The following is a 53,239-nucleotide window of genomic DNA, read 5'->3' as shown; positions in this document are numbered from 1 at the left end:
CAGCGTCCAGGGACCAACTACACATCTAAGCCGGTGCCTTTGGTCGAGAGAGGAGAATTAACCTCATTAACCTCGTGTACATGTTTTGATGGTGGACCCTCGAGACTGGAAACCAGGGCCTTCTCGCTGTGAGGCAACAGTGTTATCCACTGTGCAGGTAATACGCTCAGAAGGTCGCGACTAAAAGGGAGACCACACAAAGGGAAGCTTTTTAGATAATGTTTTATTCAGTCAAATTGAACCAAATCTAAAGTGAACATAACCAAACTCAAACCCTGCTGGTTGGGAGCATGAGAGACAGAGAGAGAGGGCAACAGGGAGATATCCTCGTGTAGCAGGTGCAGCAATCACAGGAAGTTACTTCAGGTGTGGCTCATTGTACTGTCACTCCTGATGCTCTGCCTCAATATGCCTTTTTTTTTTGTTGACAGAAAAGAGGAGAAGAAATGGACCGTTGGACTTCTTTTAATGCAGCAGTTTTGCTTCCTGTGCTGCATGCACCATCAGGACTGCACCAGCAGCACACAACAAGCCGGTCAGGAGTAACTTACATAAACTACTTTACAGAGGTAATGGCCGACTCCCTCTGTAGACATAAACCCTCACCCTAACATAATGAAAACACAATTCTTGGTTTCAGGTGTCGTTTCAGGTCACGCTTTTGTTTTTTTCTTCTGCTTCCTGTTTTATTTTGGTGACTAACTCTCCTCTCGTTTCCCTTTCCTGCCACTGTGAGTGTCCCCTGATGTGTTACACCTGTGCCTCGTTAGCCCCTCCTCTCTTGTGTATATAGTCTGCAAGTTAGCATGCTCACAAATGAAACACATACTTCCTTGAGTAAAATGACGTGTTTCTCTGGTTTGAACATTGTTGGAAACATTAGGGATAATGCAAAGACGTTACTCAATAAAGTGTATGACAGAAGTATATTGTTTTTACACATTTTAAAGGACCAATATCTAGTTTTTGGGAGGATTTGTTTGTTTTCATGACTGAATAAACAAACTGACTTTGAAGGACAACACACTGTTTTACTTTGTTTATATGTGGCGGACCCTGCCACCTGTCTAGCTTCAAACAGTGTTCTGGGACCTTGTTTTCCTCTGAGAGCAGCTTGTTTATTCACTTACGGGAAAAGAGTTTGTTCTCTTACTTCATTAATATTGTAAGTATTAAAATTCTGGGTTTGAATTTCTTCTCCGAAACTACGTAATGCCCCTTTAACGCAGAAATGTTACATTATATTGTAACTTGGAAATGTATTTCATAGTTCAGTGTTTTATAGCTGCTTTGCGTTGCTGAAATCCCACCGAGTGTAATTTTTTAGCTCCCTCCGCCAGCATAAATACAGCTGTGCCAATTCAAAATGTTAATATTAGCATTATACAATAGCATTTAATCGTACATTCATATCCTCTTCATATTTGCAATGGTTGATTACACCTCTTAGGCAAGGAGAGAGAGAGAGAAAGGTCTGGGAAGTGTAGCTTACTGAAGCTGGTAATGAGCCAAAAGCAAAATCATCCCATTCCTGTCCTTTAAATGATGTTTGAGCAGAAACTTTGATGAGTCATAGCCGACTCATTTTCCCCCATTTATCTTTCACGCTTAATAAAAAATGTCCAAATATTCCCCCTTTCAATAATGTAGTGCAATACTTTGATCTGATCCGAGCGGACCTGTTGAGGAGACTGGAGTCGGGGGGGAATGTTCTCATCAATTACTCACATTTTACGCAACAGTGACCTTAATGCAGCAAGGTCAGGCAAAAAATAGCGAGTGTTATTATGTGAAAATTGAGTCAAAGGAAGAGACAAGAGGGGATATAAAGGCCGGGATGGCTTTTTACGAGAGAGACGGAAGATGAGACGGAGAGGAGAGAGAAATCATGTAGGACAACACACTCAGAAGAGAAGGCCGGGGACTATTTCAGATGAAGGTCCCTCCATTCATCTCTCTTCACTGTGGCCACCGCTGACACAAGAAGCGCCACGCAGGTCAGTGCCGTTCTAGGCCAGGCGGCGTCCACGAGCTCATTTTCCAAAAAACGTTCGCATGCGATTATCTCGCAAAGCGTCCAGTCGCAGCGGTAAGGACGGACGTTCTTTTTAATGGGTTTGTCACTTTAAATAAGGGCTGTGACACTAAAAAATGATTGTTTCGGCCGCGTCTTGGAACAAAGAGTCCTCGACTGTGGGACTGCGGGTGGTGTGAGGGCATCTCTACGAGGGCTTTAGCTGTCACCCAATGGGAACATTTCCAGTGGAGTTTTTTTATTGTTGTCCTGAATTCTAGTGCATTTGGCGACAAGAGGCGGAGGGGGAAAAAAAAGAAAGGAAAAATCCATGTCTGCAAGGGCATCTATAAAATCAGTCCATGACAGGTGCTGTAATGGCTTTCACACTCACGATGGCTTACAGCTGAAATGTGTCTGTGTCCGTTTGCACCCATACCATTAAAAGAAATGTTCACAATGTGATTACCGGTCCTGATTTACATGTTTTGCTCACTTGCCATCCTTTGATAAATCCTATTCACCTGTTAAGTAAAAGTCATGCTTCAAAATGGCACTTAAAGGAACAGTTTACCCAAGAATGAAAATGCAGTCATTGTCTACTCACCCTCTTGCCGATGGAACGTCCGGTGATGCTTTCGTAGTCCATATATCATTTCTGGAGCTTTAACGCAGAGCGATGCTATAGCATTCTCTTAAAGTAGATGGGGACTTGTTTGAACAATTAAAAAAAACAACCAAAGACAACATAAAATGGCTCCGTACAGCTCGTCCTGCTTAATGCAAGTCTCCAGAAGCCCTGAGATCCCAAAATGATTTGAAAAGATGTTGTTTACACCCTTGACGTGCAGATTGTGCACCCACTTCAGACGGGATATGCGCTAAAGCTTTTAGCATACCAGTGAAGAAAATGAAGATTTTCTTTTCTATTCTTTTTGCAAATTTGGGATCTTCTGCGGTAAGTAATCCTGGATTACAGCGGATGAGCCGTATGGAGCTATTTTATGTTTTTTTGTTTCTGTTGTTTTTTTTTTTACATTTTAAAACAAGTCCCCATCGACTTCAGTTGTTTAGGAGAGTGCTGCAATGCTGTTTCGCTGTGAGGCTCCAGAAATGTTCTGTGGACTACGAAAGTTCACCTGACTTTCTATCAGCATCAAGGTGAATGGATAATGACTGCATTTTCAGTTTTGGGTGAACAGTTCCTTTAAGTAAAAGTACAAAAGCATCAAAATAAAAGTGCAGAGTAATGTATATCAAGTTATTGGATTTTAATTATTGAAGCATTAATGTGTTCATCATGTTACTGATGCTTTTGGTAACTTAAAGCAGCATCATGGAGAAATACACTATACATACTGCACCTTTAATCTGCACACTGGCTTTTCTGTCTCTCTTTACATCGACCCGCCAAATGCTAAAGATGAAAAGTGTCAGTGAACGTGTATTGATACACAAAGTTAATCAGCCGGACCAAAACGAGGCGACATAAACATGGTCAATAGTGGCTCTGCAGCACAATTTATAATCCTCAGCAATCAGAGAAACAAACAAAGTAAAGCATGAAACGAGGCTGCAAATGAGGCCGTAGTCTCAGACTTTAAAATGCGTGTAAATGCAGGATGATAACACTGTAGAAATTGTAATTCATCACCTGTGACTTATCCGCTCGGTACGCTTTTCTGGAAGTGCCGCGGCACAACACTGGAAATCACAGAGTGGAAAAGGCTTCAGATGATGCAGAATTTTAAGCAGATAAGAAAACACAGCAGCGAGTGAAGTGGATGATACTGTCGGCCGTTGTGGCAGCGAGCGCCTGCTCAGGAAAAACTCGACAGCGTTCACGACTGACAACCCGTTAGAAAGCCTGTACGCCCGCCTCACCTTTTTATCACCATTTCCTCTGTCTGAGCCGCAGCCATGAACAACAACACATCTACCGAGGCCTGCTGCTAATGTGACAGCGCCTATAATCAGCCGGGATCTATTTTCCCTCACTAAAGACAAGTTAGACGTTAGGCCTTTTATCGCCATTTAGCCAAAATTATTTAGACAATCCTCTTCTGATGGAAGGAAAAAGCTCAGACGGAGCATGATTTACATGCCACGCAACTTTTTTAATTTGCCGAGCGGTTTCTCTCTAAGTCGATCACGGCGCACAACATCTATAATTAAATGCCAGTCATAATTATGAGAATCTTTGTAGTGGTGTTTGAATTAGATTAAGGTTCTGTGTGAATTAGATTTCAATCTCCAAATAGCCCGGTGTAGGCGAACATCGTCAGGCCTGCTTATGAAGCCCTCAGCCACTCCATTAAGATGTTTTCTCATTAATTTCAGAGTGTGTGTGTGTGTGTGTGTGTGTGTGTGTGTGTTCGGTGTGTAAATATCACAGGAGAGAAAAGCAACTTCCAACAAGTCAGCAGACTCTGCCGGAGTTAATGTGTTTTCACCGGGTCTGCACACATACATAAGGAAGATACAGCACAGGAAAAGATCCACTCTGCTCTTTTCTTCAGACATGAGCGAATAACACATGCATCTCTATTAGATCTAAGGGGGGAAAATGGTTTATTATACATGCGATGCAACATTTACAGACGAATACAGAAGCAGGGCCCTCTGCAGGTTCACTAAGCTCTGCTGATACACGATAATTTGCACGGTACATATCTAAGAGGAAAGCTGTGTCGAGCTGCTTAACATGAGGCGCAGCCCGTCTCATCCATCAGCATAAACACACAAACACAGCTCGGAGAAGGCTGCTTATTAGTCCCCGACAAAGACTCGAGAGAACTGAGTGTGCTGCAGGTTTAATAGGCAGAGAAGCACGAGCAGGGTTTGGATTTCCAGGATAAATCTAGGCGCTGTATTTCTTCAAATGCTGAAATGTTACATTTCAATTTTCACCTTATTTTGCGACGCTGCGCTCAAGTCCTGGTTGGGTTTAGACATTAAAAAACACTTGGTTAGGGTTAGGAAAAGATCATGTTTTGGCTTAAAATACCTGGTTTTGCTTCCACTAACATGGCCTGACTTTTTGTCAAAAATAACCGGTTGTGTTGCCACAAGATGGCTGCAGAATCCCCAACGTCTCGTTAAGAATACCTGCTTTTGTTGCAACAAAGAAGGCTGAAAAATGGCTGCAGATGTCCCCATGTCTCATTGTAAATACCCAGTTTTAGTGCCATGAAGAGGACTGGAAAATCTACCAAGTTTAATCTAAAATACCCAGTTCTTTTGCCACAAACACAGCTGCAAAATGTCCCCATGTCTCGTTGTAAATACAAAGTTTTGTCGCCACAAAGAGGACTGGAAAATATCCCCATGTCTTGTTGTAAATACCCAGTTTTGTATAAATGTCCCCATGTCTCGTTCAAAATGCAGTTTTGTTGCCACAAAGACAGCTGCTAAATGTCCCCATGTCTCATTAAAACAAAAACCTGTTATTGTTGCCATGAAGACGACTGAAATATGTCCTGACTTCTGTTTTTTTTAGCAAAGACGGCCGCTAAATGTCCTTCGATCTCATTAAAATTGCCTGTTTCTATCGCCACAAGAAACGCCTGCTAAATGTCCCTTTGTCTCATTATGAATAACTGGGTTTGTTGCCAGATTACCTCCGTGTGTTGCTTTGGTGCAGCTTGTATTTCTGAGTCTATTTTGCAGTTGGCAATGTAGATACCTTGCCAAACAGACAACTTGACAATACATCGAGTTATTTCCAGCGTAGCGTTTGATGGCAGGAAGTGATTCTGAAACATCTGAGGATTAACTGTCGGGTTGTGGCGTCCGAATCAAAGAGAGAGAGCAGCTTCTTTCCCAGAAACCACCATTTCACACCGACGGTGATTACACCGGGAGAAATCCATCACTGAGAAGGCAGATAGCAGTTTCCTCGCTGACAGCAGCCTCAATAGACCAGGATGCAATGCAGCAGCTGCACATCTTTGCAGGTCTGTTGTCAGGTCGTGTGTGGACGCTGATTATAATTTGACATGAGTTGATGGTATATATGTGCACCTGTCTTGATCAGTCCTCGCTCCTGTCTGTCTTTTTTTCCTTTCTCTCACTGTACATGGTGGCAAACTACATGTGGCATCTGTTTTTTTTTAACAACTTTGTGCATATTTAACACATTGTGCATCTGAATTTCATAAGATATGTCATTTAATTCCACTTTTTAGCCGGCGTTATTAACATCAAACCTGGTATAACAGATGGAAATTAGCTTTTAAAGCTACTCTGGCTCATTTCCAGTGCTTTTCTCCGTCAATTAATGAGCACTCTCCCTGTCAAACACACTAAAGTCAATTTAAATTCAACTATGAGAAAGTAAAATGATTTTTTGGATCTCTGCTTTTACCATATTCACAGGTAGTTTTTGAGTTGGATGCCTGCCAGGCATGTTTTTCACATATGAATTAATGTCCACTGTACTGACGGGGGAAAATCACCCGAAATCCTAATGGAGTTCAGTATAGGACTGGGGATTACAGAATGCGCTCCCAAAAACTATGGCAGGCCGAGAGAAACAAACAGTGTTGGGATAAATAATTTGATTGTTTACATGAGTAAAAATAGTGTAACAAGAATGCATAAATACTCAACTATGAGTTAAAGGGACAGTATGTAGTTTTGGAGAAGAAATTCAAACTCTATAATATTAATGAGGTAATAAAACAAACTCAGACATATATATTTTTTTCATAACTGAATAAACAAGCTGTTCTCAGAGGAAAATAAGGTCCCAGAACACTGTTTGAAGCCTAGAAAGGTGGCAGGGTCCGCCACATATAAACAAAGTAAAACAGTTCAGCTTATTCAGTCATGAAAACAAAGAGAGTTTGTTTATTTAGTTTGTTTACGCATAAAAAAATCAATCAGTGAAGATGTTTCTTGTTTTTTCTGCAAAACTACATCCTGCACCTTTAAAGTCACGTATTCAAAATGCTACTTGACACCATCCTGGCTCCATATAAAACTCACTTTCACTACGCTGTTCTGTCAGCCGCTGAGCTTGATGCACGATACAGCACACAAGGAAGCATGTCTGCCAAAACAGGAAGAGGCATTTACCCTGTGGCTGCCCCCAGGTAACGGTGGAACAACTGGAAACCCTACAGACGGGCATGCAGTCGAGCCGGAGAGCGCTCTGTTGTCGTGTCCAAGTCTGTTGCAGAATTTTGACAGGGAGTCTGGCACAGAGATCAGGGTCGCTACATCAAATCGTTACTGTGCAGTCCGGCTGTGTCAACTTTTCAGTTTTGCGGTAACAAAATAATGAATGAATGAGCCTGGCTTCCAAGCTAACGCTGTCTGGGTTAAAGGGGCTACATGTAAGAATTTTAGTTAGTAAAATTACCTACGGATCGTTAATAAATATAAGTTTTGACATAATATATATATATATGATTAAATTATAAAAGCTTCTGTACTAGCACTGCCAGTCTGAACCACTAGCTGCACCGCTAATTAGTTTCTTTTCATTGACTTAAAAGGATTAAAATGACTAAAATGTGACTAAAACTGACAAGCATTGTCTTTGAGAGACTAGGAATAAATCTGAAATAGTCGCCAAAAATAACACTGCTTGACTAAATGTACATAATTACTTTTCAACAAACACACAAAACTAAATCAGAACATTAACGGGATGAATGTGTCGTGGAAGCTATCGTGCACTGTTGTAATAAATTGGCCAAGGTGCCACAGGAGAACTCACTGAGGCCTCCTTTCCCAAATTCAAGAGAGAGCATCCGACTCATTGACAGGAAAGATGATCCAGATAATAGCGTTTTTTATTAATGGAGAGGTAATTGAACCCAGAGTCTTTGTGCCGGAAGGATGACGTATTATCACACATCAGTACGAGGAAGTACACACAGTTCAAGGAGCTGTCTGAACACGGCAGATCTCGCCGGTTAAGTTGTTCCTGTTGTACTGTATCTTAGTGAAATGTCACTAATGTTAGCCCTGCATTTATTAATCCATCTGAACACCATGTACCAGACGAGAAGATGTGTTAAAATGTATTAAAGATTCAAGATTGAAAACATATGCCATCTATCAGAATACAGTACTGTGATGCTACTTTAGCTTTATGACTGTTACGTCGACATTTACATTGTGATACATGATATATCCTGTTAAAGGTCTACTTCAAATGCATCTCCAGGTTCTCGTCAGCAAATGGAACTGGCACCAGACCCACCAGCAAGTTAGCTTAGCCTAGCATAAAAAGTGAAAACAGGCAAACGCATAGCCTGGCTCTGCTAAAAGTAAAAAAATCGGCCTACTAGCACCTCTAAAGCTCACGACATGTTGTATCTCACTTGTGTATTTGGTTGTGCATAAGCTCTCTAGTGATTTTCTTAAAGGTCCCATATTGTAGAAATCAGTATGTGCTGTATAAACAAGGTGCCAGGATTTCCGTGAGGTTGTGATGTCACAACGATACAGTCACCACCCTCAGCGCGGCCAAGGTTGCAAAAAAACAGCAACAGAACTGATGCGGAAACATGGTGGGCGGTGCCTGCTCAGGCCTGTGAGAGCTGACCAATCAGAGCAGACTGGGCTTTCCGGGAGGGGGGGGCCTTAAAGAGACAGACACTAAAACAAAGCGTTCAGGTAGAGGGTGAATAGAGGTGCTGCAGCAATTGACAGTAAGAGAAAATGATGTTTTCTAGTAGACACCCCAAAATAAAAGTATGAACCTAAAAATGAGCATAACATGGGACATTTAAAACGAGAAAAACTAGCAAAGGAGGTGAATGTGATGAAAAAAGGCTTTTAGAGTTATTTAATAATGTACTACTGGTGAGACTGCAACACATGTTCAAACATGCTTTTGATATTTGGATCATAAAAACGCATCTTTAAGATGTTTAAATTCTCAAGAAAGCTGAACTGATTTTTGTCTTCAACTACCCGTTTTTTGCCTAAACTTTGATATACGCACGTACTTGAGTGAAATAACCTTCCTGCTATTTCCAGGCAGATCTATTCATATCTTTTAATGGCTTGTCAGTAAATGACACTAAATGTCAGCGAAATAGCTGTTCATTGGTAGTAAAAAAAGAACATTATCAATGAACATGAATTCAGTTTTTGAGTCCCTCTGCTGCACCATCTCATGATGAAAGACCAGCACACTCTCATCTTCTACTGATCCCTGCTGGTTCACAGGAGAAATTACTGACAAAGACAAAAGAGCACAGAGGGGGAGGCTTACGTTTTATCTCGCAGAGGCGGTGAGAAAGCGAGTTGAGGATGAAGGAGCAACATTTTTAACCGCTGGCATCCTTTAAAATAATGACGCTTTACTGAAGCACATGAAGCAAAAGCACGTTGAGCTCCTTTTAAAACATTAATTGGTCAAATAACGATATAAACATTCTGCTTGTTGTTCATGTCTGGAAGTCTAGTGACGTTAAATTTGTTGTTTGCACATTGTGAATTCATTCTTATCTTAAAGTTGAGTAATTTGCTGGTAACACAGGCTACATAAGAGAGTAAAGCCACCCACTTTTCAATTTTACTACAAGAAAACTGTGATTAAACTTCAAGTAATAATCATAATCCACTCGTATTAAGTCATTTTCTACTTCACTCCACATGTTCTTGTTCTTGTGCCTTCATTTTCTCCGCTGTTAAAGCTAAAGTTAAAGCTGTGTTAAAATTAAGAATGAATGAATGAAACCTGAATTCAGAGTTATTTTTCTCACAGTTCATGTCACTTATAACTGTGCTGTACCAAGTCTGAGCTCAAGTAATTTGATCTAAAAATCAGCATTTCCCACTTTTTATGACCCTTTGAACACTTATGTCTAATAACACAACTTATTTTCTTGTCAAGTAAAATTATCTTGCTGCATAGACGGGTAATTTCACTGATATTAAGTAATTTTCTCCTCAAATTTAGCGTTTATTTCTTGTATAGTGTGGTAGCAATTATTCCGTTTATAGTCAGGTAGATTGGTCCACTGGTGCCAAAGGTCATGAAATGATTTATGGAGTAAAACGGAGGAAAAAACTAACACCGATTTATATTTTTTGTGAAATATTGGCTCTATGGTCCTCAAACAGCTCTTTACATGAAACTTAAATTGAAACTTACATGAAAGTTTAGGTAACAAATCTACTTGGTTAAGTTTAGACACAAAAACTACTTGGTTAGGTTTAGGTAACAAAACTACTTGGTCAGGTTTAGGTAACAAACTGCTTGGTTAGGTTTAGGAAAAAACATTGCAGTTTGGGTTAAAATCACCACGTTACCTACGTTACCATAGTAACTTCAGTTACGTGATGCACATGATGTAACTTGACTACGTTTGTAAGTTAAAAGGACTCACCAACTTCTGGTTTCTCACTGGACACAAACATCGTTCTGAGTGAAAGTCACTGTCCATGCCCGACCTCCTCCCTATACGTACTTTTCACTCTTTATACTACTTCTCCTCACACACAAGTATGTATGAGTCTTAACTAAACCTAACAAATTGCCATTATTATTACTCCCGGTTGCAGTATTATGGTGAACTGCAGTTCTGCAAGTGGCTTGTTCAATGGGGTTAAGGTCACCGTACGCCAGCCGTTACCACCAAGTTTACTTGTCAGTATACCAACAATGTGTAATCTTGGCAACAATATCTGGATTTGTCTTCGTATAACAATGTATAGATTTGTATATATATGATTATTGTTGTACTTTATTAATCCCTTATCTCATATTGCATAATGAAACAGAAAAAGGTGCAATGTAATACATTATACTATTGTAAAAAATAGATTAATAAATAAATCAAAAAGTCCATTTAAAATTCATCCCTTAGTTTTTTGTTTTTATTTGTTTATTTAAGAATGGCAACAAATGAATTTTTAAACTTTGCCCTCCAGAAACCCAGACACCCCCGCTCATACGCACAGTTTGCACTTTTTTTGGCATGTTTTGGCTCAACTAGATAAACTAAAATTGGAAACCTATAGCTACAAAGTCTAGATATCAAAAATGGAGAGTGATTAATAGGGAGAGATGTTACAGCAATGTTTTCCCTCCCTATGGCCACTCGGCTGTTTTGTAAGAAAGAGATACCAGAATTAGAGGGTATTCTGTCTGGAGTCGGGCTTCCTCGGGGCCATGTCTATTTCAATGCGGCTGCCTTAAGGCCTGGTTCAAAGGCTGAGCAAAGATAAAAGCCTGGAGAACGGGAGAGCGGAGGAGGGGGGGGGTAGGAGATGATGTTGTTTGTCATTGCTTGTTAGAAACAAACTGTTGAAGATCATTGAAGGTCCCATGCTTTCAAAACTCAGACCTCAGGCCTTGAACAAAACAACTGAGGGAATGAGGCGCTCCTAATCAAAATGAGAGGCCTCACACCCCCATCTCGTTTCCCCTCTTGGGGAGTGACTGATGTTGCGTGGGTCTGCGGACGCATCGCGCAATCCATTACAAAGTATCCTCGGGGTATTTTGCCATCATGTTAGGGTCAAAACAGCTCGCAGAACAACATCTTCATAAATTTGCGGCATCATTGGAATGACCCGGATACTCGAAAATGGTTTTTCATCTCCAGGCGGGCTACCCTGCGGGTTCAAGTGTCCGGTCGCTGCAGGAGGGACTGAGCAATGGCACAAGAAGACGGTGCTGGAGGTGCACGGCTGAGAATAGGGGAGGCCAAATGATGGAAATTGTGGATAAGTGCTGTTCAAAAGCGCCGTCCAAAATCGATGAAGACGTTATCTTAGTCGGACTGAATATGTCAGATAAAAGGCAATTCCCACCACCAAGTGGTCCAAAAAACCTGTCAATCCACATCAGCCTGAGATTCATTGGATATTCAAGCCATGAAAATGCAAATGGGAACGTTTTCCTTTTCATTAAACGTTTCTAATTAATTTCTTAAACAACAGCGGACCTCTTCCTCCTCACATTAATTTCATTGGTCTGCAGAGGCGTATCTTAGCCTTTCCAGAATTAGCGCAATTAACCACCAATGAATAACGATCACTGGGCCATTTGAGAGCGCTCCTGGCTCTTTTCCTCTCCATTTCAGTAACATTAGATCTAACTGCCTGACAATAGTGAGCTCGTATTTGTTCAATATATGAACGCATGAATTATTGATACGCGCCGCTATGGCTGTTGCCACTTCCCTTGAGTCCTCTCACTTCGTCATGATGTTGGATAATGAAAAGAATGAAGAGACAGATTTGCAGTTTCTCTCCGAAACGCCTTTCTCCGGCTGTCTAAAGTCTTTTTCTTTCGAGAGCTCCGTCTATCTAATGAAGCCAAAGCAAGCCTCTCATGAAAAATGAAAACTACAGTGATAGAAAAGAGTATTTTTACTGTCACAATCTGCTGAATGTTGACAGCCCATGTAGGTTCAATCTATTCTACAGCATTTTGTTGCAACCCCCTGATGTACATTGTTATTGCTGCTGTCATACGCTGAAGAAACACTGTATTTAGCAGGAACTTTGTCATTGGAGGAGCTTTCTGATGCATTTCAGCAGCACTGGGAGACGCTCCCTTTAGTTTTCACCAACTATACAATAACACAGGATCCAAAATAGGCCAAGGGGTCAGCCACAATATCTGAGCTGTGATGCAATAAGAAATAAATGTTCCCGATATGCCCGTGGTCACAGCTACACATCAAACTCGGAGGATCTGTCTCATACACAAGATTCAAATTGGTCCTTGGTCTTTTAGAAGGGAAAACAGTTGTTTGAATGAAAAATTATGCCTTTATCTCAACGAGTCTTGTCTGATTCGTGACCGTCTCATCGCTTTGACCCCCTCCCACATACATCATGGATCACTTTGTTTTTGAAAGATGTTTTTTAAAGAAATTACCTTCATGTCAGACCATTCATTCTTTATTTCTTTCGCAGTGCGGCGCGGCTTTGATCACATGTATATTATAATCATTTCAGGTACTTGAATACCGACTCTGCTAAATTTGTTTGCTGATATCAAGCAGCAGGACTTGAGAACTTCTTCTTTCATAATCTTTGGTGATTCAATTTATGTGAATGTCACAGAGTGGAACATGTTGTCTCATTGACCAAAACCAGATACTTTTCACTGGAAGTCGGGCCATCCCCAGCTGTGTTTGTGGCGATAAAACCGGCAGTTTCAAAGGAGACCTCTGAACATTTCCTGCTGTGTTTGAGGAAATCAAAAGAGGTATATTAAGCCAAACCACGATGTTTTCCTAACCCTTACCATGTGTGTTTTGTGGAAACGCGCACCTTGAACCGCAAGACTCCCCTCATGAATAGGTGACCTGGTCCAGACAAACTTTAGTCTGCTCCCTATATTTTTGGAGCCACCTTCAAAGTCTGGCAGTATTTCATGTAAATCCGGTCTAGTGTCCAAACCTCACCTAGCTAAGTACTTTTCTTGCCTAAACCTACTGTGACCGCAGTGGTCATGTTGTTTTGGGAGACGCTGACAATCGACCAATTAATGACTCTTAATCTTTGGGCTTGAGAGGATCAAGTCAGTTTAAAAGGCACAAAGCTCTCATTTGTAAGATATTTGATTGTATTGTCTCATTCCAGACTTGTCAAATACCAAGTCTATTTGGTTATTAGACTTTTTTAGAAACTGGATCTTTACAATTTCAAGTATTTTGACTTTCTTCAGTCAAGTCTGAACCATCAAATTCATGAATCGGGGCCAATCCATGTGACTTGTCAGTGGACCTTTTCCAGGAGCATGAAAGAGTGTCATTTGTTGATCGGCGGTGTATTTCTCTTTTTTGTGTTTTTTCCGCTCACTGTGGACAACTTGACATCACATCAAGCCATTTCAGACATGTAACTCAAGTGTAAGGCAGAGGAAAGAAGAAAAAAAACTTCAGCTATCTGAAACATCAAAGATAAATAGCAGGCTTTGACATCAGCTCATCAGAATAAAGAGCAGGGGCGTCTTTCGAGACACATCACTTTGCACCAATATTCATGTAGCGAGAAATCCATCTTACAAGTACCCATTTTTCTCCCGACAGCCGCCTCAATAGAGCATAATGCAAAACAGCTACAGGATATTTTTACTGATCTGTCATCCTTTGCAAGAAAAGTACAACCCTTCTTTGACAGCTTTTTTTGTCATTTGAGCAACCTGATGCCGCTCTTCACAGCATCACTCTTTTTTTTTTTTCTCTTTCTGTTACCGCTGTCATTCTCTTCACCTGTACATCAAATTATGCCTCCTCCGTCAGGGGTGGGAAAAAGGTTGAGGGAAGGTGGGTAAAGTTCAACCAAGTTTAGGCCAGTGCTGACTGTATTATGCTCATTTGAGGCAAACCGGTGTCAAGTAGGAGGTCTGTGAAGCATTTGAGTTCGGAAAGTACAAAGGCACTGAAAGGCTTTCACTGTGGCTGAGGTCAGTGCTATTAGCCCACAGTCAATGAGGCAAGTAACCTCAGGGCAAACAACTTCATGAGTGGATTTTGTGGGTGTGCGGTGTGGCGAGGAGGTCAAGCACATAAAAACTATCTGCTTGTATGTAGATCTATCAGCAGTGTAGGTTTTTCTAAGTGTTATCAGCATTCCTCCCCTCGTTTTTCACTTCAACAGCGGCTTTTAATTTGAATAAATTCATGGGATTTCAAAAATGAAGAGATCCAACCTCATAAAAATGTGCCCACACGTTGCTCAAGAATCCTAATTTGTAATAATCACGCCTAAAATCTCCTCAATGACTCCCTCCACTTATCTCCAAATGCCTGCGAATTTGTAGCGCTTATGTCATTATGCTGTTATAAAGTGGAACATCAGTTCAAAATATCCAGACATAAAAAGGAAAAGAGCTCTCAATCTCATTTTGCCCAGCTTCTATAGATCTGCTACTGCAGTCTTTTTTCATTTCTCCCCAAGGAACCTGGACCTTGATAGATTCAGACAAGCGTATCAAGCCAGAGAGTGACACAATCTTTATTACATGCATGGCGACTCAGGGGGAGGAGGGTATCCGTGGAGAGGAGATGATGAGTTAATGGCAAGGAACTATGTCTGATATGGGATGGCAGTAGTTGTTCAGTGTATCTCCATCATGCTGTGAATCTACCAGCAACTGTTTGATCGGCAGCCTCAGAGGACTGAAGGAACCTGAACACAACTCTAGGAGTGTTTTTACACGGAGTTAAGGTCAGGTTCCCAAGAGGGTCGCACAAGACACACGCAAGCCAATTAACACAAATCTAATAAAAGACTCAAATACAATTAATCGGAGTAGATGACCAACAGCTGCGGTAAAGGCCGCGGACTATCAAAAGACTAACAAAAGCTTGCGGCGCAGTCAATTTAATGATAAAGAAGGTTATTAGTTGAGAGTTTTCTATGTAAGTGCTTCAGGAATTTTTATATGTGGCAGGCACCAGAACGAGGAAAGGTTTGAAAATAGAATATTAGAGTGATTCCCACTGCTCGGAGGACAAATTGTACATAAACACTTTTTTTCACATCCTGTGCATGAGAATGTTCATCATATTGAGAGGCCTTCTTACGCTGCTTGTACGGCAAAAATAGAGTGGATTTAAGTCTTGATCTTGGAAACCGTATCTGTCAAGACAATAGCACCACAAAGTCCATTTAGTATCTGCCCAGGAGCTTACGATCGAATTACCCTTGATCTGTAACCCTGACCCAAACCTCTAAATGGCTTCAGGAGTTTGTTTTTATACATTATACATTATATTACATTACATTATATATGTGACATGCAGCGAAAAAAAGTCATAACAACGAGCGATGGCGGCAAGAGATTGTTCCAAAACGACCGCGGGAGATTGTTTTTCATGATAGTTATTTAAACGCTCTGAGACCTACGTGGTCATAAACAACTATGATTTGCATCGTTTAGAAATGATTACATATCTCTGGGTTGTTTCATCATAGAGACATTTTTTTTGGCAGGAGCTAGCAGCTGTGTGGTTCCAACGAGGGCTCCAGTGCAATCATAGCTCTCACAGAAGGTTTAAAATCCAGCCTTTTCAGGACTTTGTACAATATATTCGAAAATTCGCTATGATAAATCTGATATCAAATGGCTTTTGCGAATATCCACCTTTCGGTGATGAATAACAGTTAGCATGGATGCTAGTGGTCCATTTTGATTCACGTCATTATGCAAGTGTCTTTGTCATCCAGTTAGTCATGGTCGGAACTTCCGTAAATCGCCTCTGTAATTTTTTACTTGCCGATATTGCCTGTTCTGTCTCCGTCGGTCTTGGAGGCTGTGTTCGGTCCTGGTTGAGACGTTTTGGCCTGGCTCTGGTTCTAGTCCGAAATGTTGTCCCCTGGATTGTTGAAAGCTTCCGTACTAGTGGTATTTATAACAAAACAAAAACATTTTCCTCTTATTCTCCTAGCTTCCAGTCTGGGCAGAGTCAGCTATTAGGGAACTGCACAGCTAATGAGGTAATGGCAGCTACAGTTAGCAGCAGTTAGTGGTAAGTCTTATGAGATGCTGCCCCCTATTTGTTTGGAGTATGAATTGCACAGGTGGCCAATTCTTACATATTGCACCTTTAAGGCCTTCTCAACCTCTTGGCAAATGAAGATCAGAAGCTCAAGAAATGTTTCCAAAGTCAAGAATAAATTCAGCCTTTGGTCCTTAAAATGCTCAGAAAAAAATATTATCAACTTCTCCAAATTACTCCACGCAGAGCACCCACAACTAAAGCAGAAGTTCAACCTTCCGCCAAACAAAGCCATTATGTCCAGTGGTGATGAACTCCGCACCATTGGCCTTGACATGATGACAAGTGACAAGTTATACAAGAATGGCGGAAAGATAAAATGAATAGAATAACACAATGACACGCAACAACAGTCTCCTATTTTGTAGCTGATGTACTCAAGGTAACATATTTTCACTCTTCCTTGTACACAAGTGTTTCTATCTTACTCAATGACCACACAAACACTGTTCCTATGAACTATTAGTCATGAAAATCTGTGTACTCTCCACTGATGCTACTTCCTCCACTATGACAAGATGACTAATTGCCTGTAAATGCCGATTTCTAAAGAGCGTCATTAAAAATGCTTCCAGACTCACTTCAACGCCCATTAAAACACAACTGCACTCAAAAACAGACACTCTCACAAAACGATCCTTTGTGGGTTTTCTTTGTTGTTCAGTGTCACAGTATGTGACCCAACACCTTTAAAATCTCACTTTTTGGCGTTTATTGTTGAGTTTGTGGTTATGTCAGGACACCTCTTATCCATTCTCAGCTTTCGATAGTCCCTCATTTGTATGTATATGCATGTGCATTGGTATTCCGCTATCACAACAGTTTAAGTGCAATTACCAGCAGTTATGACTGTATTTCGGGGGCATTTCCAGATGAAATCAGCCTCCTGAAACAGAAAAGCATCCTTTCCACCCAGCAATATACAAATTATAGAGGAAAAAAAGAACATCTTTAGCCTGTAAATTGCTGTGGATGCGCTTTAAAGCTACTGAGAGCTGTTAGGAAAGTCAATTCCAACTCAGAGTTTCCTCAAGGACATGATGAAAGTTGTAAACATCCCCACACTGTTTGGATAAAGTCTTAATGGTGGTCACTCTACCCAAACAAACACATGCCAAAACCTCTGGAACAACCTGCACATGGGAATATACTGTGGAATACATTGTATCCTAATAATAAGAAATATATGTGTCCGTTCAGCGGCCAAACTGAGCCGCAAGGGTATGAATTGAATCCATGTGAAGGCCAGTTCTTGCAAAGCTTTGTTCTGCACAATGAAAAGCCAATTCTAAGCTCCTGTGTCCAGGTGGATGTCGGTCTGAATCCAGCCTTGGACATTTATTGCATGTTTTACCCCTCACTTTCTCTTCCAGGCTACCCTGTCTACATCAAATAATGGAAAGAAATATCCCAAAAAACCTTAAGGGAAATAGCAGCACTAAGAAATGGCAGCTTCAGAAGCCCTAACCTTCCTCCCACAGCACCACATGTCACTTCTGTCCAGAACAGACTGCAGTTTCTTTGCTGCACATATAAGCCACAACAGCCCTGAGTGAGGACTTCACTTCTTCACTGAAAGTCAGGAATGCTGTATCATCTCTTTGTCTGAGCTATTCTGCATTTGTCAAACCAGACACATGAAACAAAATAGAGATGTCTACAGTACCAAATGTTCTTTGCAAATATGTTTCCGAAAGTGAGCTGTTGAAGCCTGATTAAGGTATTAATGCTTATGTCTACACAACTTAAACCACACAGCTAACGTCAGACTGCAGTTAGATTAAAGGCAACTACAATTTAAAGGTGTGGTTAAGACGATAAAACAAATTAATTTAGGAAAACAAGAAAGTCGGGGCTGGCTCAGACCCAACGGAAACCCACATCATTATGTTAAATTACCAAAACCCTGGCATTGTATGAATATTACACTACTTCCTGTGCAGATCTAACAGTAAATATGTAAATAGTGTACGTATGCAAACATTAATTCATTCAAGCTTCATTTTAACTCAGAAATAGATTGAGGTTGAGGCCCCATTTACAGTATAGTCACATTTAAAGGTGCAGTATGTAACCTATCGAAGTCACCCTCAAACAGGAGGCAGCATGTCACCAGGGTAACCGCTAACTGCTGCTAGCTGTAGCTGCCGTTAGCTAATTAGCTTGGTTAGCCTTTCATCTTGTGGTCCAAACTGGGAGGTCGGAGCACTAGGGTAGTGTTGGTGTTTGCATAGGAGCTATGCTTTGCTAACTGGTTAGCATGCTAACTTCCGTAGATATCCCTGCTACACGATACACAGACATCGTAACTTCAATATTGTTATTTATTTTTTTGGACACCTACATGAACTAGTCCTCCTCCTAATACTCCCCTAAGTATTTCCATGCCGAAGAAGAGTTGAAGTCAGCAGTCAAGCTGCCAGCACTGGAGCCGTAAAAACACGTTAGCAGGCTAGCTATCTCAATGTGGGATTTACGGTCAAGACTATGCCAAACCAAACACCGATCCACTCATCCATCTTGGGAAATGTATTCTGGTATATAGTAGTAGCCTACATGGTCTAAACAGTTTGGGAACCAGCCAGACCTTCTGGAGGAATAAACACCCGGAGTCCCATCGGATTCTGCTCTGTCTTGATGTACATAGAGCGTATGACTTCCCGTACTGACACTACACATTATCGTTGGACACAGATCGCAACCTGCAACATTCTTAAAACAGTGGTGTGTTGAAAACTCTGCAAAGCTGCTGCCTGGTTGGAGAAAGATGCACCGTGGGACTGTATCCCCTTACAAGAGCAGCATGTCAGAAGAAGCAGCCTTCCTTTAAAGATTGTATGCTTGAAAAACAAAGTTTTTCCTGTTGGCCTGCAGGCTTGGCCGTGTTTTCTCGAACTGGAAGTGTGAGAAGAGAGGCAAAGCTACGTTACTGTGTACCTCACACAGGTTTGTTGTGGCCTGGGGTGGAGTTTTGCCAGGAACGGTACAGACTGGAAACTCACTTTCATAAACTATCAAAACACCTCCTGAGAGGAAGCTGGGCCACAGAGGACAGGCTCATACCTGCCTATACAATGCCTGGTGTTTCTATGGGCTGATCAGTGATTATGACTGAAACGGGAAACAGGCAAATAATTACAGAGATCTGTAACATTGTGATTAAGAAGCTCATTGAAAATCTTGCAAAGTTACGAGGATTTTGACATGGAAGACGGGCTCCCAGAGACTAGATCTGACGAAGAAAAATGTAAGGTGAGGTGGGTTATCTGTGTTGATGTAATGCAAAATCAGGAGGAGAATGTTAAGTGTCAGATTTGGAGGAGGTGGGGAGCAAAAGCACTTGGATGTGCTACATGATGCTGATTGTGTATTCTCACCAGCACGCCAGTCAGACCCAAGTGGGACAGAGTTTGGAGAATCTGTGTGCTATTTCTTTTTCTTCTTATCCCCCCGTGTGGCAGCAGATGGGGCTCCCATTCCTGGTGACACAGACACAGAAACATGATGCTGCTGAACAACCTGTGGACAAGCCTGGCAACCAAAACCCTGGGGAGGAGGTTGAGACTTCCTGTAGTTCAGATCCTTGCTTAATGAGCCTCATTTTAATTTGCCTGAATGAAGTTTTACTGTAAGAAGGTTAATTTTCATCCTCAGTCAGAGCTTGCAGTGCATCACTGCTAACTCTGTGTTAGTTCAGGAAAGGTTTACTTCAGTTTTGTTTCATTAAGCAGCTCCTTTATTGGCTGTATGTCGGGTTTTTTTCCTGCAGGGTTCTGTGTTCAGAGATGGCAAGATGGTCTCATGCTTAGAGAGACCATCCTTCAAAACATGAACCCAGGGTTAAGCCCGACATGTTGGCAGGGATCCAGTCTGCTTAACTGTCCTTCAGAAAGAAGCTCTATTAGCTCCCGGGGTGCTTTTCTGTAGCTGACCCTGTGCTCTGACCTTCCTGTGGAGAGGGGCGAGGCAAACACTGAATTGCCCAGCAGGAATCACTAAAGCATGTAATTCATTCATTAATCCTTCTCGCCTCCAATTAGGAATATGTGCGTACGACTGATATGTGGGTTTAAAATTCAGTATCACTGATTTTATGAAAACGGTCTGTCCTTTGTATTTGCATTGCTTTTATGAGTTTAAGAACATTAGTGATGTTTGAAGGTCTGGGTAAGACAGATAGAGCCGTACAACTCAGTGTGATACATATTTATAACAGACGCCCTTAGTAGTTCAATAGACAGTGTTCTTGCTGTGGTTAGCTTAAGGTTAATGCTCAGTAGAGTAATCCAGCTGTTTGTATGCAGGATTATATGATGTTATTAGCGTTACTTATCCGGTGTTTATCCACCCCAAAGTCACTTTACTGGTGGTGAATACACCATTGAACAACCAGCACTGCTGATGAAAATCTATCTGAAGTGACTCAAGCACAAATGTGGATTTGTCCGGGTTTGAATATTGTTGAAAACTTTTGGGATAATGAAGAAGTCTGTCGTTTTAAGACTTTTTTTTGAGAATTTTTTTTTCGGGCCACACGCTTTACCGGGTGAGCTACCAGGGCTTAACCCAAACCCTACATTTTTTTAGTAGTTTAAGTAGTAGTTTTGCTGCCTCAGCTTAATGTAACCAAACTGCAACCATTTCACAACATTAACTACATAACATACTTAACTGACATCCTGTAGTTTTGGGAATGGTCCATGTATGGAGCGGTCATATATATAAATTTGGTAGTCATTTGCAAACGATCTATTCTGTTATTTAGGTATGAAAACATTTGTTGGGTCACATTATTCAAAATACAGTATATTAACACATTTTAAATAGAAATCTTAATAATAAACAGGGTTTTTTTTTAAAAAATGACACATTTTGCTTCTAAATTACAACAGGAAGTACGACAAAAGAATGGCTCTGGTTCATTTTTATAGAGAGCACACCTGACAACATTACCAAAGTTGGATTTAGGGGATCTTTCATTGGGTTTTTGCCATTGACACCTACTGCAAAGCACTGGCTATTGCATCACAAATTGGGGCAAAGCTTGCTTTAAAGTTTCAACTCGCACCAAAGTTCACTGGTAGCTTTCTGCTCTTTGACACAGAAGTGAGTTGCTCCTTTAAATTAGAAAATTACTCATCGACATCAGACCAAAAACATATCAGGTGGATAGGTTAATAATATTTTCTACACTTGGCATAATGCATAAATTGGAAATGGCATGTTGATGAAATCCAGACATGAAATTATGCAAAGGACATATATGCCACAAGGGCGTGAGGTCAGGACAAACAGATGGTTCACAGCGTGAACTGGAATGAGCAGCGGCATAAAAAATCTGCCGCCGGGCCTCATCCCCTCTAAGCTAAATCAAGTCCGTCTCTCCAAGATGTGTCCCATCGCTTAATGTGAGACACTGTGGTCGACTTGCCCCAAAAAAAAAGGCGGCCATCAATAACCTCCACCCTCCAGGCTGCGTGATTGCAATGACTTTGCAACAAACGACACGTCACTGCCCTTAATTTAATTAACTTCCATCTTTATTGGCTTAATTGTTTGTGACAAGACGTTCTCCGAGACATGGACTAGGAGGGGGACGGGGTAAATGATATGGGGATGAGTAATTAATGTGTTTCTTAATTGGACTGGAAGCTGTTGAGCTATATGTGGATCGGTTATCGTCAAGTGGATGGATGGAGAGATTCCTGCGAGCCACCTTCTCTAAAAAAAAAATAAAATAAAATACTGTTTTTTTTTTCCAAAGAGCTCCTAAAATATGTATTTGAAAACAGGTTTTAAGATTTGTTTTTTCCTTCGACATGCACTGCTAGCACACCTGAGCACCTCTGATGCGTCGTACGCTCTAAAGCAGTCGGCCAGCTGGCTTGTTTGTGATAACCCGAGAGGCCTGTGAGCACCGAAGGGACACAGCAGCTTAAGCCTCGTAGCGTTTTTGCCTTTTGTTTAATTAAAGCCCCTTTTCACATCAAGACGTCTTTGAAAAACTTAAATACTAAATAGAGCATTTGCCCTCAATGAATGTGACTATTAAAGAGAGCAGACCAATCAATTTAAAATGCCGCTCTTAAACACTAAACCCATTGTATTATGAAAACTCAAGGAAGGCATTCATCAAATATGTAGTCGCTCTGAGTGCTGTTCAAATACTTATAATGCGATTCTAATTTAAACCGCCTGTTATGTTCAGTGCTTCTCAGAGCAAACACTTCTCCGAGCAGTGACACTTAAAGGTCTTAAAGGGAGAGTTCGGCTTAGAAAGGATCCACACACAAACATTGAGTCAGGAGGATGGTGGGTGTTTATGTCTGGATTTAAGAAAAAGAAGTCCACAATATAATTTGCGATGTATTATCCAGGACACCCAGCTTGATCACATTATATTTGATTTTTAGTGCTAGGGATCGCTCTATCAAAACAAAAGACGATGGCAGATTGTTGTGTGGGAAGTTTGGTGCAGAGCCAGGCCTCCTGGAGGAGTAAACACCCGGAGTCTGATTGGATTCTGTTCTGATCCAGATTTGCTTACCAACAGTAAGAAAGCTCAGAGATTACTTTGGGATTAAAAAGTTCCTAATACCTGTTAAGATGTTTACGGTACATTTATCTAGAAATTAAAAGTAAAATGGGGTTACAAATTAGAAATATCATTCTCTGTCCAAAGTCACTAATCAGGGCCCTTCCTGTGAACACTCTGCATCACCGTTTGAATATAAGTTATTTAATTTAAGCCACCTTTTCAGGAACAGCAGGGTGCAAACCCTCAAAGACCAAGAAAGTCCAATAGTTGTGAGCTAAGAAAGAACTGCTGACAGGCAGGCTGACGTACTAATTAGTTTGAGACCAGTAGCGGTCAAGTGTGTTGGCACAGAGGAGACATGGGAGGTCTAAAAAGCACTTAAAGACCCTGGGATACACTTTTAAAAGGCTATAATGTATAATACTTTGATTGTTCCCTTTGTTTCGCTTGTAATAGCAACGCATTATTACCATACTTGATACCATTGATTGAGATTTTTCCAGTGGTTCAAATCACATGGATGTAATCACTATGTACATATATATATTGCATTTCAAAAACAATGGGACAGAGCTCCAACCTTTCTTCTCTATGGAAAAATGTCAGTCTATTAGTCTTACTACACCATTCCTGCCACGAAAGACCTTGTTTTCAACCGGAAAATACTAAAAGGTCAAGCAAGTTCGCTAAAAACTTCTAGCAACTCACCCACAGCAACTCCTTGAATGCAATAACGATCAAGACTGCTGACAAGGTGATCATACGTGAAGGTGAAATTTTCCTTTTACCGGCAAGGTGGCTCGTCTGGGCGCTGGCACCAGACTCTGACAATCACGAGGTGATGAGTTGGACATCACGCCGAGGTTATGATCTTGTCAGACATCACAGCAGTGCATTTAATCCAGTGTCAGAGGGGAAATTTCTCGCTACGCCGGACTGATGATCACTGGATTGGAAGATCTGGGCATTGAATTAGATTCTGACACCGTTATCAAGATCCAATTGATGTTCCCTGACTGTAGTACAACAGGTGATTTTAGCTCGGCGAGGATACCGGCTAATCCCTACAGCCGAGGCATTGTGATGAATTTCCGTCCTGGCTTCTATGAATAGATACAGTCCAGTCTTTTAATATGACACTGGTTCTTTCCCTTTAGAAGTAATGAGACAATAGACAGGACTTAAGGATAACAAGGCCGACCAGCAGTAGGAAGCTGAGATAACGAGGCTCCTGACAGACAGCTAAGGTAAGAAGCGGCGGGGAACTCGGAGCTCCTCTCTCATTACCAGTTTCTCACCCTGCGATTCCAAAGTTTGCTCGATGTCAAGAGTACGCCGCCGTGCATGCTGTGACATCTCCTCAACAATGAGCCGAGGATGCCAGGAGCTTGTTTTGCCATTTTGATGACAGGCGCGGATTTAGTCTAGCTGACAGCAGATCTTTCTTGTGGATCAGATGCGCTGGACATACTTAATGCGGTTGGTTTTTCTTGATTTAGAGCCGCTGCTGCATCAGACACATCATGATCACACCGAGGAATCAGTGTATAAAACAGGCAGCAGCTGATTTATATTCTCAATACATTGCACTACTTCTGCCAATAAGTCATATTTTTGTTTGACTGGAATATTGCGCTCAGTATTGTGGACACATTGTTACTGTGTGGGCGAAGACCAAGAGAAAAAGACACATTTGGGAGGCAAATTTCTCGCTCTCCATTCCTACTCCAGCAAAATTAGTTTTTCGAACTTTTAAGGGGGAGAAGAACTTGTTGGTACTTATTCATTTGAAGTTGAATGAAGGGTGAGTTAAAGCTCCAGGTTAAGGCAAATAGAGGTGGCTATAAAGGTGTAAGGGAGGTGTTTTTATGAGATGTCTTTGTATGAGCTTCCTATTCTGCACAGGCTTTTAATTCATTTATATGTGAGTGCATGTGAGGTTTAGTGTGTCTCTATGTACATGTGTGTCTTCTCCAATATTGCACATCCTGTTTCTGCTACCACACGTCCTCCTGAAGTCATGATTATATACTATACACAATATATATACGCACACTACTAAAAGACAACACCCACCCCCGCCACAGTCTGTTCACCCTGCTGCCGTCTGGCAAAAGATACAGAAGTATCCGCTGCCGTACCACCAGACTACAGAGCAGCTTCTTTCCTCAGGCTGGGAGACTCTCCAATACTCCTCCACACTCTCACAAAATAAAATAATTTGTTTTTCCTTTTTATGTTTCCTGTTGAACCTTAACTTACCTTTTCATTTAAAAATCACATTGGTTTCTCGGAAAAGTTACTCAAATGTGTAAAAGTGAGGCGGATATTTCATTTCACTGTTGGGGGGGGAGACAATAAAGGAAACGTTTCTGAAGGGGACACCAAAGGTGTTGCCAAAAGTAGTAGAATGAGGCTGCTACTAAACTATACTGGATTATGGAAAGGTAAATAACTTTAGGATTGTACACAGCATGTTAAAAGGCCAATATTGTGGCTGTGTTGACACACAATTCAACTGTGAGGTAATGAACTGAACAAAATGCCATCTGGTTGTAACTGTAAATGACTTTTATTCTATTGATGTCCTGTCATTTTAGATTCACTGTGTGTGTTTTCTAGCTTGTTGTTGTGTATTTTGCTTCTTTCTATGTTCTGTTTTTCTGGTTTTCCCCCCACACCTGTCTTGCATCAGCCCCTTCCCTGTTTCTCGCGTTTTACCGTTCATTTCCCTCCGCCTCACTCCAGCTGCATCTCGTTCCCTCGTTGGTTTAGTTTGTATTTAAGTCCAGTCTTTTGTTCAGTCATCTGTTCAGTCATCTGTTGTGTTTGCCTGTCCCTCGTGTTACCTTAATCCTGAATAAACTTTGACGATCTTCCTGCCTGCCGTCTACTGCGTCTGGGTCCACCTTCTCTGCTTTCACCTTGACAACTGAGTTTTGCCTTCCACTTCCTGTCTTTTTCCCACCTTGTTTCCTGTTCACCTGTGTGTCATTAGTCAATCAGTCCTTGTGTATTTATTCCACGTTTTCCCTCACTTGTTTTCAACAGCCTGGGGCAAAATCACAGTATGATTATTTTGTGATTACAATATGTCTCCTGATTTTGGTGGTAATGGTCATGTTGTTTCATGTCCTTTACAATGGAAAACATATAAAAATGATGATGTGATTTGGTCTGCACCAAACAACATGTTCCCTTACATTGGGAGAATATGATTTGTAGCCCAGGGCATCTCTGTAGCACCACAATGCTTAATTTATACTATGGTACGTTGTGACTAGGAATGGGCAATATGGCCTTAAATTAATATTACATTATTTTTAGGCCGTATTGCGATACACGATATGTACCTTGATATTTTGCAATCCTTCTGACCAAATAGGCCCTATTTTGATATCGATATTGCAAAAAATATTATAGGGATGACTCAAACAATCACAGTTTTTGAATCACTTTACTGTAATGCAGCCTTTAAAACCAGGAAAACGATATATATCCTATATTGGCCAGCCCTAGTTGTGACACATTTTGCCTTTTACAAAAACTCTACAGCTCCTACGATTTGGATAATGACTTTGGCAATATTGCAATTTCCATATTACTTCCATCCATCCACCTATCCATTTCCCTACACCGACTTCTCCTGGAGAGTGAACAAACAAACGATCACATTGCACTAATCATAGTAAGTGGAGGAAACATAGACAGGAGACTGTGCTACTACAGCCATCCCTCCTTTTGGATGTACTTATTCTATTTTCAATAAGTGTTAATTATCTGCCTTTTTTGTCGATACCAAACCTTTTTAGAGCTGCTTAGAGTGAACGGGCTGCCAAGAGAAGTCGCTATAATGCTCAGTTTGTGTTTGTGTGTGAGTGTGTGTGTGTGAGAGAGAGAGAGAGAGAGAGAGAGAGGCTTGCATGTGTTGGAGGAACTTTCTAAAAAGCCTTCTGGTTCATTGGCACTCAAATGAACCAATCTGTCTCTGCACAAACACTGAGGGGTTAATAGGATGTTCACCTTGGGGATGCCAAACTGAGAAAAAGCCCATTGGGAAAAGTCGTAAGCGCTCCACACCTTCCCATGATTCCCAGCACAGGGTGCCTGATTCATGAGGACAGCAGACATTAAACCGTAATGGCCTCACCTCGGCTTCTTACATTTGTTCTGGATTAACCCCATAACTCTTGCACTTGTTAGACTTTCACACTGAGTGAACACCAGGCAAATCAGGACGTGTGCTTTATTTCTTACTGGTGGTGTGAAACAGATGAGAGCTTTTGTCGAGAATGTTGGGGAGTTTGTGCTTTGAATTATTGAGCACTGGTTTTAATATCAGAGATGTTTAATTCCTACCATGCTTTTAACAAAAATCTGCTTTTTTTTTTACAGTTTTTTACAAGTTTATCTGATTCAAAAGTCTATAAAGACGTAAAAAGATATTAAAACCCACTCCTCTTCACACATTCCTTTTGAACAGACTGACTCCTTTTGAAATCCAGCTCGCCAACTTAATCATGATAATTTTCTGATTGTCAAGCCGAACCATTGTACAAGAAATTTGACTTTTTAATTGGTTGATAACCTTACAATACGGACGAGTCAAACAAACTGCACAGATATAACTTATAAGGTATGTGTAGATGTGCCAAATATACACACATCATTCCAATAGAGGTAGTCAATAGTCTGATATGAAGGCAAGTCTGAGACAGTGAATACAGCATTGGAATACTTTGCTTTGAATTACCGCAGTCTGGTCAATTGCCTTACACTTCTTAGTCTGAAGCTGTAGGAACCCCTCTAGGGTCACTTCTTGAAGTGTCCGTTTATTGCACAAGTATAAAGAGTGAGAAAAGTCCGAGTTGGGGGATTGACGGGGTTGTTGGATGGGTCATACACAGGACTTTCCCTGCGGTGACTGCGGTTCATGTCCTGTTTGTGATCAAGTCAGGAGTGATTTGTTTTTTGAGCTGAGAGCCGAGTGAATGTGCAGCCAAATGCAATAACAAAACTTTATTCCAATATAAACCACAGAAACAGGTTAGCAGAACAGACAGCCTCACAAATACTGAACTAATGACTGGACTTAAATACAAGCAGGAAAAAAGGCAGGAAAAAAGACAAAGACAGGAAGTGGGGAAAAAACCCAAACCATGACAATTACATTTTCATAAGTCATGCATATTACGTAATATTTTTTTCTTACCGCAGAGCAACACTCAAAATTAAATTCTTCTCAATCACACATCACTTACAAGTACACAATGATAATGCTGACATGTTAACACTACGCATATATATAATGTTTAATACGTTCAAAACCTTAAAGTTATCTATGCTAGATCAGCATGTCAGGAGGCTCCATATGGGTCCACGGGACTTAAAAACAACATCTACCCATGTCTGCAAAGTCTGCCAGGACACATGCAGATGTCTCCAGACCAAGAACACTACAGCAAAGAGAAGAAAGTCCAGTATAGTGAGCAGCAGTCAGTGTTTATTATCACCGAAGTCAGTAGGATTTATCCTCCTGGCACCATGAATGTCTGTACAATACAATATGTCATGGCAATCTATCAAATAGTTTAGATAGACTGGCAAACCATCAGTTGGACTGACTTTGGCTGAAAAGTACCAAAACATAATCCTCCAACTTGGGCATTTGGAGAGTAGAAACTATGTAAATATTTGGTTCATCACAGTTCTGACAGAATGCTCATGTATCAGCGTCAGTGAACCTGCAGCTGCTATACAACTGTGCCAATAGCAGCCCAACGTTCAACTGAAACCAACTGCTGATACAATTTGTTTCCACCGGTGTCAGATTACATACATTAGCATTGCCATTTCCAGGTATAAACACCATGTAAGATATGTAATCTAAATACAATGTGCTTGCAAAAACGTAATGCATTCCTTTATGCACGGCGGCCCTGCGTCTGTCCCATGGGATTCATGGAAATCTATTCATGTTTTAAGCCATCCTTTTGGAGATATCTTGACAAACAGAGAAAAATGACAGAGCATCCTCCTCGGCAGCAGTAACGAATGCGTCAGTTTGCAAATGTTATGTTTTGGGTTTAACAAAAAAAGAGTTTCGCCCGCTGTGTACATAAACGCCTTCTTTATATTTGGCAGATAATATAATCGGACTACGCTGCCTGTTTTCTTTTTTTTTCTGATATATTCATGAAATAGTGCCACCATGCCAGGGCACAGGTGTTTATTTTGTTCCAGTCACTATCTGAGATATAGAAAGCCATGGTGTCACAACAGCATAGGTACTGGAGTTAATTAGTTTTCTTTAGCAGGCATAATGAAAACATTTATCTCAGTGAGCAATCTCAGTGACATTTGTCCTGCTAACACACAGCTACAGTACACACAGCCCATAATTACTGTGATTGTTGCAAAGGTTGAATATAATTTCTTTAGGTTGATTATTTTCGCCTCGACTTGAAAATCTGAGATGGAATCTATGTGACTCATTTGGTGTTTGTTTATTCTTATTCTTGCACTTATAACCTTTCTATGACTATCATGGAAGTAGAGCGGCAGTGAATTTAATAACTTACATGAGATCTGATAAGCATGAGGGCCACCCATTGACAGGGAATGGAAGATTAATTAGAACATTAACAGAAATAATAAAACGGGTCTCATTAGCTCTTTGATTTTATGTGTTGTTTTGCTTGGTGCCGGTAGAGAGGACTGAAAAACAAGGCCATCTTCGTATCGACGGAGAAAAAAAAACAAAGAGTCAGAGAGTGAGGCAAATAACTGGTGAGAAAAGAGACAGAGAGAGATTGATGGCATTATCCCCTTAAGGAGGAAGTAAATAAATAAAGACAACCCCTTCAATTCGTTCCTTTAGTGTTAGACCTTAAACTGTTATAACAGTGTTTTCTTTGTTTTCTTGTTATTATAGTGTTACCCAAAGGCCCATTCACTTCTTACTATATTTAATTAAACCAGTACTATTTACACACCTGGTTGTGTAAATAGTACTGGTTTAATTAAATATAGTAAGAAGTGAATGGGCCTTTGGGTAACACTATAATAACAAGAAAACAAATGTGAGTAGTTACAAAGGAGCAAGATAGAAAATAATCAGGAATGACTTAATAATTAATTAATTAATAATGAGTAATCCCTGAATAACTCTGATTTGAGGACTGTATAGTAGATAGTCATGGGTTACTGGGAGATATTAATGATGCATTAATGATTCATAAATATTAGCAAATCATCACACTATCACTTTTTTCATGAATTGTTCGTGGATAACTGGGAACCAGCTGCCGAGTTGCACAAACTAGTGTCGACTCATTAATTACTAATGAAATTATCACAAATCACATATAATCAAACATCATACTGAGTAATTACTAAGTAGTCCCTCATTACTTCATGGCAGCAGGGCCATGAAGAGTGATTTAAGATTAATTACTTAATACTTAACAAGTGTACTCGGTTACTACTTAGTATCAAGTATCACTTTACTTGTTGGGACAAAAAAAATTGCTATTGAATAAAGTTATTTGTAATTAGTCTACTTGGTAACTACTCAGTATTATGTTACACTTATTTGAGGGGGGACAAAAAGAGTAACTAATGATTAAGTACCTAATACTTGGTTCTAAGTATTGTTTCACTTTACTTGAGATGGGAACAAAAAGTAACTAAGCATCAGGAAAGTAATACTTAATGAGTGTATTTTGGTTTCTACTCAGTATCAAGTATCACTTTACTTATGAGGGCATACAAATAACTAATGATAAATTAATTTGAGTCTACATAGTAACTACTCAGTATTATGTTTCAGTTGTGAACAAAAAGAGTAACTAATGATTATGTAATTAGTAATTAACATGCTGTTATTAGTTTGTGCCATTTAGTGTGTGGTTCAATCAGTTACAAGTCATGAAAAAGTGTTTTTTGATTCACGTTCAAGTTATTATTACCTAATGATTTATGAATATAGTACCTCCCAGTGACTCAGCATTATCTGCTATAAAGTCCACAAATAGCAGTTTTTCAAGGATTACTCATTAATGATTAATTAATTATCAAGTCGTTCCTGATTAATTCCTCAACTACTCACATTTCTCTTTACCTCATCATCAAGTGTTACCTTTGCACCTACTACAATGCATACCATATGATGTTTTAATTAGAAATTCAGCATTGACTTGATAATAACGTGTGAAGCATCAGCCCATATTAAATAATGTTGCGTTACGTATCAAAGTCTATATCTTGATGTAAATTTTAAATGTCAAATCTCAAATTGTTTTTAGAGATTCCTGAAGAAGAAACACTAACTAGACAATCTAACCAAACAAGCTCCACAACTCACAGAATGAGAATTGGCTGTAAATGAGCTGCACAGTTGGCCAATATGAGAAATTTCTAGGGATACAAGCTTAACTAACATATGCCTGTGGAGGTCTTGTAATAAGGGCATTCTTGTTTTGGGAATAAGTGTATATAACTAGATGGTATCATTGCCAGTAATTGATGTATTTGGCAATTGTTCCGGGTTTTAAGCTCTGTATGGCATCCCCTATGTGACCGTCTAAGCTACAAACAAGAGGATTATGTGTCAGGTTGCCAGAGTTTGAGCCCTTATGTAGCTGTTTCTACCTGTGGAGTTTCTGTTGCAGTTCCCGGTACAGTATGTTAGTTGGTACAAGGCCCACTCTACGCTCCAATTTTGCAATTATCTGCACTGTGATAAATATACCTTGCTAATTGTGTATGTTTCGGTTTACAAGTGCTCATGTGGGGGAGGAACAAGAGACCCAAACAAACTGGATACACATCGCTGCAGCGTTGTGTGAGTAATGGAGAGAGCAATCAACTTCCTATCATCCTCCTACACCAATATATCCAAAGATATGACAAGCACTGGCGGGGATGTAGTTCACTGGAGTGGATGTACTTCATGAATAAGTCCCTTGCAGCTTAAATTTAGATTCAGTCAAAACCTTACATATCCAAAAAATGCAATTAAGCAATAATGATGTGACCTTGAGCTAAACAGTGAATAGTGGTTCCTACCGTGCAGCTTTTTTGGGGGTTCCTTTCATTCTTATATTGATTAAGGGAAGTTTATTTAATAATATTAAAAATATATTAATCCATTTAATGATGAATGATGAATCACTTTATTCAAGCTGTGGATTTTCAACAATTCATCTCTGTTCCTCACAGTGCAGCCGAATTTGTGTTGTGTTTTCAACCAGTTGGTGATTGGTTTGGTTTGGTTTTATTGGGTTGTGTTGGTTGGTTGGTTGGTTGGTTGGTTGGTTGGTTGGTTGGTTGGTTGGTTGGGTCATTGGTTGGTTGTTTGGTTGGTTGGGTTGTTGGTTGGTTGGTTGGTTGGTTGGTTGGTTGGTTGGTTGGTTTGGTTGGTTTGGTTTGGTTGGTTGGTCTGTTGGTTGGTTGTTTGGGTTGGTTGGTCTGTTGGATGTGTCATTGGTTGGTTGGTTTGGTTTGGTTGGTCTGTTGGTTGGGTCATTGGTTGGTTGTTTGGTTGGTTGATCTGTTGGTTCGGTCATTGGTTGGTTGTTTGGGTTGTTGGTTGGTTGTTTGGTTGGTTCAGTTGTTGGTTGGTTGGTTGATTGGTTGGTTTGGTTGGTTGGTCTGTTGGTTGTGTCATTGGTTGGTTGTTTGGTTGGTTTTTCAGCAGGATTACATCAGGATTGGATGCGGATAAAAGAGCAGATCCAGGATTTTTTTTCCCCTCAATTTCTTTATTGCAAGATTTACATCATTTTCATGAATAATGGATCATGATGAAAAAATCAGGCACATTAAGGTGGCTGGTATCTATGACTGGGTACAATTTGATGCGGATCCTGATAAAAAATATTATTATTGTTCCACAACACAATGGAAATAATGATTCCATCTGCATTGTTTTGTCGTTAGATATTACAAATGCGATGAGCTTAAATGATAGTTATTGCTTGAGGCTTGATTGAATTAAAGGGGACTGTTGGCCATTTGCCTATCCACTCTGCTAAGTGCCAGTCTAATTCCACTATAATTTATCTCTTTTAACACCTCAGGTTTGCGTACAGAACAGTGTGCTGACTATGGACCAACAATGACCCAATGGGACTGCAGGCTGTTTTTAAAATTTTCATGTGCTTTATATTTTTATTTAAATTATGTGTTTTATTTGATTCAATGCAGTCATTTGGAGTAAATGTACTAAAATAAAAAAACCCTCTATAAAACGTATTTATAGCGTGTCTCATGTGTCTCATGCACCAACTGTTGTGACTAAACAATCCTTAACCTTCTGCTTCCTGGCAACGCATAAAACAAACAGCTGAACAAGTCAACTGTCAGATCTGAGACATCTGCCACAGTCTTTGTTAATGTTGCTTGAAATTAATTACATCAATAAAACTTTTGTTTATCAGTCGTAATTTATCTCAAAGTCTTGTGCAGTTCAGTTCTTGTGTGTGATTTCTTTTTAAAAAGCTGCCACACGGCTTCGTCATCCCATCTTTTCGTGACATTTTTCATGTAAATGTGCTGCGTTTATACTGGTTACACAAACACAAGTGGCCCATATTTTAAAACCATCGAGTTGGGATTTGTTAACATGAATCTGTCAGCCCGCCTCCGACAGCCTGAGATGACGTCGTTAACAAAACTGTGACTTTACGGCTACAGTATGTCTCATCGCAAATCTCCGATCTGAAGTGGCCATAAGGCACATCACCTATGAATGAGATTAAACTGCTTTTTTAAGAGGAGGAAGGGCAGAAATACTTGCACTCAGGCAGGTCTTGCCTTCAGTATCATTAATATCACATACGTGCCCTTCAGTGACACATTATTATTAAACAGAGGCAAGAAGTGAGTCTAATAAAACACCCAGTGAGGCTGAAGAAACACTGCACATGGCGCGGCCGACACATCCTTCATCTTGTTAATCCAGATGCAGAGTTTCCTGTTTGCTCCCGTAGTTCCTTTGACTGCTTACACGCAGACACACTACCATTTAGTACTGAGTTTGGGTTCACAGGTATCTGAGGCTAGTCTACGATTTACATTTAAATGAAACTCTGTGGTCATATCATGCACCAGCAAAATGCATTACTTCATAATCCTTCAAAAGTGTGTTTTGTGAATTGATCTGCAGTTGTCACACCTTTCTGGGATATCCTCCATTAAATAAGACTTAAGACATAATAAGTCTTCTTTTGGATGTTTTGATAGGAAAAATGTGTAAAAATGTGCTAGAAATAAATAAATGTAGCTAAATGTGCGTTTTATTTTGAAAAATTAAAGGGGCACTATGTAGTTTTTGGAGAAGAAATTAAAATAAATGAGGCATAGAACATCAGTCAATTATGATCTTTTTCTTCTGATTAACGTTTCTTCCCCCAAAAACTACATAGCGCACCTAAAGTGTATCACACAAATTTAGCAACATCATTCATTTTCTCCTCTAAATCAGCCGTGACACTGCTGGAAAGTCAGTCATGAACATAAAGGTTGGATCAGATCTACTACCATCAATACAACTTTAGCCATGATCGTCAGCCTGTCTCTAACACCGGCTCATAATGTCTCTCCTTGCTTGTATGAAAGTGTGATAATATCTGTCATCATTCATTTCTATCTGACCCATCATTTGTAGAGTCCAGCCTCCGAGTGTTTTATGTGGTGCTGCAGAGGGTGACCTCTAGAGAGAGGCGTTTGAGATTTAGCTGAAGGTACGGCGGACCGTCGGGTTTCGGGCAGTGAAAGACAACTGACTCGGGCGAGAGAGGAGCGGTATATCATTTAGTTTACAATCGAGCAGCCGAGGACGGTGGGCAAACAGGAAATGGCAGGGAGGTCAACACGAAAAGATTTGAATCTTCGACAGGGGAGTTCACTGAACAGACTCTCGCTACTGTCTGTCAATCATGGATTTTTATGCAATGTTTTTTTTTCTTTTTGCTCTATGACCTTGAAATAAATTGGTTCAACTCCCTTGTCCCGTTGTGCAAAGATGAACGGATACATATCAGAAAAGAACAAGAGTGAGAAACTCAGCTACATTGATGTAGAAACATTTCCTGTCTCCAACCAACAGTCAAAGTTCATCGTTAAAGGTCCAATTTGTAAGAATTCCTAACTCGTCAATTACAGGTGCATTGGGATGGCGGCTGACCCGACTCGTCAGTATTTTTGACTCAAAAATCAACTTTCTTACAAGTTGGACCTTTGAACCAATTGTTCCCTAACCTTAACCACATGCTCATTATTGTTATCATGATGACAAAGGTCCCCCAACGTGTATGGAGTAGTAATTTTAACCAAAACAGCAAGGTTTCCCTAAACCTAACCAAGTAATTTTTGTGCCAAAACTAACCAAACCTTAACCATAGCTGTGTCAAATCATTAAACAGATTTAGGGGCTATTTACACAACAACGACAACAAAAGTTTGTTGCATTTTGGCCGTGCTTTTACACCACAACAGCGTTATTCAACGGCGCAATTCCTGTGAAAACTGTGCGTTGCGTTTTCAGCTTGGCGAACTATCGAGCTTTGATTGTGCTGCTGACTGTAGATACATAGTTTTGTGTATAATGTAATTCACAAAAGCAACCTTCTGCTTTTTAAAGCCAGCATATTTGTATTATAACAGTATCTGACCATATTTAAAGGTAATTTTGATGTTTTTATATGTGTGACTATCCTTAATTAAAATGAAAATTTGACATACACGAGCACCAATGACCAACACCTCTTTGGGATATAAAGTTATGTTAATGTGTGTTGTGTTTATAATGTCTGTCATATGATACATCACACAAGAAGCATGCTTTCAACATTTGAGCACAGATATCCGGCACTGTTTGCCTTTCGATGGTGCAGCCTCGCTCAATAACAGTTGGCCCAGGTTCCAGCTTTAGAGGGCTTTCATCCTCTGCAAACAAGGTAGATTTGAGACGTTCTACCACGTTGCTCTTTGCACCAATTAACTCAGCCCCAAAGCCTCTCCCCTCCGCCTCTCCATGCCCATTGTATACCGAACATTTCAAAAGGGGCAGACCTCACAGGGAAGCCTGGGTGTAGATTACCAGCAGCCTTGAGGGGAAACTGGTGTAAATGAACTGCACTTTGAGCGTGATTTATAATTGAATTAGGTGCAAATACTTGAAAATTGCTTTCTCATTGTGATCTAATAGCTTTTAATTGGCAAACACCAACGTGAAAAACGGTTGGATTCTCCAGAGGAGCTCTGACGTGCTGGGAGTGATGCACATTTAATCACTGTGCATGTTCGATGTCAGCCTGTCATTAAAATGCAACAACAAAACAACATGTAATACAGCATATTTTCAACTCCGAGCAAAGAAACTGGCAAAGTTTTGTTTTTGGTTTTCCCTCAATTTAAAACAAACATATCTTTTTTTTGTGTTGTGTTTTAAGCAGCTCTGACCGCAGCACCAAACGCATTTTTTTGTGTAATTACAAACGAGGGTAAACACAACTGCCCCTGTTCCTTGAACCGCGATGCAGCGCCTTTGTAGAAGAAGAAAAGCACCAACAACTGCAGCTATTCTGCGAATGCAAAGCGTTTCGCTGTGATACCACCAACATCATTAAGTGTAATTTCATCATTTCCGAAGGAGACGAAGGACTATAGCGGTATTCATCACAGAATATGGGGTGGAAACAAACCGTCTTTGATGAAGGGGTACAGCATGTACATGCACAAATATTTACTCCAGAGAATTATGTTCATCTTGTGCTACATTGTGTTTTGGCTCGCATAATACAATACTTTTAATAAGTGATCTTTCATGCATGATTCGGGATGAGTTAAAGCACGGAATAAAGTAAAACTGATTGAATTCACACACGTATCACATTGTGAAAACACGTTATCAGACGTACTCTTTAATATCCCTTTCCAGGTCTGGAGTATCTTGTTCAAAAATATAATTATGTCCTTTTCAATCACCCACCGATTCTGCAAAATTTCAGTATTTGTCATCGTTTTGTTCGCTTCCCCCATCGTAATGATGTTGTTGTTCAGGCTTTTAAATCACAGCCATGAAAATGACTTCCTCTTCAACAAAGTAAACTGGAAAGCAGTCATCTGAAGGTAAGAATGGAGGAGGGGGTGGGGTGGTGTTCGACTTTACACCGCCATGTAATTGGCCTTGGCTGGTTTTCACGAGGAAGATGTAACAACAGTAGGAGATTAAACCTTCCTGTTGGGTTCCTGAAGAAAAAAAGTTTGATAAAAGTCTACAGGAGCGCCATCTGCTCCTGGGCTTTTACCTTCCTCAAAAGAGCTGATGGCTCCTCTGCAATAAATCCTTCACAGGATACTGTTTCTTATTTGTGTCGTTCTCTTACGCCTTTCTATCCATTTTATTGTTCCTCAAGTGTAATATTAGCTTTTTCTAAATCTCAATAAAGTTAATTCATTCATGTTCATATCCAACCCTTCCATCTCAGTGTTTTTCCTTCTCCCACACAGCTATATTGAATGCTGAGACCCCTCAAGGTGCATCTAAAAAGCCTCGAAGATAACTAATGAATCAGCTGTGTCATTGTATAATAAAAAAAAAAAGATCTTTCGTGCGTTTGTTTGTTATATCTATAAAATCTTTATCTTTTAATAACTGCTGGCTTGATATCCAATTTCCTGCATCCCTGTGAAACCTGGTAAAATCTTAAGATGATGATCTGACATAAATCTCTTTTTAATCCTAAATTTATTAATTTTTGGAGTCGGTGAAAAATGATGCTCTATCGAACTTATCGGTTGACTTCCTCGTCTCTATGTATATCTTGTTTGTTTAGGATTCTGCACTCGCCATATGGCGATTAAGTTTGGCGAGCTCACGAGGAAAGAAATAGCACGAACGCCTTTGGATCCTGGTTTTTATCAAGTAGCTTTTTCTTTTTCTTGTAACATATTAAAAGTGTCTCAAAAAAACAGCAGCTTTAAGTGGAGTTATAGAGATAGACACGATATAGAGTATGGAGATATTGAGTTTTCAGTCTGTTATGGCATTGACACAACTGGATGTTTTTAAGGAGACCTGGGGACATTTCCAGCAGCGTTTGTGGCAACCGAAACAGGATATTTTTTACAGGATACCACGCCATCTCCAGCCGCGTTTGTGGTGACCAAAATTGGCTATTTTTCACGGGAGGTCGTGCCAACTCCAGCTGTGTTTGCGACAACAGAACCAGATGTTTTTTATATGATGCCACGGCATCTCCAGCCGCGTTTTGGCAACAAAACCAGGTGCTTTTAAGGAGATCAGAGGATATTTCCAGCTGTGTTTGTAGCAACCAAACTGCTATTTGGACTCAGGATGTTTGAGGTCCAGGGGCAAAAAAAAGGGCACCTCATGTCTGAAGGGGGGCACCAGCACGAAGATGTATTGATGTACAGTATTTACAGTGAAGAGAGGGCACATCCTAAAGAAACCTAGTCTGTTTATCATGATATATTACAATACGGTGCTAATTTCTATCTAACACATGGGAAAGAGGACGGTGTGGTGGTTGCCGTCCACTAATCAGAAGATCGGTGGTTTGATCCTTGGGTGTCCTTGGGTAACATAATTGCTAGTCATTAGAGTAGAGGCCGTCTGAAGCAGCTCATACTGACACTATTTTCTGTGGTTGATGTGTTTGTAAAAGTTTTTGCTCCGTCTCCCTCCAAACTTAAATCGGCCTGCTCATAATGAACTGCGTATCTGTGCCGCTGCCCCCCTTTGTCACGCCAAAGGGATGGATCAGCTCTTTATCTTCAGCGTTCTCGAAATAAATTACACCGCGCGAGTTAAAGACAAGCTGCCGCTGCAGAGGTTGTTTGTGTGTTTGTGTGAGCGTGTTTTTCCGATGGTTTTTGTTTGCCAGCGATCTTTTCTGGCTTCACTTGAACAGCTGGAAATCAATTTTTCCCTCAGTCCAAAGTTTAACATGCAAAAGTGTTTGTTTCTGTAATTCACGTCGTGTTTGCTGGAACAAACGTGCACACACAGATAAGCACGCGGGGCTTTTCCTCCCGCCGAGCTTAAGCAGTTGACTTTGTTCGGTTTTAATCAGTGGCGACTGAAATCCAAAAAGCGTGTTGTCAGATAAAAACATGCATTTACAGAGAGACTATTTTATGAATAATAATAAAGGGTGCTTTTCTTTTTGTGTCGCCCATGTTTTCCAGAGCACAGGGTCACCAGATTTTACATACCATACTTATCGCTGTTTAGAGACTCAATCAACACATTAACGAAGCCCCTCCCCTCTTACAGTAATTACTGTTGCTATGCCTACATATGAGATAATGGTGGCACATTTATCACAAAGTAATCAGTAGTCAGTAATAATAAGTCAGTTAGTGTGATGTTTATTGGCCTTCAGAAATACGTTTGTAATTAGCCAAACATGCTAATGACTGCAGCATAAAGGCGCATTATGTAAGAACTGGCCACCTCTTGAATTCATGCTCCGAACAAATAACGGGCAGCAAATCACCAGTTTAACAACTAACTGGTGCTAGCTAGTTAGCTCACTTAGCCGTGCAGTTAGCGGTTAGCTTGGAGTGATTTTATGAGAAAGGAGAGGCCAGGGCTAGCTGCTTAACATGCTAACTTCAGTAGATACCTCTGCAATGCAATCCTTACAATACTTTGACATAACGTCATTATTGTTATTTCTTCATTTTTGACATTTTGCACCTTTAACTTAGAGCAGATTCATCTATTTCTTACAGTTACTACTGCAAACTCTTGCGTTTTTGCAAAAGGTGACTGAAAAGGACACCATCTTTATACAGTATCACTCATATTACAGCCCAGTGCGTCATTTCTTCACATGGAGTCAGCTAAAGTGCGACAGGTCAACTGCACCTAGTTATGGTTGCGAAGTTACGATGAACAATCAGTGCTCAGGGGCAGGGTTTAGGGAGGAGTTCATTACAAACTGACCTTGGGACATATATAGCAGCATTATACAGGAGTATATTATCCGTGAGTCTGCAGAGCTTATAATGAAATGAAACCTTAATTTGGACCACATGGATGCAAGATTTAGAGCGTCATTTATCACCCCAAATGCCACAGCATTAATATATGTTTTATTTCCTCTATAATAAATATGTTTGGGTTGGAAAGTAGAAGGTGTAATTTAAAAAGAAATAACACCAGGGAAGAAATAGGAGCCTTGCCCAACGGTTGTCAGACTCGGCTCCCCAAACTCTTGCAAATCTTGTAAAACTCTGGCCTGAGTCTTGTAACAGACTTCATCAGGCCACAGCTTCATGAGCGACTGGAGGCAAGCCAGTTAAATGTCTCCACAACTTTCACATTGTGGTAGAGAGGGGGGAAAAAAAGTTATCCGTCATCCCTGTGAGTCAGACACGCTGAGCTCCATGTTGGCTAGAGGGAAAATAAAACTGACACAGGTGTCAGCTTCACTCGTCTTCTTCAGAATTCAATTTTTATGCGGCCGATGAAATCCCTCATTTACTGCTATTTTTAGATAGCACATATACTGTATTTACTCATTTCCGTATGCAAATGAGTCCATTAAAACAGTTATGAGGGGAAAATCCATTATGCTCGTGCTACAATGGCGGGGATGCACATTGTTGTTATTCAGGTCAAAGTTTTTGGTGGTGCTATTATGTCTGCCGAGCGGCAGCACGCCGGAAAAAGCAAGGCACCGCTGCACTTTCATCACTCGCTCATTTGCCAACTTATAACATTCACGATCATGCAGTTTATTTCCATATAAATAAAGCACATCCATTTAAATTGGGGTGCGAATTTAATCTAGAGGCAGGTTTATCTGCAATATCCGACCATTATTTGGGGAGAGGAAAAAATACAGCCATTCCAACCGCTGCCTGCTCATTATTTTTGTTATATTTAATTCATGTTCGGCATATTTTCTCCATGTGGTGCCCGAAAATGTTGAAACAATAACAGTGTGAATCAGGCACAAACAAGATGATCCCCGACGGATGCACGCAGCGCAAAGTAAAGCCACAGATTCATGAAAACAGCAGTCAATCACATTTGATCTTTAGATTGTTGCGCTGAAATTGCATCAAAATACAGGCCGCGACCGAAATAACATCATCACGAGAACAAAGACGTCAAAGGGAGCTCTTTAATGGCGTGGGCCACTTTCTCCGGCGCACTTCTAACATCTCCAAGAAGGAAAGGTCAGCACTAATCACAGCAAACATAGTGATTTTGAGCGGGCATTCTGGCTTTGCGTCGTCGTGATGATGATGGCTGAAGATTATCCATCAAACACCGCGTCCTCCGTCTCTCAAAGACACTCGCCGCACATTAAATTTGGATCACGTCAGATTATCCAGAGGGCCGTGGCACATTTCGAACATCATTTGCTGTCCAAAACGACTTGTGCCACACTTGTAGCGACCGAAGGGAATGCATTAGGAGAGGGACATGATCATGCAGAGATAGCAGATGAAGCAAGAGGAGGACACACTGCTTGCAAATGTTGGCATGGTGTTTGGAAATGCTCCCAGCTCCTGACCAAGGCACGACATGCCTTGCGCCTGCTGAAATAGATTATTTATCGGAAGGCTTTAATGAAAAACGACTCAATTTTATCTGCTTTGTCTTCCTCACAACAGGTGCATAACCTCTAGCAGCTGAATTTACTGTAAGCCTGGAAAAGAGCTCGGTATCACCGACTCGCTCCAACCTCCTCCTGCTCTCTCTTCTGCTGTCAAGTACATCTGTGTTTGAGTTTGTTTTTGATGCTCGGGTGCCGTCTTTGTGAGAGAGAAACATTGATGCCACGCAGCAGCTGTTGCATACTAATGCCTCGGCGGTGGTGGGCTGCTGCTCATGTTTTCGGCACTTTTTGGAGAGTGCAACAAAGCAAGCGAACACGAGGAAGCGTTTTTGATTCGGAGCAGATAAGAGGGGACGGCTGAGCACAACTAAAGCTGCTAGATTAGTTCATTTATTACAAGCATCATCGAGCCTACGAGAAGGAAAACAACTCATCTGTCAACACTTGTAATTTCATTAAAAGTACATTTAAAGAGCAGCACTTAAAAAAAACTAATTATTGTAATTATATTGTACACTTAGTGGGTATCAAGGAAGTACAATGGAGGACGCACAGAGGACTGAGGGATTGCAAACGTGTCTTCAGGAGGAAGACAGGGTCTTTAAGGAAATGTAGAAATTGGCCATATGGCGCATTCATCCTTAAACAAATAGGGGACAGCATCTCACTATAGTACCACTAACTGCTGCTAACTGTATATGCTCTTAGCATAGTTTGCTCAGTTAGCTGTGCAGCTAGCGGTCTGGCGGTCTGGCCCAGGAGCACAGGGGGAGTCTTGGTGTTTACACTGCTAGCATGGGAGTTTGGACCAGGACAGGCCAGGGCTAGCTGGTTAGCATGCTAACTCCAGTAGATATCTCAATACGTTATTAATCAAAACTGTTATTTCTTCACGCTCCTTTTTCAACTTAAATTCTTATAAATTGTACGTTTTAAGGTGGATTAGCAGTTTGGCTCTGAGGATGGCGATGTTGGTCCGCCAATAGGTCGTAAAGACATTCATGTTCTCCAGAGGATTCGTCTTTCTGTATTTGGTGAAGCCCTGACTCTTCATCTCGAGCCAGCAGATCAAAATATTCACGTATTCAGTGAAATATCTCAACATCTCGGAGAAAAAACATCGTTCAGACATTCATGGTTCCCAGAGGATGTACCCTGAGGACTGTTGTGATCCTCTAAACTCATCAAATGCAAATGATCTTATCTTATATTTGCTGTTATTTCTTCATATTAAGTCTAAAGCTTAAAAAAAATAGTAAATCATTAGAAAGCAGATTAATTTCCATACAGGATTAATTTAATACATCATTAATCATTTCTTGGACAAGCGAGTACCTCTGATTAGTTAGACATAATTGCACAATTGTAACAGGGTTTTTTGGGCAAAAACGTGCCACCTTTATTCTCTCTGCATGCTGAAACAGATCAATTCTGCTGTCGACACGTATGTTTCTGTCTTGCAGCCGTCGGAGCCGATGCAGTTTATCGCTGGCTTTTTACGGCCCGAACTGCCAGAAACCCTGAGCAGCTCCCTCCCTCAGCTGTGCAGGGACTCAGACGCCCTGTACTTCGCCATCACTGAGATCAAGTCTCTAAAAATGAGAACACTAACTAAAAAAAAAAGGCAGGGCCAGAAGCAGAGCTCACGAGGACACCCTGTACCGGCTGACTGAAAGGAAACCAGCTGAACAGGAGTGAGGAGCAGCTGCAGGTACGCTGCCTCACATCATCGCTTTACTTCACAACAATCACCTGTTGGATTCGAACAGCTTGTGTCGGACTGCTTCAGAATCGGCTTTTTTCGTGTAGAGTAAAGAAATAAACTGTTCTTTCTTTCTTATTTCTTCAAAATAAAAGGTCCAGGAGGAGGAGGAGGAGAACGAGAAGAAGAGGGAGGACGAAATGAGATAAGCCGGAAAATGAGGAGGAGGAGATTAAGGAGGAGGGCGAAGCAAAGATGGAGCGCAAGCAGAAGGAGCAGGAGGAGGAGGTGAAGATGAGAAATGAAACAAAGAGAGGCGAAGGAAAAGAAAAGAGAGGAAGGAAACACTGAAATCTACAGTAGAGAGGAGGAACATGCCGACGGTTGGACTGGATCCTTCCCCCTGCCTCCCTCACCCACTCCCATCTTCCCTTCCCTTCCCTGTACCCACGACCCTCCTCAGCATACATACTGCCACATGCTGTATGTATGTACTGTATGTATCCCAGTAGGCCTGAAGGTCCCCACGAGTGTTTTAAATAATTAAACCATAATTTAAAGTCCTATCAACTAAACTCACTCTCACAAGCCTTGGCTGTACTGAAGTTTGAGTGACAGTTGTGTTCATTTCTCGGCTGAAAAATCATCATCGTGTATCCGGATCAACTTTAAGTCTGAAAAAATGTCACATTAAAGAAAGTTTGTTTTACGCCCACGTAACAGGGCTTTCTCTGTGAGGGGTAGAGTCAAGATGAGATTGCGCGCGCTACAAAAAGAATGGATAATACAATGCAATAGAGGAAGTTAACCAAAAGCACAACCTAAGTTAACGCTCAGATCAGCGCGTCAGTACAAAGGAAAGGAACAAAGTGTATCTGCGGAGGTTTCTCTGACCCATGGGCATTTTAAAGCCCCGTATGAAGGAACAACACGCTCCGCTGAACTTTTTAACTCAGCCCGAGCATCGAATCTCAGCTGGCGAAATATTTAATAAATTAAAGAACACACGACAGCGCTGTAATTAATATTTAATGCGCTGCACAGAAGGTCCCTTTCTCAGCATGCTATTGGCACAGGACCAGTGTGCAGTGGCCCGCCAGCAGCTCCGCGTCATTCAAATGCAAAGAGAAAGGGAGTCGGCCGTATGGATGGCTCAATCCAACAATCAGAATATTTATGCCTCTGCTGTCGATGGAACTTCCACCGGGTACAATAAAGTTTTGAACTTCTTTACTCTCTGATGCTTTAAGCAAGAAAATGGTAAGATGTACCAGTTTCTATCACGCAGCAGTGCCTCAAACCATCACGACGACGGTGACGATGACTCCTTTAATGGAAAAACAAAATGAATTTTAAGGGTGATTTATTCAGATTATCCAAAATTGTCATGTTTAGTTTATATTTTAGGTTTTTTATCATTGTTACGTGAATAATAGTGGATTATTAGTAGAATAATAACATGTAACATGCTACTACCTTTACCAGAATGTCACATGTGAAATTTGTATATGTGATTTTCTTTTTTTCCAGATGTGGAAACAAATTATCATACATGAAATCATGTGAATTCATCGTTTTCACATGTAATACAGGCAATTACCACATGTGAACTAAAATTTTAGCATGTGAAAAGAAAGTAATTTCACATGTAACAGGACAATTTCACAGTAATTGGCTTTGTTGGCAAATGAATGAACATTTCCAAATGTGAAACTAAACACTTTGTGACTTTTTTCACATATAAATTAAAATCTCCACACATGAAATTTACATTTTCGCATGTGAATTACATACTGTAGCTTCACATGTGACTGGCTTTTACATGTGGAAACAAATGAAATGAAAAACGCCAGAAATTTGCTAGAAATTGTAACGTGAAAATCAAATAACGTCAAATGTGAACAGGACATTTTCACAGTGCGTGGTTTTTTTCACATTATAGTGAAAATCTACACGTGTGACATTTTTTTTATTGTTCACAATGTGCAAAAAAAATGTGTCATGAAATCGTGTAACTTTTCACACATTTTCACGTGACATCAGCTGCTTTCATGTGAACTAAACACACGTTCATATGTGATTAGCTTTTTCCACACGTGGTTCACTTATCATACCCGACACAGTTAAATGTATTCCCTGTGTTGTTTTATGACTCATTAGCCACCACTGTCAGGGCAGCCGTTACAATTAAAACACCAGAAGACATTTTGTCTCTGCGACTCGTCACCTTAACGCTGAAATGACAGCCGGGATCACTTGTTACACAGTGAAGACACAGAAAAAAAGCAAACGCTGCTATTTCCTCTCTTCAATGCTGTCAAACTCCAACAAGTGCAATTATTATCATGATTCATCTTCAACCTTAGTACACACTGTGTCATCCGCTGCGATGAAATGATCAAAACTCTTGCGAGGCTTTGTTGTTAATAGCTGAAACAACACGAGAGGCGAGGGCCGGTCCAGACCAGCAGCCTTGTTGCAATTCTGGCAACACACTCCTCCGCCTGTCTCTCTAATGAACCTGCCGCATATTAATCCCTATCACTAATGAGGCCATTCAGAATGATAAGCTTCCCCAGCATTCACTAATGAACACATGCTAGAGCTGCCTGGGCCTCTGCTAAGCACTCGTCAGCCGCTCTAAATCACGCAGCGGCACCTGCCTGTCACAGCAGACGGCCGGAAGAAGACCGCGGTCGGCGGTGACGTCGAATCACGCTTCAGCAGGCCGGTACGATGCAAACGTGACAATCTTTAATGTGTTTACTCGTGAAGCTTCAAATGGAGAATGTCATAAAGACTGAGCCAGGTGGATCCAGGTACTCTGTGACCAGCACTTAAAGGGTCAGTACACTCAAATGACTTTTTCTTCGATGGAAAGCAGTTCCAGTGAGATTTTCCAGACCTTTCCTCCAAAGGTATTGATTGTAAATAGTGAATAAAACATTACTTGTACAGAGGAAAGATATTTTTTACTATTATTATTCTTAAAAACACTCATCTGTATCACAACTCATCCATCCGCCCAGACAAAAACAAACACACAGACACACCACAGCTGACAACCGAACACATACTCTAAATTATATATGAATTGGATTCAAATTATAGACAGCCGGACAGAGATAATAACTATGATAAAATACAATACACCCTGGCCTTGAGAGGAAAAAATAAGTCAAGAAACAACGAATAGAATAAGTAAGTAAGACAAGGGCGGCGAAGAAAAGCAGAAAAAAGGAAAAGAAAGTGGGAGAAGGAGGGGGATAGCTACGTAGTGATAACTGTAGTGTGTTTCTCCAAAAATGTCCAGAAGGGGCGCCGTTCTCTGTTGAATTCACTCTGTGTGTTCATGTAGGACATTACATCTGTAGTCCAGTGTTAGAAGGGGCAGAGTCCCTCCACTTAAAGGGGCACTATGTAGTTTTGGAGAAGAAATTCAAACCTTAACTTTAATATTGACAACAAACACAGAAATATTTGTGTTATCCGTGAGTGAATAAACAAGCAGTTCACAGAGGAAAATAATGTCCCAGAACCTTGTCTGAGGCTAGAAAGGTGGCAGGGTCCGCCACATAAAAACAAATTAAAACAGTATGAAATGGTGTTGTCCTTTAAAGGTGCACTATGTAAATTTGGGGAAGACATTTGAGTCAGAAGAGAAAGATCTTCATTGACTGTTTTTTTATGCCTAAAACAAACAAAATAAACAAACTGACTTTAAAGGACAACACAGTTTCATACTGTTTTACTTTGTTTATATTTGGCGGACCCTGCCACCTTTCTAGCTTCGAACAGTGTTTGTATTATTACCCCATTAATATTGTAAATATTCAAAATCTGAGTTTGAATCTCTTCTCCAAAACTACATAGTCCCCCTTTAAGTGCTGTTAAAGGAGACGGGGTTGAACTAACGTAAGGCTTCATTGCAATAAGGTTGTAATTTAGGTGAACTGATCATTTAAAGGCGAACAACGTGGTGGTGTTAAATGAAGATCCATTTGAGCCTCGTGTCATGCCACAAAAGACTGGGTCTACTTAAATTATTATTAAATTATCGAAAGACAGGAATAATAACTTTCAGGTGACATGACCTCCTGGCTTCAGTGGCGGCTGTGACACCATGACGCCCTCTTCACAACACGATGTTTTACATTAGAAACAGCGGTGGCAGATTGCTTTTTTCAATGTGTCAGATATGTCACCTCGTCTGTGACAACTTGACAACCGTTACCACTTCCACACACAACATACCCGGCTGTTAGCGCTTTGGTGAAGAGTTGTCACGTCACTCCGACAAACCCCACGGGGTGTCATGATGTATTGTGCAGGAGTTAGGATAAAGGTGCGTGCCGGCGGCCCATCTGCTTACAGCGCCGCCTCTTCACTCTCACAGCTTTAAGCCTCCCCCTGCCAGGGGAACAGCTTCGCCATCGCCGGGACTCCTGCCACGACTCTCTGCAGCCCACGCAGCCTGGGCTCAAATGAAAGATTTCTGAGCAAGTGTAGATGTATGCACCTCGGCATCGACCGGCCGCTCGCCCTGCTGTTTTACGGGTAAGTCAAAGAAGTCAAACACAGAGGGAAGTATTGTGCTGGCAGGATGTTTCAGGCTTCAGGTTTTGATGGACTGGAGCTCTGGCAGCCATATTAAGTCATTTTAGGTCCTTTTTCAGCACATAAATAGTCATTCTGAGGAGAGCACACCCTCGACTAAACTCTTATTTTGCTCTCAACAAAAATCGACGTACTCTCCAAGCGTTTGGCGCACACATGTAATCCTTTTCTAACATCTGAATACGTCTCAGCACACTCCCACCACAGTATCCGCCTCTGTGAAGGACCATCTGTGCTGGCTGAGGCTGTTTATAAGGCTGCCTAATGGGAGCCCATGAAAGTCTTGGTGGATGGTCCGCTACGCCGCGGCCAAAAAGTGAACCAGAAAGCGCCCCGAGCGCCAGATGAGAATGTGCTCCGAGAGGTGTCACTCCAAAAGATCTCTGCCAGGTTCGCAAAACGCTGGAAGAGGGAAGAGAGGGGAGGAGAGGAAATGCCAGCGAAGACACACATCAACGTCAGCCTGCGGGAGTTCAGCCTCCACACACTCGTAATAAAACATGTGGATCACAAATTGAACTTTTCAGCAATCAAAGGAGTTGATGCTGACATTTAGAGGTGATCGTCAGACACAACAAACAAACAAGTTGATGTGTGTGTGTTTTTTTATGCCTTGTCTCTTTGTGTGCGTGATTAATAAACCCTGTCACCCAACAGCTGATATTGGACAAATCTGCAGAACCCATATGTTCAGTGTCGTCTTAAAACTTTAAGCGATGTAAATAATTTCATGCAAAACTCACGACAGTCTGTCATATAAATGACACAAGCGGTGCCAGATGTTGTCTCGGGTTTGGCAGTTGACTTGTTAAGCTGCCAAGAAGAAGAAGGTGAACATACAAATTTAAATCTTGCACAGAACAATCTGCGGATGTGATATTTATTCCAGACAGTTGATTTTTTTTTATGGATGACGATGTCTGTCTGAAACGCTCTGTTTTAGCTCCTGTCTCTTTAAGGGCCCAGCTCCCGAATATACAGTCTGCTCTGATTGGTCAGCTTGTACACGCCTGAGCCAGCACCACTTACAACAACAGCACAGCTGTGCTGCATCAATTCTTATGTGCCGAACGAGTCATAAATGATGTAAATGTGTGACTTTGTGATATAGATAAGTAACAGAAATAAAGGCGGGACTTCTGACGGGGCGTTTCAGGAGCAGTGTTTTCTGTGGGAGAGAGGAGCTTCTGTCGGTGCAGACTTTTTTAACTTTCAAAACCTTAATTAAAATCACAAGAACATCCATAAAACACTGAGGGAAAGAAAACAAATGAAAAAGCATAATAAGTCTCCTTTAATATATGCTGCATCCTATACTTTGGTTTATGACAAAGAAAGTTTGTTCCATCAGCCTGAGCTGTACTTTTTGTCGCCACAAACACAGCTGGAGATGGCCTAAAAACTAAACGATATACTATAAACTTTATTGGTCTCCACAAACACGGGTTAACCCACGTCAAGGTCTCCTTCGTAGTATCCGGTTCTGTTGCCACAGACGAGCCTGGAGATGGCCCCTCTTCCTTCAAAATATCCAGTGGTCTCACACTCGTAGATGCCGCGACGGCCGACGCTGTGCCTGAAAGCGACGCTAATGAGGGCTGTGGAAAATGAGCTGGGACTGTAAAGTGGGTCAGAAAAATAAAAGCAATGAGCTGAAATGAGCTGAGACGCTCTTCAGAGATGGATTGACATGAATCTTGTGCAGTATTATGTACCCGTGCAACACATCACTCCGACTGTGTAATCAGATGCACACTCTCAGCGGGACGCAGTGCAAGGTATTACCAGCTTGTTAGCTAACTTTGATGATATTTATCAGCATTTGAGTCACTTAGTAGCAAATACATTATGAATAGGAGTTCAGGAGTCTCGCTGAGAGGGAAACATGTTTTATTATTTGGCACCTACAGCTGCAATTTAATTCCACTTATTCAACATTTACACTTATTTTAATTAATTGCTCGCTTCAAGGGCTAAGCGATGGCTCTTTTCTGTATCGGCTACCACTTACCTGCATCAGCATGTTAAGGTTGGCTTTATTAATGTCGCCACGACCTGGGCGCCGGTGATCGGCACACGGGCGTCATGACATTTCCACTAACCAGAGTGGCTGCGGGCCTGTAAAAGCGGTTGGGTCGTGTCACAGCAAATGAAACAGCCAATCCCTTATATGACGCCCTCTGCCACGTACAATAGCTTTCTCAAAGGCTCGAATGATTCTGCGGGTCATTATTAGAGGAGCAGACGCTGATCTCTTTACTATAGACACCAAATGTCAGTAGATATTGTGCTCATGTGGGGGTTATTTCTGCCCGTGGACAATGTTCAGCATTTAAGCCGCTCTGTGAGATAGCGGCGCGATTTATGTGATACCTTGGCATTTTCAATCCACGGCCCTTTGATAAAATGAGGAATTTTAACAAGGTTACCACACCATTTTGGTGAAAATAAAGGATAAGAGGATGTACTTTCTTGGGTGAAAAACAAATAACTAAAATTCAAAATGCCAAGGGGGAGAGTGCAGCAGATAAGGGATTAAAGTTAATTTTTCATTTGGCTGATAATACACAGCAAGTGTGGTTTCTCTGCTGCAATGAGAAGCATTTACAAGCCTCAACTAGCTGCCGGTGCGCACGCTGAATCTGAAATAGATCCACTTTTAGCTCGCCGTGCCGATTACCTTAAGCTTTTCCCGAATGCATTCAACTTCCCCTCTCACTCACGTCTTGCAAAAACATCAAACTGGATGCCAAATAGTCGTAGAAAGCATTACGGCCCTCTTCAGCGGCGATGGCTGTGCCTTTTTCTGAAAACACACCTACGTCCTCGCACCACTATTTCAAAGTCAATCGTTGGTTTAACACATTTTTGTGTTAATGCATCACAGAGGAGGGGGAAAGGTGTCTATGTGAAAGTAGGCCATTGGGAAGACTGATGGATAGCATTACGCCAAACGGGCCATTATGAGGGAGCCGTGGATCATAAACAAATGACATAACGATCACGAGGTGGTGTAGGAGTGGAGGGGAAGATGGGTATTCTATCTGGCTACACTAAACGCAGCAGTTAACGGGTCCCACTTATGATAAATCACGGACGCACTGAAGGGAGGCCAAGCCGGTCCACCACTTGTGCTCTTAAACGGCAAACACAGTCCAGCAGGGCCGCCTTCATCTCTCCATCTTCCTCTTCCTTTTTGTCTCATTTACCTGCAAACGCACACAAAAAAAAAAAACACAACCCGCTCCTTCCATCTTCTTCTGTCTTTGTAGCGGCAGTTAAAAAGCGTCGGAGCGGCTCGGTCATCCGGGGGGCTCCGTGATCTATGTTGATGACACCGGCTCGCGGGTACATACAGTAGCACAAACTCCATTTGGAGTGACCTTAGTCATAACCCGGCCTCACACCGCTGACTCCGATAGATACCCCCATTTATCATCAGTGATCCTCAAATTGGCCTTCTGACAATGACTTCCACATCACAAATTAGTAAATCAACAACTACATACATGCGGAAATGTACAAATAGCTGTAATTATCTGCAGGGAGAGGGGCGTTATTAATCATAATAATGGCTCGTGCCAAGGTGGTCGTGCTGTTAAAGGGAGCGTCCCGTTATGAGAAGGTGCAGGAGTCTTCACAAGGACGTGCGCTGCGTTCAAGTCAAAGTCGATGTCAGCATTTCCAAGTTGAACTTTCCAGCCTCCGACCTCCGAGTGTCCCAGGCGTCAAATGTAAACAAAAGCATGGCTGACCATGACAAACTGATGTTTCTGTGGCAAGTGTACACACAGCTGTTCAACCACCGTCGTCAGCGTATTCATCCCCGTGCCGCCATTGTTCTATGACGTCAAACACCTGCTGCTACATGAAGCCGGCACAGACTTTGTGTTGCACTTCACTGTACTTTTTCTAGTCAGAGCTTGGAAATTAATTTTTAGGTTTCTTTGCATGACGGTCACGGCCGGATTAGCCAATTTGGGGGCACAGGGGCGAAAATAAGTTGTGGGCACCCTGGTGACTCCCCCTCACCTTTTTTTTTCTTAAAAAAATAAATAAATAAAACAACAATAAAAGGTCAAGTACTCCCAATAAAGCACTATAACGTCAAACAAAACAACATTTTCAATAGATGGACAGATTGTCAATTGGTCTACCTCTTAAATGTCTCAGCAATTCAATTGATTGTCGCAGAATTTTTGTTTTCATTTTATATGTTTCAAGTTTTGTTTTTGTAGGATTCATCTTCATGTGTCTTGTGACTTTACACTTCCTGTCTTTGTCCTTCCTAAGTCTGGCTGCTGTTAGCAAGTTAGCTCAGTTAGCCCTGCATCTAGCGGTCTGGAATGGGAGCTCCAAACAACAGTCTGTTGATAATTTTAGTTAATTTTTTAATTTCTTCGACTAAAATTCTTACATACTGAATCTTTAAATCCGCAGCCTCCAGATTTGGTATTAAAGTCGTGTGTCTTCTTTCTGTTGATTTTGAAACTTAGTGGCACATAATCACACATTTGCCGTTAATCAAAGAACCTAAAAGCAAACTGTGAACCTGGGGAAAGGTGCCCACTTCGCCCGGTTGGGAATCCAATCTTGATAAAAGCTTCAATTAAATAAGTGGCTAAAATTGATCAAATGTGACTAATTTTCACTTGAAAACTCCACTTACTAACTTATGTAGTGTGTAATCCATGCAAGGTTTTAATGTGCCACACCTTCTCATGCACCTGTTTTGGAGTCGGACCACATAATATGTCTGAAGTAGTTTAGTGCACACACAGCGAACTGGTTTGTTCTCGCTTCTCAACTGTACTTGAGATGGTCTCTGCACTTTATTCGTCTCAGCGGCCGGCCGAGCGGTCGAGTATCTGTCAATCAAAACTACACCCAGGAGGAAGAGAGATGTATCAGTCCAAAACAACTGTGTGATAGCACAGCACTTCCTACACACTTAGGAAATGGCTGAGCAAATTCAATTCAATCCAAATGAGTTCAATTAATACTTGATGTAATCTAATTTGAGAAAATATCGCGCAGGGCCATTATTAGTATGCTGTAGCTCAACATTCAAGTCCTGTATGAGCTTCTGAAATGAGTCACGGTTGAAGTTTGAGCCATTTTGAAGTTTTCACAGTCGCCTCTGGGTCTCTCCTTAAAGTCCCTCACTGAGGAGCAGCCGACGGCATCTGAATTTATTCATTCGCTGTCTTTGTGTCTTCCTGCACTCACAGCCAATCATAAATCAAGTCCTGTTAGAAAATTACCGCA

The 53,239-nt window shown here is 41.1% G+C and overlaps 1 long non-coding RNA gene across 1 annotated transcript; it reads left to right on the top strand.

The window, feature by feature from the left end:
- Window positions 1-437: 437 nt before the first annotated feature.
- LOC311253014 lies at window positions 438-33,301 on the top strand. The gene is made up of 2 exons (XR_014621605.1): window positions 438-535; window positions 33,127-33,301. It is a non-coding gene; the product is annotated as an uncharacterized lncRNA (long non-coding RNA).
- Window positions 33,302-53,239: the final 19,938 nt, after the last annotated feature.

This window comes from Pagrus pagrus (genome assembly GCF_965226575.1).
Source record: "Pagrus pagrus genome assembly, chromosome: 24".
In the NCBI taxonomy this organism is placed as follows: Eukaryota; Metazoa; Chordata; class Actinopteri; order Spariformes; family Sparidae; genus Pagrus; species Pagrus pagrus.
The sequence above is the reverse complement of the archived record's forward strand: the minus strand, read 5'-3'. Positions and strand labels throughout refer to the sequence as shown.